The sequence below is a fragment of the Haliotis cracherodii genome, unplaced genomic scaffold (genome assembly GCF_022045235.1).
Source record: "Haliotis cracherodii isolate W230 unplaced genomic scaffold, xgHalCrac1.p SCAF_10, whole genome shotgun sequence".
Lineage (NCBI taxonomy): Eukaryota > Metazoa > Mollusca > Gastropoda > Lepetellida > Haliotidae > Haliotis > Haliotis cracherodii.
The window spans coordinates 14971068-15043156 of record NW_027266265.1 but is presented as its reverse complement, the minus strand read 5'-3'; the positions used below and the strand labels follow the sequence as shown (position 1 = coordinate 15043156).

Genomic DNA, 72089 nt, shown 5'->3' with positions numbered 1-72089 from the left:
ACACGTTTTGCTTGTTTTTGTAAGGGCGTCAATGCGACAATGCCCTTTCCAAAATTCCATAGTGATCCTTGCAAATAAAACAGAGTTATGAAATAGAAGTTTAACATGCCAATTTAAAGATAAAGTGTAAAAATGCGCTGATGAGTTCATCTGCATGCCGAGTCTATACGCTGTGATCAACAATAATGCTCAGTGCCACTACATTTTGTCAAATGTATGACATGTATTACCTGTAGGAACATATTGCTTATACTCGTCTATGTTTTTGAAGGACAATCTAATTTACATGCTCGGTAATAGTGAGGACGGGCATCATTGTGTGTTTCCGTGCTTTGTTCAGGTGAACAATTGACTTGTCCTTGCATGTGTTTGTGACAGGTGCCACCTGTATGGCAGAATACGCTCACCTTTCGCGAACACCCGTTGGATGGCCTGAACCACTTCGGATTTTTATCCCACATCAGTCTGATACACCGTGATATAACTAAAATACTGTTCAAAGTGGTGTTTTATGCGATCCAACTGTCCAAATTTTGTGTAGTGATGTTATGTAATATGTAAAATAAACCATATTCAATTATCCAATTGATTTGATTAGAATATACTTGCGTCAGTGTATTTTATTAACGCCCCAAACCGTATTTGTTAAACACATATAATAACAGATCATATACACGCCTATATATGGTGCCTTGACTTACTATTAGCTTTAATAGGCCATTCCGGAAAAATAGTTCCCCCAAAAGCGAGGAACATCTGTTTTAGTTTGTTTACAAGAAATGTATTCCAAAAAATATCCTCATTAGATGAGAAGGTCTGTTAAGAACTACCTCAGTAAGTCAGTCACAATGACAGAGCGTCGTAATACATTTACATCAAGTACAAGATGTCAAAATGGCCGACACGATAAACGTGACGGGAGATATTTCCGAAGTTGTTAATTAACCTGTGGCGATTTCAAGCCTTTGTCATCACTGATCAATTTCCCGATCATTGAAAGGTGATTGTAAAGATGTGTCAAATAGATACTAAGGTTGGTTGGTTGGTTTGTTGTTTAACGCCGCACTCAGCAATATTCCAGCTTTATGACGGCGGTCTGTAAATAATCTGGACCAGACAATCCAGTGATTAATATCATGAGCATCGATCCACGCAATTGGCATACGATGACATACATCAACCAAGTCAGCGAGCCTGACCACCCGATCCCGTTAGTCGCCTTTTACGACAAGCATAGTCACCTTTTACGGCAAAGATACTAAGGTAAATTCATAGATTGCTGTAGATTGTCACTACGATAGTTTGGATTTTTGGGGTATTTTTTCTCTAGGATGGGTATCCTTGAACGGACATGCAACCAAACTTTATGACTTATCCCAGAGTATGCTAAGACGCTACGTTTAAAATTAAAGGGTCTTAATGATGAGAAACAACGCTTCTGTATGAATCCGTACTTGGGAATTCCCAGGGGTTTCCCCAGGAATGTGGAAGTAGTCCGTGTTTACGTAATTTCAAGAATACAGTCACGTGATAAACGTCATGTGACCCACCTCTCGTCCTATAGAAAAGCCGTATATCGTGTAAACTTCACATTACAAAATTAGTTACTGTTATAACCAAATGAAACACAACCCATTATCCGATAGAGGTAACTGTGTATAGCGAAGGGATATGTTATCTCGATAAACTTGGTAACATTGTTTGGTTTGACTTCTTGGCGCGTGTCTGAATTCCATTAACATGTTACATATCCTAAAACTGACTGAATCTCGCTGCACTGCGCGCGACAGATACTGGATCAAGGCATGCCAAAAATACGAAACCTAATGCTTCCGAAAGGAAGCCTTGTGCATCACGTGCGTCGGGGGACCAGCGCCATCTGATTGGCCGTTAACAGTTGTACAAGGCGGAGCAAAAAGCATTGTTTTTCCGTCCATTTTACCCTTGAAAAACTCGACGCTTTTCCGGACACTTTCTAGACGCTTACCAATTAATCAATTTTAATGAATTTTTAATCCTTTTTCTGTCCAATAACCATATACGTTTTCGCGTTTGCAGTGGTACGACTGATTAAAGCTAAAGCTCGGAACTTATAGCATTAATTGCACTCGTGACATATTTTCCGTAATCACTCGTACCTCGTGGGTTATTCTATAAATCTTTCACGGAGAAAAGTGCCTTATAATGACACTGAGCAATATTTTGAGTCCTGTGGTCCTAACTACACAAGCCATTCGGTTGTTGTTTTTCATAAATAGCAAATCTCTGTTACACATTTAATTCTACCGTACTCTCTCCGCTGTTGTTTCGTTGTTTTGAAGCTGCCACTTTTATGTTTTAATGACGTGTTACACGTTGCTGTTCCACCTACATGTCTACCTGTTGTTCTAAAGCTATGCGATTCTCTTAGATGGTGCAACGGGACATGGGGAATATCTTACAACTGTACTAAGCAACTTATTATCTTTTCATGACCACTCATGCCTGGTCAGTTAACCTTTAACGTAAATGTTGTGTTTTGGAGGTTTATGTTGTTTTCGTTTTTGTTTTGATCTGCGTATCAACATTGGTATAACGACATGTACAATTGTACCATCAAAAGAATCATTTCTTTGTACCGATACATCGTAGATAATTTAAAACATCGCTGAGCCTAACCATGTTTGTTTTTGTGAAGGTTTATCAATATACGGGAAACGGAAGCGACTAAATAGATCGATGCTCATGATATCAATCACTGGATTGTCTACACGCCGTCAAATAGAAGTGGGTATTGCTAAATAAGACGTTAAACAAGAAACAAAGAAACCCACTGACAAGTACACTCTGTCAGGGGATGCAAAGAAACAACTCGTGATAAAAATCATGGAGTGTGAAATTTCTTGTAACACATCGCAAAGCCTAATGTAAGTTGCCTTCATGAAAACATCACGGTTTGTAGAATACCAGACACGGAAAAAAGCATAATACTACAGGCATTGCAATGTATTCGAATAATTTTACAATGCATTTATTAATTCGAACTCACGATTCAGTCTTACCATATTTCTGGAAGAATGTCAGATGCGACCAAGTAGTCAGTTGAGTAAGTCTGAGGACCCAGTAAACACGTCACCTACTCTCTGGTTGTACAACGACAGACTGAAGTCCTCTGAAGAGGGTGACACCGATAACAATTGCCTGATCAGCTTATGTTTCAGTAACATTGGAAGAAGATAAAGACCACCTGCTGTTGAAATCAATTGGATAGTGACACAAAGGATAATTTCTTATAACTATTGATGGAAATAATTATACCACATGATGATTTCAACGCCAACTGATAGCTGCTGATAATAGTGATTTTATAGTATATATTCATACAATTATTAATGATAATGAAATCAATCGCCAGCACGTGTTGCCAGTGGTGCAACTTCGCTGTGTAGTTCCAAACCCTAGTCATGTAAGTATATAGTCAAGAGACATAAGGCCATACGATGTATTTTCTAGGTGATCGTGAATATTTTCTATCTGCTCAATGAACAGATTGTATACAGAGACTATGACATTGACATCGTGGTAATCACGTCCTACTTGATACTATTACCAAGTCGATCTCTCGATATTGAGATATGATCATTTGAGTGAGTGAGTGAGTTAATATTTAACGTCGCATCGGCAGTATTTCAGCCATATCGTGACGAGAAGTACATTAATAATACACATATTTAGAATGAATAAAAACCTGTCAACAATGGACAGTAAAATAACTAGATTAATCACAGATTATATTTCAAACTAGTAGATAGCCATGAATACAAGATAAAAATGAGCTATTGATCACCAGCCACTGAAGAGAGATCACCATGCTAGGGTCCATGGGGACTTACAGTACTTTTGCTAACTGCATGGACCCCAGCCGGATTTACATCATCCCTTCAGCTGTTGGCGATTAATGACAAATTTAGCCAGATTAAACGAACATATATACTACGATTAAAAAAGTGGCAGAGTCTCAGGGGGACAATAATTTTACACTACTTTAACCCCCTTCGAGGATATAGCCACCAACAATCTCAGTTCTGATTCATACTACCAATTATAAAAGAAAGTTATTTATTTACAAAATACAGCAATCAAAACTTATGAATTAATTCAATTTCCTTTAAAAAAACAAGAATAAAATGAGTACTTACCTGTGTAAATGGCTGAAACTTTGAAATGCTTATCCCTTGTGATGGAAAAATCAACACCGTCATGCCGGACAAGAAAGTAAGAAAGTAAGGTGATTACAAAAAATTATTCCTAAAAATTTAGCTTCTTTTACAAATTTGATTGGAGTTCCAGATAGATGTAAATCTGGGTCCCCATGTGGTTTATATTTTCGACAGAAATGAATACAATTAGTTTTAGATGTAGAAAACTGAAATCCGTTCGCTCTGCCCAAACATTGATTTTATTCAGACAAAGTTGCAATTGTCTCTCAATCGTGTGCATATTTTTACCTCGAAATGATACATTAAAATCGTCAACAAACAAAGACCCATCAACAGTCATTTAAAACCTTAGCTAAACTACTAATTTTTATGCTAAACAACGTTACCGATAATATGCTTCTTTGTGGGACACCTTGATCTTGTTCGTAAAAATCAGACAAGGATCCCACACGAACCTGGAAATTTCTGTTAAAATTGAGATACAAAATTTGGCAAACGCCCTCTCAATCCCATGTCATAAAGATCTTTTAAAATTCCATGTTTCCAGGTGGTATCATACACTTTTTCTAAATCGAAAAATATTGATACAGCATGTTGTTTATTAATTAAAGCATTTTTCACAAATGTTTCCAGTCTAACCAAATGGTCAACTGTACTTCTATTTTTTTCTAAAACCACATTGAATATTTGTTAAAAGGTTATTAGTTTCTAAATACCATATAAGTCTGTTATTTACAATTCCTTCCATGGTCTTGCATACACAACTAGTAAGCAATATCGGCCTATAATTCGAAGGATCAGAATGATCACGGCCAGGTTTTGGTATTGGAATAACCCCGGCATTTCGCCATGATGAAGGGAAATTTCCCAGATATGATCGAAAATATTTAAGAATGTTTCTAAGCATGACTCGGGTAAATGTTTGAGTAACTGATAACGAATATTATCAGCAACCGTGGCAGTATCATGAGCTTGTCCAAGGGCGGTATGCAGCTCATGGATGGAGAAATTTTTGTTATAATCTTCACCATTATCAGAATTTTAAAAAAATAAAAAATTCTTGTTGGTCTTTAAATTTTTTAAATTTTGGTGTATAATTTGATTAGGAGGAATGTTTAGCAAGAGTTTCTCCTAGTTTATTTGCTATATCACTTTTATCGGTTAATAGTGTGTCACCCTCCTTAAGATGGTGAACACAAGAGTTTGATCCTTTGCCCTTAGATATTGGAGTACGGGAATTTATTTTAGAGACATAGCTTTGCCATGATTGGCGTTTATTTTGTTTAAAGGCTCGACGAGCTTTTGCATTTTACATTTTAAATTAATTCAAATTTTGGACACGAGGGTGACGGCGAAAATATTTCTCTGCCTTTTTCCTAGCTTTTCTAGCTTGTTTACTTTCGGTGTTAAACCATGGTTTACGTATATGTGGAATTGTAGAAGATTTAGGTATACATTCATCAGCAATCCCATTTAAAACGTCAGAATCCTGAATAGGATTGGTAACATCAGTGAAACATTCAGGTTGTATTTGGTTTAAGCACATTGTTTGAAATAAAGACCAGTTTGCCTTTGTAAAACTCCAACTAGTAGAAGGAGGAACATCAGTCGGATTAACAGTTGATAGAACAGTTTGGAAGTTTTGGATTGCAGTTTCCATGTTGGGCATTCCTTCGAAGAAGATGGATGGTTGCCAGAGCAGTTGACACAGAGAGGAGGTTTATCACAAAGATAACTGTTTTCACATGTTCCAGCGCACCGATGGCAGGCAGCTGGTTCATGACATGACTTTGATCCGTGGCCGTACTTTTGGCAAGTATAGCATCTCAAGGGATTTGGTATAAGTGTATCCACCCTTAAGCTGCAATAACCAGCTTTAAGGGGTTCTGGACGCACCGGAAGACAAAATGTGAAGAGATAGGTATTGGTTTTAATGATTTCATTGTTATTTTTAGCTGTGAAGCGTTTGACAGTAGTAACTCCTTGTGAGTGCAGCTCTGTCACAATGTCAGCAGTCTCAGTCATATCTGAAAGGCAACGTCCAATGTCACGGACAATGCCTTTGCTGCTATTCAAAGTCCTGTGAGGAGAAACCTCAACAGGAACATTTTCCAGTGATTTGGTTGATAACAGAATTTGAGGTTGAGTTGGTTTTCTATCATCAATTAATTTTAACTTCCTTCACGTTGCCAGCCAAACCTTCAATTCCCTTTGCTATCGCAAACGGATTAAGTTTGATAGGACCACCATATGGAGCAGACAGAACGAAAAACCGAGACCAATAATCAGGATTTATGACAGTTTTAGTAGTATCTTCATCCTCAGAAGAAAACGAATCATCAGATTCGTGTGAACGTTTTTTTTGTGTGGGCGTGCCATGGTAGTATTAAATGTGTTCACCCTCCCAGCTCCCCACCCACCATGGAGTGTCTACGTGGACGATGCCACGCGTCTGTGGGTCTCCAACAGACGGCACCAAGGATACCAGGAGGGTATACTCAAGCAGAATTACTCATCAACGATTAATAAATCCACCGGATTGGCCCATGAGCCACCGCCTTCTGGCACTGGCATCTAGGCAAATTTTGAATTTATGAAGTATTGCAAAAATCAATATACATGTATATTCAAACATTTCTCATAAAATCAAACAATTCAATTATTGATATAAATTTCCAAGCCGAATAGTGAGAGCAGTAAGGTGCTCAGGGCTTGGCATGACCAGCAGATTGATAAGACCGGGCCCATCTTACCACCCATCTCGGCGAAGTAAGGGTCGAAGTGGTGTATTGGGCAAAGGAACGCTATTCCTGGATCCAGCGCCCTCAACCACCAGACTACAGTCCTCCGCCGACATAGGCACGTAACCCACGGCAAACGGGCTGCCCACTTTGGTCGCCTTTTACGACCAGCAATGGGGTGCTGTGGACATATTCTACCCCGGGTTCACACGGGGGAAGAGCTATTAGCATTACCCAGCACTCACCATGGGGAGGTTGCTCTTCACGAGTGCCATTGTTTGAATGAACAGGTGTCAATGAGTGGATGATCCCTATTAACATTGTCTGACAGAGTACCATCCTGTGAGGGGGACTGACCCTTCGCAACTTTATGTAGCCTCTGCTCAAGGAAGTCATGAACAAGACTTGTCATGATGTGTTCACTTTTAGTGACCATTTCGTCTAATAGTGGGGAAATAACATCTTTTAGGTTCACTGAATACAACCACACATGTGGTGACAACTGTGGGACTGATTGTATCTGGGAGGCTGGGTCATTTATGTAAATGATGTTTGTTGTAATGCTTCATTTAGTGTTGTAATTTAAGGTGACACGCCAATTCCGTTCGATCTTTTGATTGTTATCAAAAAAGGCGATGATTGACCCAACAGGTGGACACTTCAGTTTATGTTGTGTCCCGCTGTCAAGCCACTGTGAATTGATAGTATATGAACCAGATGGAGATGTGTGATTGTTGAAAACCGATGCCACTTTACTTCCGGTCATGAAATACGTGAGCAGGATGGTGCCAAATGCTAATGGACCAGTGATGTTGCTGGTCACCATGTAGCACATGTTTTCAATTATTCTAGACATGATGAAGTTGTTTTTTTACCCCATTAAATTGATCAGGCACTGCAAACTTGTGTTGGATGAGAGTAAGTATCAGGGGATTCCGTTGGCTTAACCAATGTGTGATGTTGATGTTATTGTAAAAATCTGCTTCACGGTATTGAGATTTTATTTTGTCGGATTCTGTTTTGAGAATTTCATGTAGATAGTCTCCAACACTGGCAATGGTGGATATGATGTTATCCGTGTTTACTTTCCCTTCACGTAATCCGTTTGTGATTTTATCTACAACATCATTAAATGATTGTTCACTGTCTGAAAAGTCGTTCTTGACATATTCTACACACCCATGACATGAGTTTACCTTGTTTTAAGAGTGCTTCAATGTATTTTTTAGGGTGACGTCGAGATGATATTTCTGGTGAGGTGTCTGTGGAAAAAGCATCATGGGCTTTACAGCTGCACCTGTGAATGTTTCATTTCGGCATGATTCTTTTTTATTCTTTACATCCACATCTGTGAATAATAGAAATCTGATGAGCATGCAGCTTAATAATGTTTATTTTCTGTACGTATGTGTTGACGTTTATTCTGCAAATACAGTAAATTGTGTGCTGTACTTTTATATGTTTTAACATTAACTTGTATATATGATTTTTCATTAAGTTGTAAATATGTTTCTGGAGTTACATTGTTTTGTTTCAATAAAAAAATTCAAATGCACTTTTTCATTTTTCATCCCTAAAGGATGACATACGTGCAGGATTAACTGCCTTGTCAGTGTATTCGAATTATGTCCTTTTCGCTCCTACATGGTTTCTGTCCACATCTGACGACGAGTGCTTTTTCGCAGATGTGACACGAGCGGCCATCGTTTCCGGCAGGTTAGTGTGTGTTGAGAGGGGATATTAATGCCGTTCTGGTGTAAATTGTGAGTTGTATCGTAGCGTAATAGCAATGTGACAGGTCAAAGTTGTTGTAAAACGAGTGCATGTCTGTTTCTAGATATTTATCAACGCATGTACCGAGGCACGTGTTCATGTGTTCCATAGTGGAGAATGTAGTACCGTACTGATCAAAAGTGACTTACCATCTTGCGACGTTTTGTTCAGACGCCGCAAGGTGGATTATTTACCTTTTTATAGGGGTTAGTGGGTGCGTGTATTCACTCAATTGGGGGAGTTTCACTCAGGTGGGTCCATTTCCTTCATTTTAGGGGTATCCCCAACCTGTTATAGCGAAGGCGCACCAGAAAATGGGTCATTTTGTTACTTTTTGCAATGTAAAATACACTACGGGTGGTCCGCTTGTCTGTACTGAGAGTATTTGACTTTCTCCGGGAGAGATCTTTTCAAATATATAAACTTCATATTTGAAAACGGTATGGTAAATGTGTATTCTTTTTGCGCCAGTTGAATTCTTCCTTGAGGCAGTTGTGTTTTGTTTCTGGTTGGCCCTTTGGTCGAATGTTGTATACGTTTATAAATTATTTTAATGTGATACTTGTGCGATATACAATATTGGACACAATAATAAAATATTTTCTTCTTCTTCACATCAAATATAGAGATTCACATTGAGACAATGTAGCATTCTTTGTTTTAAAATCTTCTATGACTACACTTATTTATCACGGAATTAATACTGAAGTGGAGCCACCAAAAGCGTGTATTATATGTTTACTTTTAGGGTTACGCGTTGACTCTTTATATAATCTGGTTTTTTTTTAATTTGGATTAACTACCTGCAACCTTCAATGTAAAAAATATTATTTTTGCATTAAGGGTTAGTATCGTATATATTGCCCCTTATTGTAAAACGATTCTTATAAACACAGTTTGATTGGAAATGTAAGGTACTGTTTGCTATTTAAACATTTTACATTGCTTCTGCTGGGTTTCTCATAATTATTCGTAATAAAATATATTCTTCCTTCAATTTTACGCGTTTTCTCAGAAACTGCATATATATAGTGGAGCTATGGAGCTTGTGTAAGTGCACTGCACCTTTCATATTCAAACAACCTCTCAACAACGACAGCCTGGTCGAATATTTATATGTTTTCTTTTCGTGGTCATTACGAACATGTCATTTAGCCGATTTTGTCCAATCTTGGTACAAAGGTGTATCCAGGGACACTATACAATATGACTTTATTTACGTTACTACTTTGATTCCAGGGCAACGGAAAGCGGCATCTGGAAAGTGGAATCTGAAGATCTGATTGATCGATATTTAGAGATTTCGTTCAATTTGGTATTTGGGTACAATGTATTTCAGGAATCAACCGGATTGGTTTTCTTACCATAATAATGTAACCGAGGCCTCTGATTAGTTGTAATTTAGATGTTCGATTTCGGTCAAAGATATTCAGATATACTTTTGCACACAAAGCATATTTCATTACAATAGCAACGGAACGGAGTGCAGTGATTGGTAGGAATTTAGATAATTAAGACTATTTAAGACTGTTTTCCCATACTTAAAAGTGCTCGTAGTAAAACTAGGTGTGGATGATCAGTACACGGTCATGTAAAATAACCTCATTCAGAAATCCATGATGGTCTTACGGTCGCCGTTTTGTAATCTACAGGACCGGCCATTTCATATTCTGAGGCATAATTATTTTTTGACAGAATTGACTGGGACTTATTTTTAAAAAAATCCATAAAATCCCAGCGCCTCCAGACGATCAAAAGCTCGGTGCCTAACTGACATGAACTACTCTATAGGTATCATTCCTGATGTTCTTTTTTCGCTGTTTTCATTCACCAATGGTCTTACTACAGGAATGCTAAACTGCTTTAGAGAAGGTATTGACTTCATTTCCGAAAAAAGTATGCTTTCTCTTGTAATAGCAAATAACTTTTCAAAGCTATTTTTGACTCGACACGATAATATTTATCCGTTTGTTCTGGTGTGTGCTAAACTGTCATATGCGTAATTCTGCTTCAAAATGTCCATTATTTTATGCCTAAAACTCTAAAATGACTCCACTGAAACGTCGCATCCGCCGAAGCATTTATAGGTTGATGGGTGTAGGCATTGTGTAAGTTTCCATAACACATACTGAACGAAATCAGACAATAACTACATTTCAATCAACCCTTTCAAAGTACGTACAATCGAACATGCTCTTTCTACGAAGATATCAAAGACCGTCATACGACTCAAAAGTTTAGGTTGCAATATTCAAGGCCTCAGTAAAGTTTTCGATGAAAGGTGAGGTGAAGGTGAAATGGGGTTTAACGTCGCGTCCAAGATTATTGCACTTATATAGCGACGTGCATGTACGCGTGTGTGTGTGTGTGTGTGTGTGTTTGTGTGGCTGCTTGTACTAGTCCGGACTGATGCCGATTTATAGTGCTAGCTCACTAAGATACCATGCTCCAGTTTAACATGAATACCCCACTCAGGCACAGTATACTGACTCCGAGCCGACCAGTCCTTGTTTAAGCCCTTTTATGCCGAGCGCCAGAGTAACAACGAGTTCCATCTTTTAACGTCTTTTGGTATGACGCGGCCAGGGATCGAACCCCGGACCTTTCGCTTTCCGGGCGGACGCTCTACCACTAGACCACGGAGGCGGTCTTTTCGATGAAAGACATGTGGATGACAATTCCAAAGTTGACGCAAAAGTGATATCTGATGCAAATATTTTGACCAGTACCATATGTTCCTCGTGTTTTCTCAGGTGAATGATTGGCATTCCTTTGTATGTGTGCCACTGATTCGGCAGGATACGCTGACTTTTTTGCGACTAGTATCATCACCATTTGATGGTGATTTATGAGGTAAGGTGAAATGGGCTTTAACGTCGCGTCCAAGATATTTGCACATGCATGTGTGTGTGTTTTGGTGTGTGTGGTTCCTTATACTAGTCATGGCTAATGCCGATTTTATACTGAGATACTATGCCGCGGTTTAACATGAATTCCCCACTCAGACACAGAATACTCCGAGCCGACCAGTCCTTGGTTTAGCCTCTAAAATGAGCGTCAGGCAGGGTAACAACAAGTGCCATATTTTGAAGTATTTTGGCATGACGCGGCCCGGTATCGAACCCCGGACCTTCCGCTCACCGGGCGGACCACTAGACCTAGGAGGCGGTCTGGTAATTTATGAACAGAGACTCGTGATATTGTCGGATTCGGCTTTTTGTTTGTTTTAACTGACACTAATGCGATTATGATAATGGAATTCGCAATGTGAAACTGTCACAGCTTGATACTGCAAATTGCAATAACATGGAAATTATAATGGAAATGTGAAATGTAAGAAACCGTCTAATCTCTATGATAATTACACGACTCAAAACTCGTATCATCCTATCATCACTATTTGATGGTCGTGATTAAGTCGGACTCGTACAATTGCTTTTAGCTGAAATTTCTTTTAATTATAAAAAAAAAATTGCCGCTTTTATTTCAACATCAGATAGGGGTTTGCCTTGAGTTTCACATACCACTTTAAATAACCACTTCAAGATAGCATTTGTTGACTACGATGATCACGTGTTGAATGCAAGCTTATCACGGATGCGCTACGATGGGGTCACGAAGGTACGCGCGGTTAACGCATGATCATCACGAGTATAAATACGGGCCGCGTCCCTCGCCAAAGTAGCCATCTCACGACTCAGACTCGGTCATAAAAAAACTCAACTTTATTAAGGTATGCCCATCTTGCAATCAATCTTAATCCATTGCTCACTTGTTACTGGAGACCAAGACCATACCGCAACCACATACCGTCTGTACAGGAAATACAGAGTCAGGTGAGGGTTGCCATGTTGCTGCGATAAACACCGTCTTCATTTTGCTGCGTATAACAATAACACGCGCGAATATTTGGTCATATTTGGCTGACATCGTGATGAATTCGTGTCATATATGTAGTAAGCTTGTGATGTGCTCGTACTACATCGTGTTAGTGCCGTGTGTGTTTCAGTCACATACACGATTTTATACCCAGTATACCCGCTGCGAAAGTTGGCGCGTAGCAGTATTCCTGCAAACCTGCAACTCCTTAGCCACCCAAGACTCCATCAGACAATACCCGATAACCGGTTGATGAGGCGCCATTTAAAATCCACTCTAAAATCCGGCACACCCATAATTCCCAAAACCCGAGCGCTAAGCAATTCTCCTGCTCAAATTTCATTTAACAAACCTGCAACCCGTTCACGGGCACCTAGATGCTCTTAGGAAGGGGATCCTGCGCCCGCCGATACCCGGAAGACTATACCACGTGAACACTGGCAGTCTGACACATTCTCTCAATTTGTAGTAACCCAGGTAAGAATTGCGATGACAGTCACAAAGTCATATATAAGCAACAAGATCTTACAATGTTTTATACAGTCGTGGAATATGAAAATATGAGAAATTTAGCCTATATATTAGGTCTTGCTATGTAACGCTAACATCCTAATAGTTAAGAATTGCGATGACAGTCACAAAGTCATATATAAGCAACAAGATCTTACAATGTTTTATACAGTCGTGGAATATGAAAATATGAGAAATTTAGCCTATATATTAGGTCTTGCTCTGTAACACTAACATCCTAATAGTTAAGAATTGCGATGACAGTCACAAAGTCATATATAAGCAACAAGATCTTACAATGTTTTATACAGTCGTGGAATATGAAAATATGAGAAATTTAGCCTATATATTAGGTCTTGCTATGTAACGCTAACATCCTAATAGTTAAGAATTGCGATGACAGTCACAAAGTCATATATAAGCAACAAGATCTTACAATGTTTTATACAGTCGTGGAATATGAAAATATGAGAAATTTAGCCTATATATTAGGTCTTGCTATGTAACGCTAACATCCTAATAGTTAAGAATTGCGATGATAGTCACAAAATCATATATAAGCAACAAGATCTTACAATGTTTTATACAGTCGTGGAATATGAAAATATGAGAAATTTAGCCTATATATTAGGTCTTGCTATGTAACGCTAACATCCTAATAGTGAAAGAACGAAAAGGTTACCTGGAATCTGTTTCGTTGGATAATCATGACAAGTTATTCCATGACGTCGACGTACAGGTTTATGCAAAAATGAAACTTGTGTATTGTTTTATTGTGTATTTTGCCCACTTTCTCAGAAACCACCAACATTGCTTCTGCACTATACTTCCTGAACACACCTCAAACAACCAAATAGATCACTCCAGTTTGCAATATATAATGCTGCATTTGTGCTGTAATCTGAGTCAGTATTCTTCAACAGGTTGGCAAGTATGTTTTAATGTTCAAGCAGCATGTGAATACATTGTATATTTCGAAACAGACTGCAATATATTCAGTGAAAGACCGCCAAACCAAAATACATACAAAATATGATCGTGCATGTGCATTCTATTTCAGATTAGCTCATTGCCCAACATTACCATGCTTACAAATTAATAAAATCGCCAACATTTACAAGATTTCTATTTGTAAGGGTTACAAATGGGTCGCTATTATTCCTACATAAATTCAACCAAAAGTATTAAATGTAAAATTTTAAGGATCGCATTGTGTTCTACCCCTCTGTTATGAAGTGTTTGGGAAGTGAGTGAGTTGTGTTTAATGCCGCTTTTAACACTATTCCAGTAATATCGCGGCGTGTCAGCTTAAAGTCGGAGGAAAGCCCGATGTGATGCAGGTCTTAGACGTTTACCACTTCGGTGAAACCAAAGAGCACGGATATAGTGCAGACAAACCTAGAAATATAATCGGGTCGAACTGGGATTCGAACCCACAATCATAGCTTTCTGGCGTGCCCAAGGGACGCAACTCTGCACATCAAACTGCGGCACCTTTGACGATTCGGCCAAGCGTGCCCCCTGTTTGGAAAGTGCTTTAGCGTCCACCTGGTGTAATGGTCAAAATGCTTATTTCCATTTCCTATCAGTAAAGATAGCTCAATTGGCTAAGGAGGTATAAAATCTGGTTTAGTATACAATATTGAATAATTGTAATGGTTAAGATGTTTATTTTAATTCAATAGTTTTTAATGTTATGTTTCATTTTTTACCACGTACCAATTTTATTCAACCTTAATAAGAAGCGGGATAATCACAGATTGGTGTGATCAAATCACCATGTGGCACATTGTTTCACTTATTTGGCAATTCATAAATAGGAATTTGTTTGTAAGTGCATCTTCTTAATTTCTACCACACATGGTTACTTAATTCGTCATAATTTAGATTTTATAGCTGATTTAGATTTGGCTTATGGAAATATGGCCTAGACTTCAACCTTTGTTCATAAGTATTCTCATGGCCAATGTTGTTATGTAAGGTATATAAAATATTAAGCTTCCGGTTTATTTAGTGCAGTTAAGGTATTGTTTGTGCACTTTTTATTGGACTATTATGTACTTTGTGTAATTTCCAAGTTTGTGCTGTAATTTAGGTTATTGTCAAATGAACATGCCCATGTGAAGTAAACAAGCCCAACCTAGTATAATATTGCTATATTATGAAGTAAATGTATTAACTTAAGGAATTTCAAAGCAATGTGCTCAAAGAAATTATTTCTATCTGTTGAAGACAATCTTATGTTTGTACATCTAAAGAAAAAAAAAAGAAAAGAATCAAGTTTGAATTTCATGTTGTAATCAACATAGATTTGACATTACTAGACTTGGGAAATGGATAAGGGAAAAAAGACAGATGATAAAAAGAAAACGGGGGGGGGGGGGGGGGGGGGGGGGCAGACGAAAACACTGATAAGCATCTGAAACAAAAGCTACAAGACATTTTCCTGCAACTTGAAAGAGATTTCGACCACATCCACTTAGTTATTGCAACCGGGGTTGTGACTAAAAGCAAAATTGAGAATGTACGTCCGGAGGATGCATCTTGTTTTTTTCCTCTACAGCACCCTATATGACGTTAGAGAAGAATATACACAACTGTTGAAAGAGCCTGAGTTATCCCTGTTTGAAGAAGAGTGCATGTCTCAAGATTATTTCGAACATTAGAACAGCAATCGAGCAGTTTTGTGAAGCATGGACCAATCCAAATCCAGAGTGAAGCTACTTTTACATTAAAAAACATATACTCAATGCCATTATTTGTATCTGTTACAGTCATTCTTATGATTTTCCATCTAAAGAAAAAAAATAAGATAAAAATCAAGAATCAGGTTGGAATTACATGTTGTAGACAACTCCTGGTACCATCATTATGTGATCCATTTATATGGGGGCGGTAGGGTAGCCTAGTGGTTAAAACGTTCGCTCGTCACGCCGATGACCCGGGTTCGATTCCCCACATGGGTACAATGTGTGAAGCCCATGTCTGGTGTCCCCCGCCGTCATATTGCTGGGGCATCTCTAAAAGCGGCGTAACACCGTACTCAATGACTCACTGATCCATCATATAATTTTCACCGCTATATTGCCTTTTACGCCCGTTGGAAGCTATTGATTGGCTACTCGAAACTGGTTATTCTCTGGCGTTGACGCATTTTATATTTGATGTTATTGTTGAGATGAAAGCCACCTACACATTTAGCTAGTTAGTTCAGATTTGCGGTGTGCATTGGAAACCCCGAAATAATCAGAGGCTCAACAGCTTATGGCATAACAATACCAGACAAGGGAAGGGTTCAAGTGAATTGCGAGCTGTTTGAAATTTGGCTTGTAGTCTTTCCCAATGCAGAGGATGGGGGGGGGGGGGGGGGGGGGGTTAGGGCCTAGGTTATGTTGGCAGAATTCTTACACAGTCACAATTAAGCTACTATAAGATTTTCATCTGACGTGGATAGCCGACTCATTGATAATTTGTATCGCCAATCGGCCTCATTCCAAAGAAGGAACCTAGAGAGTATAGAATGATTCCTTTTCGAAAGGGGAATCTGTGTATGATTACATCAATGTGGAGTCATGTTGACCATTTTACTGCAGATTGAAACCTTGAGAAAAAACTTTTAACCAGTTGATATTATGCCAGGATATGTCCCTGTTGGGGGTATAAATAGAGCCAGGATTTCAGATTGGAACTGTTGCTTTTGGCCAGTGAAGCTATTTGTTGATCGTTGCTTACCTCTGAGTAATGCTGAATGCTGTCGGGGGAGGGATGGGGGAAACACACCCACCTCGGAAAGCACTCCTTGGTTGTGCTGTAACATTTAGTACACCCATGGGGATACTTACAGAAAGCCCTATTGCACTCTAATATACTGAACCGAAAAGAAACGTCACCAAAGAAAGAAATATGAGAAACCTTATTTGTCACTGTAAACATACTTTGAGACATATTAAAAAGATGAAACTTGGCAAAACTGATCATCAAGGTTGAAGGTAAAGTGTCAAACGTTCTGAAAGTGAAACACAACACTAGTCTCTGAGAAAATGGCATCACAAGTCAGTATCTCGAGTGTCCGCCTAGTGCATTGATGACAGCCTTGCAACGTCGATACATGGAATGGATGAGGCGGTTGATGAAGGCCATAGACACTTGAGCCCACACTCTGAGGAACGCCTGACACGGTTAAGCTGCAGTTGTCGGCCTATGTCGGACGTCATTCAGCCGTCTTTGAATCTCGTCCTACAGGTGCCCAATGGGATTTAAATCGGGACCGAGGGCAGGTCACTGCATGGTTCTGGTGTCATTGTGCTGGAGGAAGTCTCTTGTTGCTCTGATGCTGAAACTCGAGGTTGAGGTTGATCAATGTACCGAGCTGCTGTGACACCATTGCCTCTCCCAGGATCGATGTTCCGGAAAACCACAGGGACGACCCTCTGTGCAAGACTAACTCCACCCCACACCATGATGCTCGGAACACCCCACAGGTCTCTCTCAACAACACAAGTGTCAACGCGCATGTTGACGGGGAATTAGCTCTTGGGGGAATAAAGGACAAAATCGACATCACTGTCCCGGAACGCTTTATGCACAACATGTAAACAATAAATAACAATTGCACAATGAGCGGAATACCTGCTCTGACAACACAAACACAGCAATGAGCAGACTTTCCAGCTCAGGCGTACAAGAGGTGAGCGGAGCTCCAGCTCACCTCAGGGCGTTTCCTACGAGCGGCATATCCTGCTCGAGGTCGTCCCTATGCCAGCACTCGGAATACCAAGCCTGACTAACCCCTAGTAACTGTGTAATGGTAGCACATATATAGTAATGAACAACAATGGACAGACAAAGAGACAACGACGTTGCTTTGGACATATGGGCGTGATTAACAAACACAGTTCATGGGATGATCAATTAGGGCAATAAATGCCATACTATAAAAAGCAGTAGTTAAAGGGAAGTGATATGGTAGTCCAGGCTGACTGACAGTCAAAATACAATGAAATGTTGGTGAGGATTAACAACGGGGATTAGCGCCTAAAACGTAATGACAATTAAGTTATGGAGACATGGCTACAGGGTAAATTGCCCTTGAAGTCAAATGTACTGCAGACAATGGTAGTCATAAATCAGTCGCTATGACACAAGCATCTGAATAACGAATCCCACGGCGTCGCCAGACTCTCTCTCTCTCTCGTTGGGTGAGCCTGTATATGGTCCTTACGTGGACATGAAATGCATTGGCTACTTGCCGGGCGGGTTGTCCAGCTTGCAATCGTCCAAGGGCTTGGCACAGCAAAAAAAGTGTAGGTTTCCGTCTTCCGGAAACCTTCCGGAAACCTTCCAGATACCTTCCCATTTTGGATCCGGCCCGGATACCTTCCGGAAACCTTCCAAAAAAAAATGTCAAAATTTGGGGGGTGCATTTTGTTCACTTAAGTGTGAAACACATAAAAAAATTAACTTGAAAATACCAAGCAATTTGAAGGTTGTTGAAGGCATCTGGAAGGTTTCCGGAAGGTTTCCGGAAGGTATCCGGAAGGTATCCGGATGCAAATTTTCTTCATGACTTGCTTCTGGTAAATAATGTTAGCCTGTGCATTACAGGTACCTGTTGTAATATTCTGTGTTATTTTAATGGTAAATATCCTCCTAAAACATTTTTGGAGAAGAAAATTGTTCAATTTCATATTTTGTCCTTTTCGGATGTTAATGGTATTTAATGAACAAACATCAGTTCTTGTATAATGATATCCTTAAATTTCATGTCCAGAGTTTGTACTGAGAAAAAGAAAAAGTTACAGGTACCTGTTGTAATATTCTGTGTTATTTTAATGGTAAATATCCTCCTCAAACTGAGATATGTGGGCATGCATTGTTCACAAGTTGTTTTGCGACATGGGTCCAATGTGTGAAGCTTATTGCTGGTGTCCGCCACCATGATATTGTTGCAATATTGCTAAAAGTGGCAAAACAGCATTCTCACTCACAAAAAAATGGAAAGTCATTGGCTATGTGCTTTGGCATTTGGCCCTGGTGAGATTAACAGATTAGTTTGGAACGGTATCAGTACTTGTTATATCGGGACAGTGTAGTTTCATGGGAATATAAAACAGAATACAATTGTCCCAAATTGGTGCATAAGACTAATGGCATCCATAGAAAACACCTAAATAAAGTACAGAAAAAATATCAATGTCATTTGTCTACTAAGGTGGAACTACAACTTTTGTTAAGTATTTATAGTAGGAAAACATTCAGGGCATTAGTACATTTCATATTTGTTCAGCACCTATGTTATGGCTGATCAGTATTATATATCTTTATGCTAATGAAGCAAAACAAATCATGTTTTTGGAAAAAAATCTTATTTATTGATTATATGGCATTTCATTGGTACATATCACAAATTGAAATTTGATCAAGCAAGAAGAGGAACTAGCATAAAGTAACCAGTGGTGTTTGCAAGGCCTTACAGAACAGACGCTTCAATGCCATTTTCTAAATAAACAAATTAGTCAAATCTCAGAAGAATTTTATTGAAGAAGAATATCTAAAGTCAATTATGTTTCTGCAGTAAACCACAAAAGTCATTCAGATTTGTATGGTCAGCATCGGTGTACACAACCTGGACATAGTCACAGTGCTTTGGCATAAAGTCATTCAGACTTCATTAGTGTCATAATAAAACCACCTACAGTCACACTGATGTGGCATTATTCATTCAGAATCATCACTTTCTGAGGTGAATCTGTTGGTTGATATCAGGAGTACTGTTCATCTTCCGGCGAGTCCCTTGTCTGAATTGTGTGAGCAGGATCTTCTTAAATGTAGCTGGTGTGAGATTGTGAAATCCAGGTACCTGAAACATTTCATAACATCTTTAGAAACTTGTTAGTCAAAAGTTATGAAACACACACATATTTACAAATGTTTAAAGTTGTTTTCTCAAACAGTGAGGTATTGACAATTTATCTTGCAACTGATATTTAACCAATCTTTGAACATGTAAATAAGCCATTGCAAACAGTAAAGTGTTCAGAAAATACAAAAATGTATCCGGTCTTCTAAAACAATACCACAAGGTTCACCTGAATTTTGGTTGAATGTTTGCATTACATCAAAATGTAAGGAAGGGTAAACAAGACTATGCAAAACTAAGTTACATAGGTTCTTACATACATAAATACATAAATGCAACTATTCATAATTATCAAAACACATGTCATGTAAGTGATCTCAAAATACAACATAATGAGCGAGTGAGTTGGTATAGTTTCATGCAGCTTGTTAGCAATATTCCAGCTATGGGCTTCACACATTGTACCCATGTGGTGAATTGAACCCGGGTTTCAGAGACTGTTTCACCCACTAGGCTACCCTTGCACACCAAATACAAAAGAAAGTATATTAGGAATTCAGACAATAGATATTCTCACCAAATTCATTAATTCATTAATGGAAGCTATATTGAAATTCAAATTTTGACAAATTAGGATGAGACTGTAGAAGCATTTATCTAAGTTATTATGGATATTAAATATCTACCGTTAATTGGTAGTCCATCATAGACAGTGATAAGAAATTCAACTGAAAAGTACAACCTGAACCATCAACTAAAAACTATGTATATTACATTAAAGGGGCCGGTCATGTATTACCGGTATGTTCTCATTCATTTTTGACACAACCCTCCCTGAAAGAAAATGCAAAGCACTTTATATTTTATTGTCCATTTTGTCAAAAGTCTCCCCTAGAGACTCTCACATTTTAGGGTGACCCTCCCTGTTTGTTCTGATCTGAATTCAAATATTCATGACTCATTATCATATTTTATCATTCATCCTATCTTTTTTGAAAATTAACTAAATAAAGATTAACTATAACATGCAAATCTGCCAAAATATTGGCCTGGCAAAGTTTAAATTAATCATAATTACTGTTATAAAGTTTTGGATCCATCGTCTGTTTCTAAATACAGTGAAACCCAACTTTGACTTGTGTGGCATTGTTGAATCATCTACCCAATGTTCTTTATGCATTGATATGCATCTGCACAGAGTGGTCAAAGTCTGTGTCTGACACATAGTGTGCTACAAGGGAGACATCAGTTTGTGTCTAGCCAAACTGTCTGATAATCTCAAGGGCTGCCTTGGTAGCATCAAGGGATGTAGCTAATCCTAAATAAACATAAAACAAGTGACATCATCTCTTCTACAGAACACATGATCAAAGCCTGCCCCACCTTTGATGTTTATTACCTTGCTACTCTAAAAACAGCTAATTAGCAAAATGAACTCAATGTCAACTCATTGTGGACTAGGGATTAACAGGGCAATTAGTGTCGGGTGGGTATTAGTACTTGCAATTGTCTGTTAATTACTTAATTGAGTAGTGATGGCTTAGTCAGCTGTGCCTTTACAATTGTTATTCAACTTATCGAGTCAGTTTACTATGTACCATGCTTCTTGGGACCAAGGAAATGTATCTTGCTGGATAACAGTTTTTTTCTAATTTATCAGAGATCAGAAATAATAATAATGACGTTTTTGATGTGCATTTCTTTGTTGTGTTCACTAGGATGATGGTGATGGTGTTTGAATTATTAGACACTATTTATTCCAAAAGAGGAATAGGGTTGGTGAAGAGGCAAAGCTTATTTGAACAACATATATATTGATATACAGAAACTGTACAACAAACAGATTAACTGTATCTACAGTTGAAACTATCATGATGCAAATTTTCACTGAATCAAAGTCATATCTTTTCAAGACTCAGATCAGGTTGTAGTGATTGAAGGTCACATTAAACTTGCTAATTTCAAATCATTCATCCCACACTTATGATTTGGTTTGTTGTTTTATGCCGCACTCAAGCAATATTCCGGCTATATGTAAATAATCGAGTCTGGACCAGACAGTCCAGTGATTGACATCATGAGCATCGACCCACACAATTGGGATCAATGACATGCATCAACCAAGTCACCGAGCCTGATCGCAACCTGATGGCGTTAGTCAACTCTTTAGACGAGCATTGTCGCCCGTTACGGAAAGTATTGGGTTACAAATATCCCTTGTAAAACCTTTCAACATGTTCAAATGACACATCGAAAGGCCATTGTGAAAAATTGCACCATGTTAGGATTCTTAAATACAGTTTCAGCTTGACATTGAGTACTTTAAACTTTAAAGTGAAAAATACATTCACAACAGTCGGTGAGTAAATTGGAGTAGGGGAATAATTTCGAAGGTAAACTTGTTTCAACGTTTAACAACTACATGCATTTGTGTTTGTATGAGACGATGTGTGTTTAATTCCATATATTTTACTTCAAAGCATGTTATCACAATAAATTGAGTCGGGTATCGGATTAGTTGGAGTAGAGGCTAATTTCTATTGTAAACCTGTTTTAACATTTCACAATTATTGGTCTTTGCAAGTTATCAATCCTAGTTTAATTTCATTTATTTTACCAAGGTAAAAAAAAAAATAAGGTGTCATTTTCGTCAAGTAATAATCGCCGTTTTCGCTTTCGGCGAGTATTTCGCCAGTCAGTGCTGTTTTGCTAAGGTGTCGTTTCAGCTATAACCCGCTTATTGCACATTATTAGTTTCAATTTATATTTATAATCATTTTAACCACTGTAATAAGTAAAAAAATGAAATAAAAGTATATAGAAAATAAACAAGCACTTGTTATAAAATGTGCATCCGCAGGCAATATTTATAAGATAATCCTGCATGTAGCTGTGGCCATCACACTGAAGATGCACTTCACTTCTTTTTCATATGTCCAAATTACAATGATTTAAGACAGAATATGTACTATTATGTTAAGGGATATGATCTAAATTCAATTCTATTAGGTAATCCTGAAAGGACGTCAAAAATAAACTTAGAAATTCTTAAATCAGTAGAAGACTACATTCAGCTATCCAATAGGTTTTGTGATTGTACATAGCATCTTAAATTTATAATACTATTCCTTGCCGTATATTGCAGTACACTATTACTACTAAAAATGCGACCTGACAGCGCCGACAACGTAGTTTCTATAATTAGAACATGTATATAATTGTATTCCTTGACTGTACTTTTGTCATATCATATTGTATTCTAATTCTGGAGCGGTATTCAAATAAGTTTTTGCTTGTTTACCCATCCAGTTCACATATAAATGTTTAAAACAATATTTAGTAAACAAATAATTTAAACTCATGCCACAACATAGCGTGTGAAGACGATAGACCACTGAAAAGAGCATATATATGCACATCCAATGACCCCTGACATCACAAGGCATTGTTTTGCCAGGGTGTCAGGCAACAGAATACTACGAATTACATCACAGGGTACTGTGACCTGTTTGAAAAGTTAGGTACTGTATTCTAAAGGTAGGCCCAAAATTCTAGACAATCCAGTGATTGATATTGTGAACATCAATCCACACTGTTAGATGGTCACTGTCAGATGCCATGAACCAGGTCACTGAGCCTGATCACCTGATCTATTAGGTTATCTCTTATGGGTGAGGCTAAAACGGCACCTCAGCAAAATGTCACTGATTTCTCCAACGAAAACAGCACCTTGATTTGGCAAAAAGGGCTACTAATTGTTGTCTGTTATCTGGAGAGACATGTTGATTCCTGGCCGAAATATATATAAATGAAATTTCTATAAAAATACTATTTATTTCCTACTTACTAAAATAAATATGACATATATAGTATACCTGTTGTCCAGTTTCTTGACATTTTCGCCAGACTCAGGTTCAGCTTGACATTGAGCTAATCTGAGTAAAGCTACTTAAAACTTCAAAGCATGTGATCTTTCAATGATAAGTTTAGTTGCACCTCCCAATCAGAATCATGAGTAAATTTGAGCAGAGGCTAATTTCTAATGTAAACTATTTTTAGGTGACTAACATTTAACAATTATTTGTGTTTGCAAGTTTAATTGCATTTATTTTACTTCAAAGAAATCAAAGCATATTATATTTTCACAATAAGTTTAGTTGCGTCTCCAAATCAGAGTCGGCAAGTAGATGCTAGTTTTTAATGTAAACCTTTTTGAAAATTTCTGAGTTATTTGTGTTTACAAGTGACCATGCAAGTTTAATTTCATGTATTCGGGCATATTCAGACCCAAGGTAAAAAAAATAACAAGGTGCTGTTTTCACCAGGCAATAGTAGGCGAGGTACTATTTCCCTTTATAGTATTACCCTCTCTTACAACTAGCATAGGTTGATGGGGACCAATTCCAACCCGGAATCCCCAAATGAGTGGGTATGGTTTTACGCTGTTTTTAGCAATACCACAGCAAGGGACACCTGACATAGACTTCACACACTGTACCCATGACAAGAATCGAACCTTGGTCTTCAGCACTTCAACCACTAGGCTACCCCACCGCCAAAATTCCCAACATGATAAAGTTGTCATCACGGTATTCTTCAACAAGTTCAAGTGAAAATATCCATACCTTTCAAATGTCTTATCTTCCACTTCACTATGTTCACTGTTGCAAAACTCCTGTCATTTAATTTGTTCTTGATTATTCACACCTGCAAAAGTAAGTTTAGTCGGTACGGTATGAACTAAAAAAATGAGTCACTATAGAGTATCTAGATAAAGGAATACAAGTAAGCAAACATATTTCTACATCATATACATTAGCAAGGATTAACATAAATTAGGTAGATTGCTTATCCTACAAAAATTAAATCACACATTTACTAACATATATAACACAGAATAAGTGGCTTACAGAAGATAAATAACTTTAATACGTGATCAATATGATTAACATATTCCTTACCTGAATCAGAGACCATATAACAGTCTATGTATTATGGTCTCTGTCTGAATATGTCACATCTTCAGCTCCCTGCAATCGAGGTTGTGAAACATTTCTGCTGTAGGAATATTACATCCGCTGGGATATCCCTTGTCACACTGCCTGGCATGGTAGGCAAACGCATATTCCATACACCACATAGATATACTTCCTAATACACACTGTCGAAATCCCCGCGGCTCCCAATATGGCCTGTATGAACTGTAATCGGCCAACCTCGTCTCTTTCCGTAACTGCTGCAGAAATGACCGCTCGTCATTCGTGACCAACTCGTGTTATTCCGGGACAAGCAAGTCTACCCATAATTCCCTGTATGGCCGAGGGCGCCATTTTGGAACACAATTGTAAACAAACACTCAAACCTCGTGTACTCGATGTACACCGTGATGCTTGATTGCGATATGCTTACCTCGTGTATCGATACATTGTTCTCAATCACCCGTAACTCGGAAATCCCGGTCGAAATCCACCTGAGCCATCCACAACGAGGACGTCAAGTATTTCGAAAACTCGATTGACAGCCGAAGGAAGGAAGAGCAGCTTGCAGATGCCAGGTATGTAGCAGGGCTTCGAGACATAATGTTCCATGATTTCTATACAGAGATCTTATGGAATGGATTGATGTAGATATTTTCCTGTTCTCCATGTTACTACTGTAAACGTCAAGGGCCTTTTAGTTTTGTTGTTTTCGGAAACCCTTTGTTATTATTATGATCAAGTGTTTGTTGTGACATGGTATTTCTATTTGGGCTTGCATAAGAGCTACAGGTGCAGGACTTTTAAGGGTCGTGTCCTTATTCTCAACATAACGCTGGGATTTGATGATGAGGGTTAGTTACCAAGGGTATAAATCTGGCAAAGTGCATGTCAAACAAAACGTGGCATTCAATTCCAATCATGTGTTGCCACCTGAACCACCTGAAAGTGAGATATGGATTACAATGAATAATGACAGCTTATCAATCTTTAACAAATTCACACTGAAACATTGAAAGGATAAAGACAACTTAGTTGTTTTCTGTTTCAGCATGTTCAGGGTTTGTGGGCAGGTTCACAGACATCCTCAGGGAGGATACCAAGTATTGAGTGAGTATTTTTGTTTGTGATAAATACAAACTACATGTATTCATCATGGTATATTTCAATGTAATGTGAAACGTCACACTCACTGTGAGGCTGTGATGGCAGCCTGTAAATAATTGAACATGGACCAGGCAATCTAGTGATTGTTATTTTCAGCAAAGATCCATGCCCTCAGAGTATGATGACAACCTAGTCTGACCACTCAATTCATTAGTTGATTAGTGTTTGCAGCGGTAGAAACTAACACTTTCAGTCCACTAGTCCTAAAATGATAGCATATAGCAAAACCTTTAAAATGTCAAAATGACCAGTGCCAATTTCTAACCCTGGTGTTTGGATGTTGTGTTTGTGTGTGTATGTATGAGTGTATTTAGGTTGGTTTGTTGTTTAACGCCGCACTCAGCTGTATGACGGCGGTCTGTAAATAATCGAGTCTGGACCAGACAACCCAGTGATTCATATCATGAGCATCGAGCCACGGAATTTAGATCAATGACATGAATCAACCAAGTCAGAGTCTGACCACCCGATCCCGTTAGTCACCTTTTACGACAAGCACAATGGCCTTTTACGGCAAGCATGGGTTGCTGAAGACCTAGTCTACCCCTGAATCTTCACGGGTCGAGTGTATTTAACTTATATCATGAATCCTATACTTGTTTCTCTGTGCTTTTACAATGTAACCCAAATTTTCTCGGGAATAATAAAGTATTCTCTTATTTATATCATTTCTGAACAAAGTTTCATATCAAGGTTAGATCTCTGTCAAAACAGTGCCATGGAAAAGCCAAACAAATAGCCTAGAAATAAAAGTAAATACTGCATTGCATTAATCTGCATTTCAAGAAAATGTGGCAATAATTCATGGAATGATATTCACCTCGGTGAGGATCTCTCTGCATTGTCGAACAAGTTATTTCCTATGTAATGTATGTGTTGAATGACCCTGACTTTGTTGTCAAAATATTGTTTTAACATTTGTTAAATATGGGGATAAATGTCATCTCTGAATGTTTGACATGAATTATTATGATTAGGGTAGTTCTAAGTCGGAATCACAACCGGGGTCTTTTCATTTGAATCAAATGTACAACATGTACAGTTTGGACATTTCTGTGATGTGAATGCTACTTATGTTTGTAGAATGTCCGGATGAATAAAAGAGACAGTCATCCGTGCAGCATCAATGCAAAGAAAGACCATAGAAGAGCAACAGTGAGTGGTAAATATTTTGAAATTATTCTGTTTGGTTCATATGGTTATTTTGCAAATATGTCTTCAGTTTGTTCCTTATCGCTGTAGGCACGGATGTCCTATTATCTAAGGCACTACAATTTTCTGTGCAGAGTTGCATCTCTTGGGCTTAGCAGAAACCTATAGTCATGGGTTCAAATCCTGGTTCTCCCCGATTATGTTGCTAGGTTTGTCAGCATTATACACATACTCGTGGGATTCATCAAAGACCTGCATCACTTAGGACTTTCTTCTCACATCAAACTAACATGCGGTGATATATCTGGAATACTGTTCAAAGCAGTGTTAAAGCCAAATCATTTATTAACACTGCATCCAGCAATAGTTTGGCTATATGACAAGGATTGTGAATATATATTTTTCCATGTTGATGAGTTGAAACAATCACTAAATGACATCTCTTAAAAAGATTCCCAGCATTCCAAGCCTAATTAATAGATAAGGTTGTGATTGAGTAGGCTCATTGATCACATGTAATCATACCACAGTGATGTGGGATATTGTCCATAATAGTTATCATCGGTTTGTCTGGACCGAGTTCATAACATTAGTCACTGGTTTGTCTGGTTGAGATTTGAGATGTGATTATCTTAAATGTTTAGCATATAGACTCACATATGACAACTTAAGTGATTTTGCTGCCTTCTATCTGTAAGTACATGTGGCAACAATTCTTTTTGATTGCTAAAATCTTTTTACATAATGCTGCAGAAACTGAAGTCCTGCTTGAGATCCCTGGATGAGTACTCCAGGTTGACAGTCTGGAAGGACCAGACAAGGGAGTCCTAAACAGAGGCTGCACCCCTTCAGATATCAGAGGTGATTTGCAGACAGCGATGATGAGGGTCCTGTTATTTCAATGGAGGCCGACCGAGAAATAGTATGCCAAATGGTACTGGGACACACAAAGGCTGGTCTGGCTAATGTGAGAAGACCAACCAATGCCAAGCTGGAGTGGAATTCTTCCAGGACATTCAGGAAATTCTTGTAAACACTTGAAAGGAATGATAAATGGGACTTATTGTCTTTAAATGTGGACCCAAACACCAAATGGAAAGTTCACAATTCTACTAACACAATGCAGCAGAGATAGAGTCTAACTGGTATCCCCTCATCCTGGTTCCTGTTCATCCATGGCAATATAGAAAGAAAAGGAGGATTGAGGGAAAGTAAGTCATCTGAACTGGTGAACATAATCCGTAGGTACTGTCAAGCGAACAGTTATCACACTCTGTTATGAGTATTGAAGAATAGGATGAAATTGCATACTGCATCAGGAACCATCATGTGAACACTGTTCAATGTGCGATATACTATAGGCATATGAATAAAAGAAATTGATAATTTGATTGTTGCTTATGTTTCATTTGCCAGCTGTGTAAATGGGGATGTTTCATGATTTTGCCTCAGTTTAATAGCCACACTTATCTTATGAAACCATGCATTGCTTGGGCATCTCAAGATAAATAACACATGTTTCCTTTGCTCTGAAAATGTCTGATGACACATTGATCTGTTATGTCAAAGGTTAAAGTCACAACCAGACAAAAAGTTTGTTTGTGGTCTAACTCTTCCTTTGGGCAGGGGTCGAAGTTGGAAAAAGGTCGTGTGTGATCTATATATACTACATTTTCCCTTAAATTGCCTTTTCTAACTTTTAGTAACTCTTATACATATACTGGTTACATTACTTCCATATTTTGGTCAATGATATGTTGAATTCTACCAAAGGACTGCATATTTGGTTTATGTGCTGGATAGCTCTTTGAAATGTTTTTGAAATATTTATCACTGATATTGAAGGTCAAATTCACACTCAGAAGTGATAACTCATGAGGGTTTGAAGTGTAAGATCAAGGAAACAGTGAAGGGGTCATTCATTAAGTATTTCTGCAATTATAACTAAAATGCCTATTTCTGGAGATATTTGTGAAGTATTAAGCACATCGTTGTTTTATTATTTGAATACACATATATGTGCAGTGGTTACAACTCCAGTGTCAAATTAACTGTCAATCCCTTTTAATAAAATAATTCACAGTAACTGAGGAAGAGCTTACTGTAGTACCATAAAACTAGGGTGAGGCAAATGTCAATGAAGTTAGTATTTTGGATATAACAAGTACATGTACCGTTACAAATAGTCTTATTATCATCTCACTAGGACCAAAGGCCCAAGTGAGCACATTGTCAATGACTTTTTCTTTTTCTCAGTACAAACTGGAAGTCTGGACATGAATTTTAAGGATATCATTATACAAGAACTGATGTTTGTTCATTAAATACCATTAACATCCGAAAAGGACAAAATATGAAATTGAACAATTTTCTTCTCCAAAAATGTTTTAGGAGGATATTTACCATTAAAATAACACAGAATATTACAACAGGTACCTGTAATGCACAGGCTAACATTATTTACCAGAAGCAAGTCATGAAGAAAATTTGCATCCGGATACCTTCCGGATACCTTCCGGAAACCTTCCGGAAACCTTCCAGATGCCTTCAACAACCTTCAAATTGCTTGGTATTTTCAAGTTAATTTTTTTATGTGTTTCACACTTAAGTGAACAAAATGCACCCCCCAAATTTTGACATTTTTTTGGGAAGGTTTCCGGAAGGTTTCCGGAAGGTATCCGGGCCGGATCCAAAATGGGAAGGTATCCGGAAGGTTTCCGGAAGGTTTCCGGAAGACGGAAACCTACACTTTTTTTGCTGTGTGGTGTCGCTGATTTCTTGTCAAACCTGGCATGTGGCAGCAATTCAATAATGAATGAATGTTAGCCGATCAGTGATATAATCACTTTTTAATAGTCGTACCATCGACTCTGCTATTAGCAGAGATTTCTTGTGGCAATGGAAAGGGTTTTGTTGCTTATATCTATACAACACGTGAACTAATGATGAGTATCTTTTGGTGTTGAATACAGTTGCTATAAATTTGGACAGTAATATCAGTTAGTGTTTAAAATCATAAACTAAAGCAAAAAGTGTATATCTTTAATATTTCATACACATACAACCTACATACACTTTTTTATTTATAGCTAACGCCACAAGAATACATTATCCACATTCACCTTGCCAGCAGCTGTGGCAGACACGGCTGTTCTATGAGGTCGGCAGGAGTAATGGACTCTTCAAATTCTGATGAAGAACAAAAAGGTTTGTCATTTGTAGAAAGTTACAACATTTAGAAATGGTGATTAATTCCATATTACTCTTTTAGATAACTACCATCGATCACATGTTCATCATGCAGATTGCATGGTGGCGTGTTGTGTTTTCTATTAAAACGCTAGGCACATTCTACAGTATATGCTTTCGTATGCATGTAACGCTTACTGGTATTCCAACATGATTATGTGCAACATAGTTCTCTTAATGTAATAGTATTACCCATCAATGTTTGACATTAACATGCGATGGTATTCCCTTTAGGAAAGCGATGGCCTTCTTCTGGAATATCAGTTTTGAAAACATTTAACATTTTCAGAGAATTGCGAGTGATATAGGTTCTCCATATGAACTTTCTTACATAGTTGACTTGTGATTTCATTTCACGTTTCGTTACAATGTTTACCAGTTTAAATGGAGAACAAAATCGTGTCGTGAAACGCCAGAGATAATATCTGCCAAAATATATTCTTTTGGCAGTAAAAGGGAAAATAGTAGTTTACTGATTTCATTGATAGTAATAACTATTTCTTAATTATGAACTATGCCTTCTATTTTCAAGTGCAGAGGTTCTACTGCTTACAAGTAAACAGAAAGAATTAAGAAGCATGATTTATGCAACACAGTTAGGGAATGAAACGCATAGACAGCAACAATAATTTCAAAACAAAAATTCGTTGATGGAAAGTATTTTTTTTGCATTGCTACATGAAAAAAAAACCGTGTACATGATCTTTTTCACGTAGCAGTGTCAAAAACGGGTTTATTGTCTTTGGTAGAGTTAATATCGATGAACTTTGATATCTGCTTGATTTAATTTCTTGGGAAGGTTTAATACAATTTACACGTGCAGGTAGTGAATTTGTCAGGGGTTTCTTGTGAAGGGTTATAATTAGGCTATACACAATCTACCGCAGGTTGTTGGGAGCATGATACTCACACACGTTGTTTTGTAATGTGAATAGCACACAATGACTGTTCAGCTGTCAGGTGCTCGTAAAAACTCTTTCGTTTAACCGTAAAGAACGCTTACATCATGCCACGGCTTGCTGACAATCAGCGTCGACGCGCTGTGAATATGTTGCAAACAGGGATGGCGCTACTCGAAGATGACAGACGTTTAATATCTATATACACACTCATGACATGTAAGAATATTTTTTTAATTTGAAGTTTACACGATATACGGCTTTTCCATTGGACGATAGGTCGGTCACATGACCGCGAAATTGACGTTCATAAGTGTATGAACGACACAATTTGACGTTCATACGTTTTTAACGAGACCGTGTTCTTGAAATGGCGTAAACACTGACGGACTACTTCCACATTCCTGGGGAAACCCCTGGGAATTCCCTACCACGAAAACATACATACGTTCTTTCTGATCATTTAGAACCTTTATTCTTGGTCTCAGCGTTTCAGTATACGTTGAGAAATGTCAGAGAGCGTGACTGCATGATTGTTCACGAATATCCTCGCTGCAGCCTATCCTAATGAACAAACGAAGAAATCCACATCTAAACTATCGTAGTATCGACTTGATCCGTGTCTAGGCTGACATTGACCGTCTTCAGCAATCTATGAATTTACCTTAGTGTCTGTTTGACGTATCTTTATTCACCTTTCAATGATCGGCCAGTTGATCAATGATGACTAACACATGTAACCGTCACAGGTTCATTAACAACTTCGGAAATCTCTCCCGTCACGTTTATCGTGTCGGCCATTTTGACGTCTTGTACTTGATGTAAATGTATTACGACGCGCTGTCATTGTGACAGACTTACTGACTCAGAGGTAGTTCTTTACAGACCTTTCTCATCTAATGAGGATATGATTTGAATACATGTGCTGCGTAAGAGCATGTTGTGCATCCATACGCCCATGTCACCTCTCTTTTTGAAGAACTATTTTACTCCGCGATGTAGCTGTCAGTGTAAACATGAAGTCACACGTACTAAATAAACTTGTGTTTAGATCTTGGCCTACATCCTTTGGGGTAAGAAATTGTGATAAAAAAATGATAAGAATTGACCTTCACTTTGTGTCGCAAGCTCCGACGTTCATACAGTTTGGCCCTCATTCTATGAAGGTTCATACTCCAATGAACTCACACAAAGTGAAGGTCAATTCTTAATTGAATACCATTTTTTCACCAGTCAAGACTCAACATGAGATACCTATTTAAAGGATGTTTATAATATTTAGTGAAGTTAGAAAGTCGAGGGCATTATCTGTTATTGCCCAGGGCATGCATTCCAGCAACTGACTGCCGGCTTTCCAGTTTATGAGTGAGTGAGTTGGGTTTAACGCCGCTTTTAACAGTATTCCAGTTATATCGCCGCGTGTCAGCTTAATGTGGGAGGAAAGCCCCAAGTGATGCAGGTCTCAGACATTTACTACTTCGGTGAAACCCACGAGCACGGGTATGGTGCTGACAAACCTAGAAACATAATTGGGGAGAACCGGGATTCGACCCACAATCATAAATTTCTGGCGTGCCAAGGGACGCAACTCTGCGGCGCCTTAGACGACTGGGCCATCCGTGCCCCCTCCAGTTTATGAAGTCTATAATACAGCATTATAATGCATTGGTTCTAATTTTGACGAACAAATTACAGTTATTTCTTTTATGTGGTAACAGGTGCAGTCAGATAGTTAATTATATTAACCCCGCGTCGTTCGTGTTGTTTATGGCAATGTTTATTCACACCTAGAATAACAGTACCACAATATAATAAATTAATTTGTCATCAGTAACTAATGGTTGGAATTGATACGTTTAGATAAAACTGTGCAAGGTGTAATGCAAATTAATATAAACCCACTTTGTGTATAAAAGAAACAAACAAAATGGTTCTAATGTAGTGATGATCCGGGTTCCAATTAATTCATGCCTTTCAAAATGTCAATGAGTGTAAACTAAATTTTAGTCTTCTGTAACAAACACTATCCATCAGTACACACAACGTGTTCATGTACCACTGCTGTTTTGAGCAACATGTGACGTATATATATATATGGTTAATGCACTGATTATAGAATACTAAAAATGTACACCCGGCATTGATAACGTCATTCGAGTCTCATTTTGACTTGAGGTCGGTTTGACGTCACACTAGAAACGACGTCATAGCTGAAGATTATTGCCGTCATTTGACAAATTGCGATTTCATTGCTGTTGTGGCTTGCTGTCCTCATATGTAAACACTAAAATTCGTCTCTGTATGTAGACATCCTCTGCGGTAATAAATAGAACATTATGTTCGTGTTCATGCCACACTATGTTTACGACAATCGTGCTAAAATACCGGTAATTATTTCCCTCGTTATTACGGGCTTCCAATATATATATGAGATGTGTTTACGCTCTAATATAATTTTAATATATTTTTTTCGACATACAGTAATCTACGGTTATAACGAACACGCTTATAACGAACTGACGGATATAACGAACTTACTTTTTTGGTCCCGACTATTTGCTGTAGTTATGTTGTATATATGCATATAACGAACTACGGTTATAACGAACTAAAATTAGTAGTCCCTTTGAGTTCGTCATAACCGTACTTTACTGTATTTGCGTTCCGACGTAAATGCCAGCTCAACGATACATTGCATACAGTATTGTTCATGAAACTGGAAACGTAACATACAACGAATCATTCACACACTTGTCCACACATATATATTTATTGCCTACGATCATCAGGCATAATGAAACAGGGTTTTCAGTTTGACCCTTTCTTTTTTGCACGGCTTGGGAGTTTACCATGGTGACAGGTGGAAATGAGCTGCTTCTTTTGTTTAGCTTGTTAGATGTTAGCATGAGAATCTCCTTGTCCATCTTCCCGAGGCAAGTGAGTTAACTGACTATAAAAGTCCAGTTTCCCCCCTTGCCGAACTAGGCTGGCATTATGGAGTTACATTTTGGCTGGGCTAACGAGTCTATGCATAGTCCAATCAAAATCGCGCACCGAAATCGAAATCCGGTTCGTAAACTGTCATGCAGATTTCGGTCGACTGCAGGATTTGCAAAATATGTGCACCGCTAACTCGTTGTCAACAGATATTTTCTATATCTTTTCATGTTTTTAATCAGGGTGCTCAAGTGATTTGATGCACTTCGCGATGTAAGACTCGTTTGATCACAATATAGATCTTGATTATCGATCAGATCGTCTTGACTGGGCGCCACCGTTTTGTTTGAAGCAAATGCAAGTGATACGAGAGGTGGAATCAGATTGGTCAATAGGAGAGGCATAGAAAGGACATTACTCGTAATAGTATTATGTGGAATTCATCCTCTATCTCATTTGAATTACAATTATGACAAATTCTTTTACATTTTTCAACATTTTTCCATCTTCCACAATTCATGTAGATGTTTGCACCTCCAGTTCTTAAGAGAGCTAAGTATCTTCTATGCATTAAATATTTTGGCAATACACATATGGTTCCGCATTTAATGAAAAGTTGTATTTACTGTAACTATCGAATCTTGTACTTTCTCTTAATTTTGCTTGACATTCTTGAAAAGAAATATGTCTTAATCCAAGTTTAATCATACTTATTAAATAATCAATATTACCAACTCCTTGAGAGAACCAAACTTCTCCAAGACCTATCAAACATAAAGATTATCTAATATTTATTACCCAATTGCTCCTATCACATTCATCTATTAAAGTGTTTTAACATATTATACTACTTTTTTGGTATTTGTCTTCTGACATGTGTATTAATCTAAGCCAATATTTAATACATTGTACAAATGAATCAAAAGGGGTATCTACGAAATTCTCCCACAGCCATGGCATTTTGATTTGTGACGGTAAACCAAGAAATCTTTTACATGCATAATTCTGAATTTTTTCAAGTGGAACAAATGCATTGGTGCCCCAAATGTCTGCACTGTATAATAAAATAGTCTCAATCTTTACATCCAATATTTTTAAAAATATGTCATGAGACAAGCACCCGAGTTTATTTAATGATTTTAAAATTTCACAAAGTTCTAGTTTACCTTTCTGGTATGTTTATTTCACGGTTTTTGAGTAAAACATAACACCAAAATGTTTATATTGTTTAACAATTTCGACATTTTGGTTATTAAAAGTCCATCGTTCTTGGTTTTTTTCAAAATTTCATATTTTCTTAATACCACTATTTCTGTTTTGTCTAAATTAACTGTCAATTTCCATTTGTTACAATACTTATTGAGAGTATTTAGTTGGTTTTGTAAACCTGAAATCTTATCTGAAAACAATATATTATCATCTGCGAATAAAAGTATCAACAATTCTATATATTCAGGAAAAAGTTGTACGTGTACCTCTAATGTTTTCGTTGTCTTAAGTATGAACGAGTTCGTCTATATACAGAGAAAATATTGAAATGCTTAAAACACACCCTTGTTTTAAACCTATAGGAAATTCAAATGTATCTGAAAATTGTCCTTGAGACTTTACGGTATTTCTAACCTTTTCATACACAGATTTAAAAGCATTAAACATATTTCCTTTTAGACCTTTATGTTCCAAGAGGTATGGTAAATATGTTGTATCTACGGAATCAAAGACTTTTTTTTAAATCTACGAAAGCGACGTAGAATCTACCTTTATGTTTGGACAAATGCTTGTCTATTAGAGCATTAAAACAAAAATATTATCAGAAGTAGCGTAATCTTCGCGAAATCCAGCTTGTTCCTCCGATATTTTCTTAAAAACTATTTACCCAAATTGTTAATCTATTATTAATGATTGATGTATAGAGTTTGCTTAATACATTCATTAAAGTGATGCCCCCTACAGTTAGCTGGCTTTGTTTTGTCACCCCACATATGCAGAGGAAGGATTATACCTATGTTCCACGGATCCGGAAAAAGACCATTTTTAAAGTGATTATTAAATAAATCAAGGAGTTAAGGAATAAAGTATCATTGTCCTGCTTTAACATATTCCCCTGAAATTTGATCTAAATCTGGAGCTTTCCTATTTGTAAGATTGCTGATATCTTTTACAAGTTCATCGTTTCTTATTTCCCTGTTATAATCATCATCAAAATCCGTTTCATATTAGTTTGACATATAAATGTTAATATCACAATCCATCTCTGTATGGTCACTATGCAGTGTTGAAAAATGATTAAACCAATCCGTTATATTTATATTACATGGAGTATATTGATATCAATGGCCTCTAATTTTTCGCCAAAAGGTTTTCTGTCTTTTTTTAAATAAATTATCTAGATAACTTAGTCTGTTTTCTAAATGTGATCTGTTTTTTTCTCCGTATAGTCTTATTCTTATTTCTTCACGATCTATATTTTCTAAAGTTATCAGTTGTTCTTTGGCAATGCAGTTTTCTAAGCGCATGTCTCTCTTCTCTTCTTCCCTTTCTGGACTCGTTATCAAACCACGATTTTCGGCTTATATCGTTTCGACATTTAACAGTTTTTCGGAAACAACTACTTGCTTTACGAATTACATTAGTAAAGATTTCAATTGATTCGTTAACATTATGTTGTATGATAGATTTAGCATAATCTATTTGGTTAAGAGATATATTCAAAGCAAACTCCTCTGCTTCATCATCACTCCATACACTTGTTTCTATATAACTGGTCGAATTCTCATCCAATGATCCTTTTTTTCATAACTAATGATATTGGTAGATGACTAGATTCTGTCCTATTTTCAACATTACATTCATTTACATAATAATTATTTTCAATTGACGTTAAACAATACTCAACTAAACTACACCCGCATCTTCCATTAAATATAAAACTACTGGTCTTAGCCTCAGTACCATGTCTCCCGTTGACAATATATATACTTAGGGATACGCAGAGATCAATTAAAGATTTTCCAAAAGTAATAATGACGATATCCTCAGATATCTGTTCCTCAATCTCTATCTTATCTACATCATCTCGCTCTGTACTATCTGTGTTAGAAAACACTTCCTGTAGGTTCATTGTTCTAGCATTCAGATCACCTCCTATCAATAATATGGGATCATATCTGAACTTAATAACTTGATCTAAAACTAACTCTTCTAATTCAATAATACCATTCAAGTTTGTTGTCTTAATATCTGGAATATTGTGGTGGCATATATGTACATCCATACAACACGTCGTGATTATGACAAAATAAATCATGTCTAAACTTCAGAAATATACCCAAATGACAAGAATATAAATGTGAAACAAAACTACTTATTTATTTCTAACTAATACAATAATTCCTCCGGCATATCTGCCCGTATTAACTTTGTCAGTGAATCTCAATGCTGGCTGAATATACACAACAAAGTTTTTTTAAATAATGAGTCAAATCAAAGTCACGTTACCATGTGTCCATCACACCAATCACATCGGATCATTAACATATTTGACGTAGCGTGCGTTTTTGGTGACGTAGACGTCCTTTGGGTGTAACTACTTAATTGGGGGAATTAGCGGTAGTAGAACGGACACGACTAGCTATCACCTTATAAAACAGAGAAGGCTACTGAGTTGATCGCGTTTATTCGTTCGTAGTAGAGTGAAGTAAATTTTAATTATAATAACAAGTTAATATGCTACGTGTGCAACACGTGTTCAGAGGTAGAGTAATATTCATATAATTGTATACATATAATTATAATATTTCGATACGTGTACAACACGTATGATCATAATAATATAATCGGTATACAACAGATAATGACATGACTACTTAGATGTACAATAAGTATTTTAAGGTTGAACAGATGGTTATTAAAAGGCATTTATTACGAGAAAATATGTCCAGTAGAAAACAGTACACGGTCTCACGCTGTCATGCGTGGATATTTAAAAACATACTGTTATAACAGATAATATAATATTATGTAGGCCGACTCAGTTTTCATTGCTACTAAGTTACAGTCAAGTCATTGTTATGAGTATGTGTCACTGAATGCAGGAACGTATAAGTTATTGATATTGGTGCACATGCTCATGTTGGGATGTTGCCGTGCAATTTGTATGCTAATATACAAAAATATACGTTCGCGAGAGGAAGTATTGTCTGGACATTAAGTAAATGATAATTTTCCCAACGCTACGATATAGTAGAAATAGATCTAACCTACACCTAACGTATTAATATCGTAGCTGACAGAATAAGTTAACATTTAAGTAAACATCAACCTGGCTGGTCAGACTTGCATAATTGGCCACTGTCCCACAGCTGGAGTGACCGTGAGTTTAGCTGCATATGTGAAACATAAAATATGTCAGTAAGTGCATTCACTACACTGAATTTACTTTAAGAATAGTCATATTTGTTTACCGATATAGGTTGATTGATATATATTTTCTAATAGGAATTTTGTGTTAGAAGAAAGCTGTGACAATGCCATCTGCGACAGGAAGCTTTTGTCCTCAAAAGCAAAAAATAGAATTGACATAGTTAGATAAATGGTGATGCAGACATGATAATACAATGCAAAAAACAAAAGATGACATTTGACTTGTGTTCATCAAAGACGAAGTTTGGATACGTTAGGATACGCACCTTAGTTGGTTTTAAAGTATCATCATCCATGGCTTTAGTATATCCTCCATGGATTAACAGTATATATGTGTTGACAGGTTGCTGAAGATCTATTCTACCCTGGATCTTCACGGTTTGAATATATAAGTAGGTTGATAGTCCAGTTTGATGGACATAGAGAAAGAGCAATAATAGGAATGGTAATACAGTCTGGGCCGGTGGTGATTTCTAAGACAAGGCAATTTTGATTGGATTTCTTCTGTTTGAATATAAGAATGGTAAGACAAAGTAGAATGGATAGAACTCCTAACAGTATAGAAACGTAATACTCTGTTAGGTCAGGTAGAGAAAGGGTGTCGGGTTTGGATGTGGTAGGCACGAGCGGTTTGTAGTCAAAAGATGGTGGTTGTAAAGAATGAATAGGTCTGGCGTTGGTCAGAAGAGCAAGAGCAGTCGTTAAAGAACGTCATTTCAAGAAAAGCAAAATAACTAAGATTACTGAAAAGGACGACATGATGATCATGGATATAACAATAAAGTCATTAGTGTCGGGCCATGAATTTGGAATATTAATTTTACTATCCAATTAAGGTTCAGCTAGATCTTGGAAGACAGTTTCATCTTTTTTTGGCACTGGCGCTATTCTTTTGAGACTGAGATGGTCTTGGTTATCTCGTGCCAAATAATGAGAAAAGTTGTGTTAGTAGAGGTGAAATTGAGGATTATTGGTGATTGAGATAGCCCTTTTTAAAGAAGTATCTCCGGCAATAGCAGAAAGGGTAGAGTCATCAAAGAAATGTTGAAGAAGGGCAAGATTGACAGGGTGTAAACGAGTCAAGTGTGTTGTGTTGTTTGTGCAAGAGCTGAAGGATGCTGGGAGGAAGATAGATTCAGTTGACAAAGGAGCACGGAGACTTAAGGAGACTTAAGGAGACAGAAGGAACACACTGGAATCATACGTTGTAAGAAAGGATAGGGTAGGGATACGATAGATTAACACAGTGGAGTGGCCAATTTCAAGTAGAAGGGGTGGGGTGGGGGTGGGGTGGGGGTGGGTGGGGGTGGGGGTGGGGTGGGGGTGGGGGGGGTGCGGGGTGGGGGGGGTGCGGGGTGGGGGGGTGGTTGAGGTTAGGTTAAGTAACGAAAGTCACACAGGTGCTTTACTTGTGCTCTGTAGTTTGTAAAAAGGGCAAGCTCACAAGAAGGAACAGTGACAGGAGTTAGCAATATCCTGTATGGGCAGTGAAGAATGCTACGCCCAATACAGGTAAACACTTGGGTGTCTGAGAGAGTAACATAGTGCTGATCATCTTCACTGACAGCAAAGTATGAGGGGATAGATATGAGCTGAGTAGAATGGAGAGATGTCTCATTGACAGGTACAGGAAGAGAAATCATTTTATAAAGGTGTAATGGTTTGCCAAAGGAGGAAATTGGGAATTTGATAGACACATATAGACAATCACCAGCCTGACTTTATATAAACTGACCTTGCGAGAAGTAGAAGGAGGGATCTCTCTGCAGAAGTACAAAGTTGGGTCGACTGCTAGAAAGTACTTTGGTTAGGTGAAGGATAGTTTGATGTAGAGTTTCTTCTGAGACCAGGAGAGGAGACAGTCTATTATTGACCAAACTGAGGATGCCTAATTTTAGTTCCTCTGCTGGTGATCAACGACAGATGCCTGCCGTAGCTGATCCATCAGTAATCAGCAACAAACGAGGACTTTAAAGAATTGACGTCTCTGTTGAGAGTTACTGTTGCAAAATGAAAAGCTTCATGGCATTATGAAAGCAGGAGTCAACTAAGGACATATAAGAGGATAAATGTTTGGCACGTTGTTGGAGATTATTTGAGACTACATTTTCATGGCTAACAAGGGCATTGATATTTTTAGCTAAAATATTTACGTCATTGGTGGTAGCTGTTTCAAAAAGAGTCTTAGAAAAGCTACCAACAAAATTAAAAAGTGCCCGCTTTGACCGAGACCTAACATGCTGTTTGGAATTTGGTATGATACTATACACTAACTTCCTTGTGTCATCAAGTCTTGCCACACACCTGGTCTTGACAACATTCAGATGTGTTTGATAGTTGCGCCATTTGATACTATAGTGGCGTTTCCCATCCACCAGTTTGCACCAAATAACCTTCTGGACAGGGCATATCTGGCCAGGTGTCTGTTGTGATGAGGATGAGGGTGAGGATGTGCTTGGCGCAGGATGATGAGACAGTGTGTTTGTTTGTGAAGATGACAGGTTTTGTTGTGATGACTGCAGTGTATAATTTGTTGGCCATGAGATCACTTGATCTCGCAACGATTGACTGGCTGGTTGAGGTCCCTGTTTTGAGGTTAACCTGCTGATATCAGAGCCTTTGGGGTCCAGTGCTGTATCGCCCGATGTAGGGAGTGCATGGCCCGGCCCAGTGGTTGATGGTTCATTTGGGTTGGTGCCTGACTGGTTTGAGGCATTTGTCTGCCCGAATTAGAGCGTCCGATAGTGGTTGCTGTGGCCCGTCATTTAGTCTCAAAATGACTATTTGAGCCGATTAGCATGTACCTTTGATTTATGTTCCATGTTTTCAGAACATCTATGAAGTTTGAAGGTGTGATTAGGTTCAGTGGCTGAGATGTAGTGTGGACCTTTCCACGGTTGGGTAGGTTTGGGCGACATACCTTTTGTCACAGTAGGATTGTGTAAGAACACTTGCTGGCCAAGAGAAACGTTTGGCTCTTTTGTGATTTAGGATGTTGATATGCCTTGTTCATTTCTTGACTTGTTGCCATGTTTTCACGGGCAATTGCTTTTGCAACTTTGAGGTTCTTGAGGAGATGCCTCTTTACCAAGGGATGGTTTTCGCAGTAATGATATTTTAAATGGCAGATGCATTTCTCTGCCAAAGAGGAGATAGTGAGGAGAGTAACTGGTGGACTGACATGGTGTGTTTCTCATGGCCATAAGTAAACATGGGAGAATGTCAGCCCAGTTTGATTGGTCAGGTTTGCGGTATGCTTTCAGGACCTGAGCAATTGTTCTATTTCTTCATTCGACCATTCCATTAGTCTGTGGATGATAGGAGCTTGTGTAATGGTGTTGGACCTCGAAAACCTCAAAAGATTGCGTTGACCAATTTTGAGGTAAATTGGTGTCCTCTATCCATGAGCAATGTTTGTGGTGCACCATACCTTGTAAAAACCCCATTGAAGAGAACTTGTGCGATTTCCACAACATCCTGGCTTTTCATTGGAAATGCCTCAATCCATCGTGAAAATGAATTTATGGCCACAATAATATACTTGTAACATTCTTTGGTTGTTGGTCCAAGGATGTCTACATGGAGTCTGGGGAAGTAGTCTTCAATGGGCATTGGTACCATTGGTACTGGTGTGGAATGTGCAAATTAGACAAGCTTCACAGGACTTGATATAGTCTCCTATTTCTTGGTACATCCCAGGCCAATAATATTTTGTCATAATGACTTGACGTGTTGAGTCATGCCCAAAGTGGCATCCACCTGCATTGGAGTCGTAGTATGTATACAACAGATTCTTCCTGTCTGCCTTGGGTCCTGCAAGTTGGGTGACTATGGTGGTAGGTTCCCTCTTTGTACTCTATGTTTTGGTAGGAAGAAATGGTAAAGTATGCCATCATGAAGTTCATACTCTTGGGCACGACCTTGTAGACCATTGATTTGAGATGCCGTGTAATTTTTCAAGGTAATCAATGATTAGGCATAGGTCACTTGACTTTCATTGCCTCTCAGCAAGGTCATTGTCATGAATGTCTGTATCAACAGATTGCACAAATGGACCTGTTTGCTGGGGCTCTTTGTGATACACAAAACTAACAGAAATATGCTGTGACTCTGGATTGTTGGATTGTCACTGTTCATCTTCAAGCTGAGATGAAGAAGACTTTGGGATGGAGCTGAACGTATATCAGACATGACAACTTCAGCATAAGACAGTTGTTTAGAGCTAGATGTTGGCAAGGGAGAATGTACACTGAGGGTCAATGGAGGAGATGGAAATTCATCTGTCACAGGTGTTGATGGTTGTTCAGGGTAAGGAATTCTTGATAGTGACACTCCATTGGTGTTTGTTTTACCTGCACATACTCTTGGAGCATGATGGACCATCTGGCAAGGCAACCTGTTTGGGCTTTAATTTCTTTCAGACATTTCAGTGCATGGTGTTCTGTAAAGACTTTGAATTTCTTTGATGCCAGATACACACAGAAAGTTTTGATCCCTTCTATGACTGCCAGGGACCCTAGTTTGGTGATTCCCCCATTCTTTCAGTAGCATGCAAGGCCCGGCCTCCATAGCAAATAACATTCTCATTACCGAATGCATCTCGTTGGCCAATCATGTACCCTAGAGCTGATGTTGAGGCATCTGTTGTCAAAATATATGGTTGCTCTGGATCTGGATATGCTAAGATAGGAGTTGATGTTAATGCTTGTTTCAGTTGTACAAAGGCTAGTTGGCATTCCTCAGACCACAAGAAAGGTGTGACCTTTTGGAGGGGATTATATAAAGGGGCGGCAATTATGGAAACATTTGGGACAAATTTCCGGTAGTAGCAAGCAAGACCTAAAAAGTGCCGAACATCATGTACATTTTTAAGCTGAGGAATGTTGTTTACAACCTCAATTTTTGATTGGTCTACTTCTATACCATCTTTACTGAACACATGATAGGTAACTTTTTTCGCGGCAAATCTACACTTGCTTTGTTTTAAGGTTAGGCCTGCTTCTTTCAATTTTGAAAAGACACATTTTAGATGTTGTAATTGTTCCTGAAAGATCCTGCTATAGAAATTATATCATCCACATAAATTAATATGTATCACCAGTTCATGGCTTGCAGAGCCTTAGATATGGTTTGTTGAAAAGGCGCTGGGGCATTTTTAAGACCAAAGGGTAGATGATTGAATTCAAAGATGCCGTCTTGAGTAATAAAGGCAGATTTGACCTTAGTTTATGGATGCAGTGGTATTTGTCAAAAGCCACTGGCACAGTCAAGCACAGAAAATAATTTGGCATGTTTTTCGCCAATGGCATCGACAACTTCATCAAAACGGGGAAGAGGGAAAAAAATGGCTTTGTAACCATGTTCAATTTCTTATAGTCGACTGCAAAGCGATAGCTGTTGTCAGCCTTTTTAGCCACAACGACTGGAGAATACCATTCCAAGGAACTTGGTTCAACGATATTTGCCTCCAGCATCTGCTGAATCTGTTTCGAACATTCTTGCCAGACTGCTGGTGACTGACGGTAGAACCGTTGTCTAATTGGTCCTGTTTAAATTTTGTGTTCATAAATATGTGTTCTACCTAGCTGAGACCAATCGTGTGCAAAGACTGACTGCTGTGATAAAAGAAAGCATTCAAGTTGTTGCTTCTGGTCATCAGTGAGGTCTGAGTCATTGAGGTCAAAGGATAGTTGACTCAGAGGTTTCTGAAACTGATGAGAGAGCATTGACAGAAGGAGAAGATTGATTGTCTGATGAAAGGGTATATATGAAGGAAGGGTCAGTAACAGAAACAGAGGCAACAACTTCGCAACAACTGAGTTTAACTGAGGGGCTGTTTGGGTTCAGGAATCTCATGCAGGTTTTACCCCTGACGTTGTTGATAAGGCATTTGGCTCCTTGTAGTTTAAGTTGCTGTAAGCTTGGATAAGGTTCCAAAAGAAGGAGTTTGTCTGGAGGACATTGTGAAATGTGGACAGGAATATCTGCTTGAGAGTGGGGTCTTCAGGGGTCAAGCAAGTGCTGCATTGGTTGCTAACAGAGAAACTGATATAAGGCCATCATGTAGATTGACTGTTCGTGATGACAGATCAATGGTAACCCTGTTAGTCTGCAGAAAATCCATACCAAGGATGGCTGTAGGATGCAAAGAAGAAAAGACATGAAATGTTTGAGTATATTTAACATGACCTATGTTGATGTCAAGAGTTGTTGACCCGAGGACTGGATGACATTCGCCACCTACACCTACAATCTCTGTCATGTGGGACTGTTGTAAATCAGGTTCTGAACTTCCCATTTCATGTAGGAATTTCATGTGTAACTGATTGTGGCACCAAAGCAGTAGTCTTAACTTGATTTCCTATGATTTGGATTGTATTTTTGGTAAGGGAGGCTTCTTCTGACTCTGTAGTATTGGGAATAAGTTTACTAGTTCTAGTTGATGCTTGTTTCGGATTTGAAGTAATGGGAACAAACAGTAGAACTAACCGATGCTGGAGACTTTTGGGTTTTTGAGTCAAATGAAGACTTTTTCATGAACTGCCTGACCTCAGAGGAACTCTGAAACCATGCCCGAGATCTTATTGTTGGTTCCTATTTGCAAAAAGAGCAGTCATACAAAGGGAACAGGGGTGGTCATATCTGCTACAGAAATCACAACAGCGGGAAGGATCCTGACATGATCCTCCACAGACTCTACATCTACGTTGAGATCTGTCTGACAAAATTGGACTGGCGCTGAGGTTTGTTGTGGTAACCTGCCTGAAAATTTGGTTGGTTAGAACGGGGTGGATGGTCGGGGAAATTTGGTTGGCAAGGAGGGGCTGTTTGGACTTGTTGGGGTGGGATAGGGTAAAACTGCCTCTGTTGATGAGAGGTCTGGTAAGGAAAGGGTGGTGGCTGGTATTTTGCATAGTGACTTGGTTGATATGGTCTCTGTTCATGCTGCCTGTATGTCTTATGTGGGGCTTGCCTAGGGGCAGGGGCCGTGGCAGGGGCCGTGGCAGCTACTGTCTGTTCATGTCTGACCTCCAAGAGAGACTTCACCAGGTCAGACAGCTTGTCCACTTTAGTCAGGTTAACTGTGATGCAATGATGCTTTGGTTTGACTTCTCAGCAAGTTGGACATGGTGGCGCACTTCCTCCATAGATTTAGATTCCTTGTTGTAAACCAACTGCTTCAATGATGGGAGAAGTCCATTAACTGTTATGGCTACAGTAAGGTGTACCGGAATATCTTTATGGAGCGTAGCCTCTTGAACTCTGCTGAGGTAGTTCTCCATGCTCTCTGTTGGTCTCTGGTTAATGGACAAAACAGCCAGGTCAAAATGTCCTGATTGGCTTAACCGCTGAAGAAAGGCATGTTTAATTTCTCTCAGGACAGACTTGTTTGATCTGAGTCCTTGGTGCCAATGTTTTGCTCGGCCCTCCAGGAGGAATTGACGCATCAAACAAGCCTTTTCATTGGATGCTTGCTGCACCTTTGTCCACGTTTCAAAGTCTGTCCACAATGTGCCTGCGTCTTGGGATCCCGAATAGCATGGTATTTGCAGGTGGGACATGGCCGACGGTGTTGTTGTGGTCCTGATATGAGGTGGGTTAGATGTAGTCAAGGAGGTCCTGTTGGTGGATGCAGTGATCGTGGTTGACGATGTAGTAGAAGTGGTTGACGTCTGCGCGGACGTTGATGACGTAGTTTGAACAGGCGTTGGGTGGTGTAATAGGAGTGATGGGTGTTTTGACAGGAGTTGACAATTGTGTTGGATTAACGGTTTCAAGAGTAGAGATATTTGTGGGTTCACCATTGAACTCACCTTGAAAGTTCCTCAGCTTCTCACAGTAATTCTGTGTTCTGCCAGTCATTGACCTGGTCAAAGAAAGGATCCTCTCACCAGTTGACGTAGCGTGCCTTTTGGGTGATGTAGACGTCCTTTGGGTGTTACTACTTAATTGCCATGTCATGCGTGGATATTTAAAAACATACTGTTATAACAGACAATATAATATAATGTTGGCCGACTCAGTTTTCATTGCTGCTTAGTTGCAGGCAAATCATTGTTATGAGTATGTGTCACTGAATGCAGGAACGTACAAGTTATTGAGATTGGTACACATACTCATATTGGGATGTTGCCGTGCAATTTGTACGCTAATATACAAAAGTATACGTTCACGAGAGGAAGTATTGTCTGGATAATTAAGTCAATGATAATTTTCCCAACGCTACGATATAGTAGAAATAGATCTAACCTACACCTAAGGTATTTAGATCGTAGCTGACAGAATAAGTTAACATTTAAGTCAATAGTGTCTTACCTTTAAGAACAGCGAAGGCTGCTGAGTTGATGGCGTTTATTCGGTGGAAGAAGAGTGAAGTTTGCTACCACCGACTGCCGTATATATACAACTCAGGCCTTCATTACGCTACATGACTAAAGATCACAACATCCAAGGTGTCAGCGGCCGATCGGCTATAAACATGGATGGTTGTGTCATGATTTAAGGATTTATTCAAATAGGTTGTTATGTTGACAGTGCCTGTGACGTGAAGTTAACCCACTAATCACTGGTTCTCAAAAGAGTGACCCTTTGTGTCAGCCTGGCTGGGTAGACTGCATAATGGGCCACTGTCTCACAGCTGCAGTGACCGTGAGTTTAGCCGCATATGTGAAACATAAAAATATCTTGTATGCGGTGGTCAGTTAGTCCAGTCACTACACTGAATTTACTTTAAGAATAGTTATATTAGTTTACCGATATAGGTTGATTAATATATATAATATATATATATATATATATATTGTCTAATAGGAACTTGGTATTAGAAGAAAGCTATGACATATTGCATGAAATCAGAATCATCTAAGAGTGACACAAGTCCTTCGACATTCCAAAATCCATACTTAATGTGAGTTTTTGTATTGTTTATTTACAGGAGTTATAATTATATTCACGATCAGAGGAGCCCCGGCCTAGTCCCTATCTACGTGGAGTGCCCCCCAACATCCTTGAACCCAGCAAAGATTTGCTCCTAGTCTCGAGAACCACTATGTTTTTGCTTGTTTGTTGTTTAATGCCGCACTCCGTAGTATTCCACCTATATGATGGCGGTCTGTAAACAATCGAATCTGGACCAGACAATCCAGTGATTGATATCATAGACATTGATACACGCAATTGGGACATGATGACATGTATCAACCAAGTCAGCGAGCCTGACCACCCAATCCCGTTAGTTGCCTTTTATGGCAAGCATTGGTTGCTGAAGACCTATTCTAACCCGGATCTTCACAGTTTCAAAGAGATGTGAAATCTGTTTATTACTTTCATTTTCTAAGTCTTTTCACAAGAACAGTGACAGGTTCCACAGCTCAAATATCATACCGGCTACACGTTACTTTCATCAATTTACTATTTCAGCTAATGGTCCAGATGCAGTCAACCAATGACCTTTATAGTCTATATAAAGTCATGTCGTCACTTGTCTGTTAATCAATTAATGGACTACATACTAGTGAACACATTTAAGGAGTCCCATGGGAAATCCGGGTCAGAATTGCTCCACAGTTAGGCTGGTCGTACGTGGCTTTACTAAATGGATCCAGTGGTCAGACTCGGTTTCTTGGCTGTTTGCATGTCATCGTACCCCGATATCGTGGATCGGTGTTTACAATAGCAATAACTGTATTGTCTGGTCCAAACTTGATTATTTACAGGTTGCCTTCATATAGCTGAAATATTGCTGAGCACAGCATTAAATATATAAATAGAATAAGAACTTCTTTAAGGATAAATGCAATTGTGATCCAAACATATTTCGTCATTCACCATCAGTTAAATGTTTTCTCTGTGGTCTGACATATGTTTTGTGTTTGATATATATATTACCTGTAGATTTGCCAGTGATAAAATAAATTATGAACCAAGTGTGCAAGGAGAGGTTTAAATGTGAAATGAAGCGCAGTCAATTACCAAACAGCATAGTTCTAAATTGAAAATACAATATGTTTATTGCCTAATTCTACCATGACCAAATTAAACATGAAAGGCTTAGGTTATTAAGGGGAACCAGAAATTAAACACAGTGGACCATACAAGGTTTAGCTCTACATCACAGCTGGAGTAGCAACAAGTTTCAAATGTTTCGATGTTTCGACCTTTGTGATACCCTCAATTGTGTATGGTGTTTATGTACAAAATGTACTGCTATTCGAAACATATATTGATGTCATATACAATATTGTACCATTTTCACACAATATCAGTGACCTCACTGTTTGCTTGTCATACTGTGTCTGAGCTGTTGGGGAAAAATTATTTGTCTATTGTAACATGATACTTTCTGTGATGAGTTCCAGATTGGAGGGGAATTTCTAGGGGTTTGGAGATGTGATTACTGTATGACACTTTTACTGATCCTGAAAGATAGATACATTTGGAAGACTACATACATCATTCTCATTAACCCAGGTTCCATATGGCACATCAGGAGCAGTAGATGTTCATGGTAAAGGTCATATGTGCTCCATTTGAGTCCAAAACTTACTGGCAAGCTCGTCCCCTTGAAGAAATCAGATCCCGAATTTTGGCCAGGGGAATGTTCACCCACTCTTTCTGCAGTACATGTGCCAACTGTCGGAGGTTCTGTGGTTGTTGCTAACGTGCTCGCATTTGTTGATCCAGTGCAACCCAAACATGTTTGTTTAGGCTGAAATCTTGAGACCTGGAGGTCCATGGCAGGGCCTGGATATTGTGAGTCCTTAAAAAGGTTGTTGTCAGCGTTGTCTTGTTGAATAATGGGAAGGATTTGTGGCTGAAGAATCTCATATGTGTAACTTGCAGCAATTCAGTTCTGTCAGTGTAGGAGATCATCACACTACCACCAGCAAATCCGTCCACTTCCTGTATGCAGTTTCGTGCATAACTTACCTGCGGCGCATGCATGACGTTCCCCATTCGCACAGCACAGAAACGTCACATATCCCAAAACAAAACTTGTCTCCCCATCGCACTTGTGACCATACTCTGTGACCCTGACGCCTCTGACAGTGCATAAACAGTTCTTCACTGTCGGGGCTGATATCCTGCACAATCCAGGTTATGCCGTAGTTTGAGAGGTGGCCGTGGTGGTTCTTTCAGATAAAGTGATGTAACCGTATTGATCTGACCTGTGCTGTAGTAGTGATACGTGGTCAGCCGGAACTGGGAAGGTACTGTGTCATTCCTTATGGTCCTGTGTGTCTGGTAAGGGTTCCACAATACGTGAGTGAGTGAGTGAGTTGGGTATAACGCCGCTTTTAACATTATTCCAGTTATTTCGCAGCATGTCAGCTTAATGTGGGAGGAAAGCCCGAAGTGATACAGGTCTCAGACGTTTACCACTTCGGTGAAACCCACGAGCACGGGTATGGTGCTGACAAACCTAGAAACATAATCGGGGTGAACCGTGATTCGAACCAACAATCATAGGTTTCTGGCGTGTCTAGGGGACGCAACTCTGCACAGCAAATCGTGGCGCCTTAGACGACTGGGCCACCCGTGCCCCCTCCACAATACGAAGGTCATTCACTGCCAGGTTCGTTATCATTTAACTATTTATATGGTCTGCAGATTTGTGAGTATGTATTATGTCTTTTTTTCCGAAACACTGTATCCCTACACAGATTTGAAATAACCATGCTATAATTCTATCCAATCTCTAGTCTTCGTGGTAGTATCTTGTGCCACATTTGTGTTTGAATTAGCCAACGATTCGTTATCGAAAGAGTTGTGTCTGGAATAATTTAAAACGGCTTGCTTTTTCAAACGGTGTAAGGTGTTTGACTTAAACATCTGCATAATCATTTAATTACAATTGAGATTCCATGTCAGAAATGGTCCTCAATAACTCTTGCGTGCTGTAAAAGCTGATCAAGAAAAGATTCGTCTTACTCCGTGTGCCTGCAACTCGTGTACAAATTAACACAGTGTCGCATGCATGCTCACATACAGGATTCTCATTTCAAAGAAATGTGACAAAGAATGCAGATACTAGGTCACTATGAAAAGTGTATGCATGTGTAATAATACAGACTCTCTTTCCAATGCATAATACATCGATTGAAACCTGTAGGCGTGTGTATAATACACAAGAAAGAGCTGTCAACTTGCAATGTAATACAAGATACACCCGAGGCTGCCTCTCAGGCCCATATCATCAAAGTATGTCATATCAAATTTTATACAAGACAACGACGACTGTAATCTTACATTGTTTGAGATACATTCTTGTCGGCACTTCATAGTACTCGTCTCCATTCTGAGAGAGCATAGCATAGACAAAGCGCCTCCACGTGTGCAGAATTAAAGTGGGTGAGTAAGTTCAAATGTAACGTCGTATCAGTATTATTTTAGCCATACAGCGACTGGGAATTGAAAAGAGAATGAGAATTACTCCATTTGTCTTTGTGGAGGGAACATTAACGAAGATTATGCTGTGATCTGATTTTGTCAGCACATGCAGGCAAACATCTGGTCATTAACAAATTTGAAATATTTATTGTTATTGGTTTTGAGGTTTAAAGATTTGTAATATAACCTTTCTAAAGAATTCTATGGGAAAACGTTTGGTTTTGTGTGTCCTGAAAGAGGAAACACATTAACCCCAATATTTTTCATATTCTTTTCACTTGCCTGTAATGATTAAACATTTGGGGAATTATTTTATTGTAACATTAATTTGAAGAATAAGGACTTTTTGTGCCATCGTGTTGGTGACTTGCATGAAAGTTGTTTTGTATTATATATTAGGAAAATCTGTTTGCCTATCTGCATTGGCTATATTACGAGTGAAATGAAAATACTCAAACGTCTTTAATTGCCTCTTATGTAATTCGATTTTATTTTTTTGTTTTTTTGTTGGCCATTCGTCTCTGCTACAGTTGGATGGCGTTTGAAACATCAACACATCTTGAGATTAATATCTCTGGCATGTAGTTATATACCAATCCAAGTGAATGGACATTTATGTTTTTTATGTGTTTAGTATATGAACGTGTAAGGTTTCTTAATTTGATGCTCCGATCTTGTTCTTCCATTCGCCTTTTGTGTCTTACTATGGAATAAGAGAATTCCGTCGTGCCATTTAGATGTTTTCTTTGCCCAAGTATTTAAATGCATAGTCGTCATGAGCAAGTTAGATTGATATAAAACCGAACCAGTATATTACTCGCTAACAAACATAAAGTAATAATGTGTAGAGTAAGCAGATAAATGCGGGTGAGGCTGAAATATACTGAGAATATTGGTGTAAAGGCTTTTGTTGACGAGTGGGTTTGTTGTTATGGGTTAATACCTCTACCACTTTTGTAAGGACATGGACTTGGTCAATCTACATTTTATAACATGTAAAGAAACAAAAGGTTGAAAAGGGTCAAAAGTAAAGTTTGCAGGTTGTGTAATGACACTAGCACACTGTTGTGTGCATGCTCACATACAGGTGTCTCATTTCAATGAACTATGAAAAGAATGCAGCAAGGTGTTTCAACAAATTAGGTCACGATGACTTAACGTGAAAGGATTATTCATATTTAATAGGACAGACTCTCTTTCCAACGCATAATACATCGATTGGAACCTGTAGGCGTGTGTTTAATACAAGCGAAAGAGCTATCAACTTGCTCTGTAATACGAGATACAGCAGACACTGCCTCTCAGGCCCATATCATCAAAGTACGTCATATAAAATTTTATACAAGACACTGACGACTGTAATCTTACATTGTTTGAGATACATTCTTGTCGGCACTTCATAGTAGTCTGGATACAGAGAGAGTGCCTCCACGTGTGCAGAATTAGAGTGGGTGAGCACTTTAGTCGGTTTACATCCGGAATACCATCACAGCATGAGCATTTTCAAACGGTGCTCTTTAGATGGTCAACTATTTTAGAATATGCCGATAAAGATTCACATGTAGAGACTACTCATTTTTGTGACCGATGGTTATATGGCCCTGACACAGTGGTAAGTGTGTGTTGTACATAATTGTGTGTATTATGTTGTTCTGACACCAAAGGTATACGATAGTATAATGGGATAGTCATTGTTCTTACCACCGATGCTGTCGAAAGATCAATGTTTTCATTCGTAGGCTTTTTGTGTGAAAAGGCTACATTGAAAAGATATATCAATATTAACTATTTAAGGATCCTTCAATATCTTGGTTGAATCAACGTTGTTACCTCCATTTTAGCTCATTGATACAAGTTAGTGATAAGTGGAGTTCTACGCTGCAATATGTCACTTAGTGCCATTAAATGTCAACAATTTAGGTAACCTTTAAGAGAACCGCAAGGAGAATGTAGTTAAAATAGATGGATGTTGCTCAAAATACGAAATGAGGAATGCTATTTATGAGGAAGTTCCACAACATACAATGAAATCTGTCAACATCAAACTCAGAACTCTTGTCAAACGGATCCGCTCTAGATCTCTAGCCCCGACTTAACTATGTCAGTTGATCAAGTAATTAATCAATCCGGATTTGAGGATTTGGCATAATTTTATTATTTGAATAATAGACAAATTCATCTTGGTTCCAAATAATTTAGAAACTGAGGTAAGAGATGAATGCATAACCGTCTACTGTCTCAATGGCACATTGTATATTTTCAGCTGAAGTAACTGCATTTATTGGTTGAATGGGTAATAACATGCATACCTTTTTTACGTGAACCTCACAATCTCCTTTATTAGATGCACAAATATGCGTTATCTTTATAACAAGAAGTTATATCTATTAAGAAACACATCATCTTCTCAATAAAGGTGCTTTACATCATATCTAATTTTTACAAACGCAGTTACAGTTGATTATTAAGCCACAGATGAATATGTCTCTTTTTTCCTAATAACCTACAAAATTGCTTAGTAGTGTGGTACTCATTGATGGGGTTTGAAATGTTAGTACATATGGAGATTAATACCTCTAGCATGTAGTTATATAACCAATCCAAGTGTATGGACATTTATGGTGTTATGTGTTTAGTATATATGAACGTGTAAGGTTTCTTAAATTGATGCTCCGATCTTGTTCTTCTATTCCCCTTTGAGACATAATTAGGAATAAGAGAATTTGTGTCGTTTTGATGTTTTCTTTGCCCAAGTGTATAAATGCATAGTCGTAATGAGGAACTTACAATGATATAAAACCGAACCATGATGTCACATTATCAATCGATTTATCTTATAGTACCTTTGAGACCCATGAAAGAGTTATCTTCTACTCTTGGCCAGTAAACATTATGTTCCTATTCTCATTTATATACAAATGGACATTGTATTTTACAACAGTTTGATTAAATTTCAACTCTAGGTTGCACAATGTCCGCCAGCGATCTGAAGACGATGGAGGTGGAGGAGACACGGTCTTCCAGGCCACAGTGGGGATCTCGCGTACAATACGTCTTAACCCTTGTCGGTTACAGCGTAGGTTTGGGAAATATATGGAGATTTCCCTATATTTGCAACAGGAATGGAGGAGGTATTATTTTCTAACTCTCTTATCTTTTAGGGTTATCATTATCACCATTATCATCACATTCAAGGCCTTAGTAAAAAAATTTTTAAAGTTGTATGGTTGACATGTGGAGTACATTAAAAAAAATTGGACAAATCAGTGATCAAAGAGATTGTAATAAAATGAGTTTTCTTCTTTTTTTTCCTTAATGGTTAGATCAACATATGGCGCATGCTATTTTCAGACGCCCTTTTTACATCTTCCCGAGGAAAGAGAGTTAACTGACTTTAAAAGTCCAGTTTCCAACTTTGCCGAACCAGACTGGAATTCCTGGGCTCTATCGTAGCGCCACCAGTGTCTATTACAAGTAAAGTCCTTTCTATGCCTCTACTATTGACCAATCAGATTCAACATCTCGTATCACTTGCATTTGCTTCAAACAAAACGGTGGCGCCCAGTCCGAAGTTGATCTGATCGATAATCAAGATCTATATTGTGATCAAACGAGTCTTACAACGCGAAGTGCATCAAATCACGTGAGCACCTGATTAAAAACATGAAAAGACTTAGAAAATATCTGTTGACAGCGAGTTAGCGAGTGAGTGAGTGTGTTTATTACAGTAAAGGGGCCACCGCCCCATTATACATGAAACTTGACATAATAAGCGCTGAAGCGCCATATAATATGATTACAGTTTCTGTTTATGCAAATATTGAAAGATGGACATCCATATTATGCAAAATATTTACTACGTTTCTTTAAAGCTAAAAAGATAAATTTAGCCAAATTATTTATGACCGTGATTTTCCTTGATGTGAATAATAAAATAAGCTTATTGTTCGATGGGAATTTATAATAAAATTCTAGAATAAGACTTTCTCTTGAGTCCTGACAAAAATGTAGTTCTGATTCAAAATTAGGTATTACACAAAAGGGACAAAAGCGATTGGTCAAGTTTGAGACGTCGACCGTACTCAGTTATTAGGTCGTGGTTGGAACAGCGGTGCACTTGCTTTGCAAATCGTGCAGTCGACCGAAATCTGCATGACACTTTACGAACCGGATTTTGATTTCGGTCCGCGATTGGACTATGCATAGACTCGTTAGCTCAGCCAAAATGTAACTCCATAATACCAGCTTGGTTCGGCAAGGGTGGAAACTGGACTTTTATAGTCAGTTAACTCACTTTCCTAGGGAAGATCTTTTTTTTCATGCCTTGTGAAACTCTTCACTCACATACTCAAGCAAACGTGTATTTTTTTATAGACCTATTGAAACACCAAAGATTCAATAAATTCAAAGTAAAGAGATCATTTCACAGCTTTTTGTATATTATGCAGGTGTTTAAGATCATAATCGTTTTTTTCTTCAACGTTACAGGAGCGTTCTTGATTCCATTTGCCATTTTTCTGTTCCTTGCGTGTTTTCCGCTGTTTTTCCTTGAGACTTGTGTGTCTCAGTTCTCCGGCAAAGGGACGGTTCATGTGTGGAGTTTTTGTCCCCTTCTCAAAGGTAATTCCCCGTTTTAAATGTGAAAATTTGCAGATGATTGAAAACAAATGATTTTTTTCAGGCTAAATTGATTTGAATTCCATGTTATGATATTGAAATTAATATGGGACAAAACAAAAAAAAACAAATGCTAAAATATGAATACGAAAGTATACTATATATGTCACTGAACTCATATTTAGAAATCAGAACGACGAGTTTATACAATCATGCTGTTTTGCGCAGAGCCTCCTTGGTTTTATTTGCTTATATGTTTAACCGTGTCCCTGGCCCAGTGCAAAACATCTAAAAACGTAGCTGTCGAATGGTATCTATGTCGAACGGATGTGAAACAGCACTGTTGTATTCAAGCTTCAGTGCGTTTATTCATAAGGTATACAGAGTTACGTCCCTTGGATCCGTTGACCGGGACACACAGATCGAATCACCCGGAGAATCCAGCCAGTATCAGTGAGTGAGTTGGGTTTAACGCCGCTCTTTTAACATTATTCCAGTTATATCACGGCGTGTCAGCCTAAAGTGGGAGGAAAGCCCGAAGTGATGCAGGTCTCAGACGTTTACCACTTCGGTGAAACCCAAGAGCACGGGCATGGTGCTGACAAACCTAGAAACATAATTGGGGCGGACCGGGATTCAAACCCAAAATCAAAGGTTTCTGGCGTGCCCAAGGGACGCAACTCTGCACAGCGAATCGCGGCGCCTTAGACGACTGGGCCACCCGTGCCCCCGAATCCAGTATCGACATATTGCACTAAATCACTACAAACACAAGTTCATGTTTTATTTATAAGCATTTTGGTTTCGTTCATACATTTGTCAATTTACATTTTCCGTCTGCAAGGGTGGGTATTGACATAGTGATTCTAAATCAAGACTGTTTCATGGACCTGCAGACCCTTGAAGATTCCGGGATAGAATAAGTCTTCTGCAACCCATGCTTGCCGTAAAAGGTGACTATGCTTGTCGTAAGGGGTGACTAACGGGATCGGGTGGTCAGGCTCGCTGACTTGGTTGATGCATGTCATCGATCCCAATTGCGTGGATCGATGCTCATGATATTAATCACTGGATTGTCTGGTCCAGACTCGATTATTTACAGACCGCCGTCATATAGCTGGAGTGCGGCGTTAAACAACAAACCAACCAACTAAATCATGGACCTGCACGTTGTGTAGACGGCCTTTGAGGATTCCGTGTCCGAAGTGGGCTAAATGACCCAAGCTTGTAACAGTCGACCAAAATAGCCGGATGATCAAGCTTAGCTTCATGTGTGATTATGAATATATAGGCAACCCAAATGGACATAACTCCAACATTGCTGGTTGACATAAAACAGAATTACTTTCTCTCAACAGACACTTGTCAATGTATGTGTTCCTTCCACAGGGGTGGGTATTGGAATGGTGATTCTTGGTTGCCTGATGGTCCCATACTACAACTTCCTCATGGCGTGGCCGATATACTACCTCGTCCAATCCTGTTCTGCTGTCCTGCCTTGGACTACATGCGGAAATGACTGGAATACTGTGTATTGCGTAACTGACTTCGTGACCAACGTCAACTCAACAACGTCCAATATGACGTCATTGAATGATACGCTGTATGATCAAGTGGCTGTCACCAAAGCGTGGGAGAACCTAACACTGGCACACACTGCTGTGGAGGAATTCTGGCAGTAAGAATTTCATTCCCCCTGTTAATATATACATTGATATATGTCATTGATATCCTGTCTTTTAATATATACTGGGTACTATTTATCAGTTCTTAGGACACGCGGGCGGTAGGGTAGCCTAGTGGTTTAAATTAAAGCGTTCGCTCGTCACGCCGAAGACCCGGGTTCGATTCCCGACATGGGTACAATGCGTGAAGCCCATTTCTGGTGTCCCCCGCCGTGATATTGCTGGAATATTGCTAAAAGCGGCGTAGAACCGTAGTTACTCACTCTTAGGACACGCATGGGACAATTTGGAATCCCCGCTCGTTTCAAATGACCAGGAAAATGAGAATAACAGAAGTACGAATATAACTGAGGAGTTTTGTAATGGCAAACGCTATGGTTCAGCAACCAACCTGGCATGTTCATAATGAGCGAAAAGATCGCTTCCTTATTCCCTCTTATCTTTGACAAATTAAATGTGAGTGACAATAATTTTTTTTCCTTTTATCATGTTTCATTATAAGCCACAATAACCTTTTGTCCTTCTCTAGTGGATAGAGCATCTGACTGGCGGGCGGAGAGACGGTTTTTGATCTCGTGACCTCGTCACAGACGTTAATCGTTGAAAGATGCTACTTGTAATTACTAATTATGCTTCAGGGTTTGTCAAAACGATGCACTGCTCGTGGGTTGCCCTGAATAACGATGCCTTGCATAACGTGGGGCCTTCAAGATGAACAGCCGTAATATATAACTACAATATTGTTAAAAACAACTTTTAAGCACACTCACTGACTCTTTGACTACTAAAGGTACAAGGTGCTGGATATATCCTCTGGTCTGGGGGATATTGGATCCATGCAGGGGCACATCGTGGGCTGCCTCTTTGCATTCTACGTCATCATGTTCTTTTGTATATTCAAAGGAATCAAGTCCGTTGGCAAGGTATATATCTATCTTTCTCTATACCTCTGAGCTATATCTTTTTCCTTCTGTCCATCTCACTCTCTCTCTCATCTCAACTTTAACAACTTAGTTTCCAAAGCATAGTCTGGAATGGAAGTCGCTAGAGAATGGTGTTTTCTGACTGGTTAATGTCGATTTCCTGTTTGTAATTTCACTGGTAGGTGGTTCAGGAAACGTCGTTCTGACATGATCTGTAATTGGAAGTCATCAGATCTTTGTGGGGCTGTAGCTAACACTGAGATCTAGTTTTATCGAGATTGGGGTGGTGTATTTTAGGTATTATTTATGGAAAAGTGCAATCCGGATGTCAGGACTGTTTAGGACTACTCACTGAGAACTGTTTTTTTCCCTCTGTCTTCTGAAGCAGTGCGGTAGCCTAGAAGTTAAAGCTTTCACTGGTTACACCAAAGACCTTGGCTTGATTCACCGCGACATGGCTTTAATATTGCTCTGCACTAAACGTTTGCAAGATTGTGCCCACCCAACATTGTTTTTTCACTTCTAGGTTGTGTACGTGACAGCCACGCTGCCCTACATCTTGCTGACAGTGCTGCTGATCCGCACCCTTATGCTACCTGGGGCATCCGAGGGATTGGTGTACTTCTTCACCCCAGACTTCAGCAGGCTGCAGCAAGTACAGGTACGTGCATTGCTGAAGTAAAGACAATGCAGGCCACACATTTATAATTTAGCATAATCACGAGTTGAGCAAGACGTCAATGTAAGGACTGAACTTTAATGCTGCTGCAGGTTTAATTTAACTTTGTCATGTTTAAAGAAGTATTGCATGCATAGAGGTATCTCTAAAACGTTCAATCCTCGCATCAGAATTGTTCCAGTCACCAGGTGATTCATTGTCTTCCCTTCATCGGGTGTTTCATTGTGTTCTATTCATCAGGTCTGGCTGGAAGCGTGTCTGCAGGTGTTCTACTCTGTGGGACCAGGATGGGGAATGGTTCATGTTCTCGCCAGTTTCAACAAATTTCATGAACCCTGTTTACGGTAGACAATTTAAATAAGCTTGCCCTGTTCTTAACCTCACATAACTATGACGATGATAATTTCCTTTGATGAGGAACTCGGATCAATGCATCTTTATGTTAGTTGTCTACTTATTAGAGTATATTGGCATGATAAGACAAAGGACATGTGTTACTTACATTTGTTTCCGTAGGTGGAGGCAAAGTAAAAAGTATCTTGCCAAACAAGTTAGTATATAATAATTATTATAACCATTAAAAAACAAAAAAATAACATACTGAACAATTGGTTGGTTGGTTGGTTTGATGTTTAACGCCGCACTCAGCAATATTTCAGCTATATGACGGCGGTCTGTAAATAATCAAGTCTGGACCAGACAATCCAGTGATTAATATCATGAACATTGATCCAACCAATTGGGATCGATGACATGCATCAACCAAGTCAGCGAGCCTGACCTCCTGATCCTGTTAGTCGCCTTTTACGGCAAGCATAGTCGCCTTTTACATACTGAACAAAATAGTTTGGAACATTGTAAACGCAATTGTTCCAGGGACACGCTCCTAGTATCATTCATCTCTGAGGGGACGAGTATTTTTGGAGGATGTGTAACATTTTCCGTTTTGGGCTCCATGGCTGCACGTTATGGAGTTCCTGTGTCAGAAGTGGTGTCGAGCGGTGAGTTCCTGTGTCAGAGTTGGTGTCGAGCGGTGAGTTCCTGTGTCAGAGGTGGTGTCGAGCGGTGAGTTCCTGTGTCAGAGGTGGTGTCGAGCGGTGACTGCCTGTGTCAGAGGTGGTGTCGAGGGGTGAGCTCCTGTGTCAGAGTTGGTGTCGAGCGGTGAGTTCCTGTGTCAGAGGTGGTGTCGAGCGGTGAGTCCCAGTATCAGAGGTGGTTTCAAGCGAGGAACTCCTGTATCCTATAAGTTTCTACATAATGTGCGTGTAATGACAGTAAGTTACATAAGTGAGTGACGCACCCGACCACTTTCGCAACTTTCAATTTGATTTAAATAAAGGATAACCGTGGTGAAATGAAGTCAATTTCAACTATCTGGACAGATGTCTACACTTACTTTGGATGATCCGGTTGTGCCATCAGTGTCCCCTTCGAAGCGTAGATTGTGACACGGTTTCGGGAGTTCTTTGTTCACGACTGCATGACCAGATCCCTGGCAGTGCGAATTTTTAAATGTTCTTATAGGTGTCCTGCGTACAAACAACAATGCGCCTGAATTACCATAAGTTGCAGAAATATTTAAAAAGGATCTTGAGCGTCGGTTCTGTTATGCTTGCAAACACAACAACAAGAGCATGTTTGAAAAGCGTATGCTTAGAAACAAAGCCCATATTTGGGCATATATCAATATTCATGCGCAACACGATTTTGCAACCGGTTTCAGTTTGGTCTGTCAACGAACGAAAGTTGTTAGGTATTTACACTTAAATACATATTTAACGTGGGTAATAAATAAAATACCACACTCATTGTCGTTAGATGCCATTTTTGCGTACTTTCCATGGTATTTGACCTCGCTTATATCTCGTCAGATACCGCAGAAACTCGTTTCATAAAAATGGTATCTAACGAGAATGAGTGTAGTATTCTCTTTTTATGTTCCCGCGTAAGATTTAGTGCATTATAGAGTAGGTTCATAAGTAGACGTAGCGCCTGACCATAATTTTCTGCATAATGTTTAACACATCAGTGTTTATTTTCACAGACATAGTAGCTGATAGTGAATTAACAGATTGCACAGTATCATACAGTTTGCGTAGCGAGCGTTTACTGACTTGTGTTTGGCATTATCTTTTTGTTGCCAAGGTCCAGGACTTGGATTCATTGCTTACCCACAAGCCCTCTCTCAACTTCCTGTTCCACAGCTTTGGTCGTTCCTGTTCTTCCTGTTGCTCATAACTATAGGGTTGGATACACAGGTACATACTTGATTTATTATATTAATTACTTGTAGCACATCGCATACAAAATCATTTATTCCTAATAACCATGTGCAATATCGCTACTCCTTTTTGTAATTGTCAATGAGTGGAAATATTTGCTGGAATCTGATTGGTTGAGAAACAAGATGAAATGGGAATAACAGCAAGGAAATATTCCGGATCATTCACTGTGCGTAAATACATTTTGTTTCATATCTTATTTTCTTTCCATCCAATTTTGGGGCAAGATAGTCAGGGAAGATTTGTTTCTGTAAAGTCTTCTTTTCATCCCAGTTTTCTGTGACGGAGGTTCTGCCTACCACAATCATTGACAGTTACCCTCGCATGTTTGCTAAACGACGAGGGATTCTTACAGCAGCTATATGCCTCGTGTACTTCCTCATGGGTCTTGTATTTTGTACACAGGTAAGTAATTGATTAATTCCCTCCATGTAGCAAATTTGGTCGCTAACGTTTTATAGCCCATTTTTATATTGTAAAGTAATAGTTCCCTTTTCTAAAATGTTCTCAAACTAGTTTGATATGACATATAATGCCATATATTGCTAGTTGTTATAATGTCCATCGTCGACAGATTTCCATGTACTTCTTTAAATGTGTAACTTTTTCAAGTCACGAAGAACTGCGATGTGACCTTAAATGTTAACTTTCTCCAGCCTCCGGTAATAAAATGATACGCCGTCATATACTATTGGTCAAAAATAGCGTTTTTATCCCGACACGTACACCAAATGTATGTTTGCATGTATGCATGTATGCATATTCCTGCATAGCTCGTAGCATAAAGTAAAACCATACTTAATACTTATTGACATGTCTTTGTTATTTCGCCAGGGAGGACCGTACATATTTCAGCTGATCGACTGGTACATTGCAGCTCTGTCGGTCATTCTGTTCTGTTTTCTTGAATGTATCGCAGTCGGGTGGATATATGGCAAGTTATATATGTTTCATTGCCCATTTGGGGTGTGCTAATCTTTTTTCCGAAACAGCAAATACTCGAAACAAGAAGATGCCATGCATAAAAGATTATTTGAGCTTTTTCGTCAGTTGGTGCATTATTGTCTGTTCCGCGATAAGATTGTCTGAATGTGCTGTCAAGTGCGGGGTGTTTGGAAAGCCAATCTCATCGGGCCTGGAGTTAAATATATTAATTGTTTGCGCATGTTGACTTTGTCAAAACTTTACTTAGTTTTTAGGCTTCAGAATGAATACGAATCTGCATTTAACAGTTTTTCCTATTTCTCCTCATTTCAATAGGTGTGAACAGAAGGGGTTTTTTTGTGAATGATGAAACTGTTTTGATATCTGTCTGTATTTTTTTGTGTAACGCCGCACTGAGCAATATTCCAGCTATATGACAGCGGTCTGTAAATAATCGAGTCTGGACCAGACAACCCAGTGATTGACATCATGAGCATCGATCGACAAAATTGGGATCGATGACATACATCAACCAAGTCAGCGAGCCTGACCACCCTATGCCGTATGTCGCCTCTTACGACAAGCTTAGTCGCCTTTTACGGCAAGCATGGGTTGCTGAAGACCTATTCTACCCGGATCATGGGTCGGCTTTTTATATCTAACCACATACTTACTCTCACACACCTACATATCACCACTAATGTGCGCGCTCAAACACGCACGCGCGCGTTAGAATTGGTCCCCGGTACTCTCACACACCTACATATCACCACTAATGCGAGCGCTCAAACACGCACGCACACACACACACACACACACACACACACACACACACGTTAGAATTGGTCCCCGGTACTCGCACACATTTCTTCTTGACTAATCGTTGGTCAGGTGACTGGGTTGATTGCGTGTCATCATAACCCGACGTCAATGGACGTTACTCATAATACCAACCACTTAATTTTCGGTTGTCCCTTCCTCATATAGCTCGAATTACATTGTATTATCCGACTGTGTGTGTGTGTGGTGTTTATAATAATGTTTGCTGTGGTAATAACCAATAAGGATTTCCACAATCAATGTTTGTATAGGTATTGACCGGTTCAGCAAGGACATCGAGCTGATGCTGGGACATCCACCTCCGATCATCCTGCGGTTCCTCTGGTGTTTCGTTATACCCGTTGTTTTACTGGTAATGCAATGAACCACACGAATATATACTTTTATGAATGTTTGTTTGTTGTTTAACGCCGCACACAGCAATATTCAACACGAATATATACTTTTATGAATGTTTGTTGGTTGGTTGGTTGGTTGTTTAACGCCGCACTCAGCAATATTCCAGCTATATAACGGCGGTCTGTAAATAATCGAGTCTGGACCAGACAATCCAGTGATGGACATCATGAGTATCGATCCACGCAATTGGGATCGATGACATGCATCAACCAAGTCAGCGAGCCTGACCACCCGATCCCATTAGTCGCCTCTTACGACAAGCATTGTCGCCGTGAGCGGGAAGCATGGGTTGCTGAACACCTATTTTTCCCCGGATCTTGCAACACATGAAACGCAACAGGGAAGCAACTCTGCCCATCATGGGCATCCTCTCGGATAGCATGACAGTAATCTTGTTATGTAACTATCCCGTGAAGAGGAGCAATTGCATAAATATACTACTTGCGTACTCACACTCCAATATTGTCAATGGACGTTTTTGTGCTTGATTAGTCTTGTGTATTGAGAGTCACATTCCCTTCCAGACAGTGTTCGTCCTGACCTTGGTCCAGTATGGGCCGCCCACCTATGGCAAGTACAAGTATCCACCGTACGCCGTTACCATTGGTTGGTGTATCGCAACAGTGCCCATAATTCCCCTTCCAGTGTGTGCTGTGTTGTCTCTACTAAAGCACAGATCTGCTGCGTCCTTCAAACAGGTACGTCTTATTTTCTCTTTCCTCATACGCTTGCCTTAAAAGGCGACTATGCTTGTCCTAAGAGGCGACTAACGGGATCGGGTGGTCAGGCTCGCTGACGTGGCTTGCAGCATGTCATCGATCCCAATTGCGTGGATCGATGCTCATGATATCAATCACTGGATTGTCTGGTCCAGACTCGATTATTTACAGACCGCCGTCATATAGCTGAAATATTGCTGAGTGCGGTGTAAAACAACAAACCAACAACAACAATATTATTGCTACCGTAAATACTCATGACAGAACTTGGGTTTATTTTTTTTATACTGCATATTTTCAGCGTCTCCTGCTTGCCCTGAGGCCTGACTTCGACTGGATGCCATCATCATCAACACACAAGGGGCCTTACAGGGAGGAGCAGCAGAGTAGGAGAAGGACGGTCAGGGAAAATGTCAGAGCCGTGTTCAAACGTTGACCTGCATATTCACCAACACGATGAGCACAGTGGTGTATCATAGTTTACATTCATAGTTTCTATCATTTGTATTTGCATATGTATTTATGGAGCACATATAACGAAGACACAAATGTAACATTTTCATGACACAAACGATTTGTATCAGGAACATAATCTGGCGACGCACACACAAGTCCAATAATTTCGCCACGAAATACCAGTTATCTTTCCTAGATGTTGGTTGGTTGGTTTGTTGTTTAACGCCGCACTGAGCAATATGCAATTGGGATCAGTAAACAAGCACCATCCAAGTCAGCGAGCTAGGCCACCCGATCCCGTTAGTCGCCTTCCTATATGTCGACTTTGAATTTCGTTATCAATAATCATAGTAAAAGAACATTTTGTATTTCCCACTATTGCTTGTATTTTCATTGATTCTACAAAGAACATTTTGAAAGTTGACAGCATGTACATGTATCATTTTGTTTGTTTGTTTGTTGCTCAACGCCACACTTAGCAATATTCCTGCTATATGACGGCGGTCTGTAAATAATCGAATTTGGACCAGACAATCCAGTGATTGATATCATGAGCATCGATCTTCGCAATTTGGATACGATGACATGTGTCAACCAAGTTTGAGAGAGTGACCACCCGATCCCGTTAGTCGCCTTTTACGGCAAGCATGCCTGGGTCGCTGAAGACCTGTTCTGTACTCGGATCTTCACGTGTCTTTAGTTTTTATTTAAGAAATATACAACACGTGGCCGTTGTTTATCGCACAATAAAACACCGCAGGGAGAATAAACCATGAGGGTCGCAGCCAAGAGTGATGTATTCTTCCTGCATTGTTTTTGTGTATGATAAAAAACGACCACGAGTTGTTTATGTTTTATATGAGATATCGACATTATTTACAGGTCCTTATAGTTTCGAAGTCTGGGGCTACCAAAGAAGCGAAAGCATAGAAATTGTCCACCATAAGTTTTGTAAATGTTTGTTACAAAATTATTCATAATTTGGATATCTAATTTTCGAGCACGTGGTAAGATTCAAATTCAACATTACAATTCTGATAAATATTTATCTGTCTTTTATCTGTCACCATATTTACAAATGAGTGAGTGAGTGAGTATGGTTTTACGCCGCTTTTAGCAATATTCCAGCAATATCACGGCGGGGGACACCAGAAATGGGCTTCACAAATTGTACCCATGTCTGAAATCGAACCCGGGTCTTCGGCGTGAAGAGCGAACGCTTTAACCACTAGGCTACCTGACCGCCCTATTTACAAATGAGATTATGAATGAATTTATGAAGATATATTGGTCATATAATGTTGAATACACACACCAGTTCTTCACTCTAATTGCACAAATATTCAGGACTACAGTCTACAGCCAGCACAAAGAACAGACAACAATTTTGTTTGTATCTTGTTTATTTAGTTCCTTCATAAATAGCATTCATGCTTATTTCACCCTTTTTGTTCATTCTGTTATATTTCAGGCTAATTCATGAAACCAGCATCTGCCCGAGGCAAGGGAGTTAACTAACTACAAATGTCCAGTTTCCCCCCTTGCCGAACTAAGCTGGAATTATGGAGTTAGATCTTGGCTGGACTAACGAGTCTATGCATAGTCCAATCAAAATCGCGAAATCGAAATCCGGTTCGTAAAGTGTCATGCAGATTTCGGACAATTGCAGGATTTGCAAAGCATGTGCACCGCCAACTCGGTGTCAACAGATATTTTCCAAATCTTTTCATGTTTTTAATCAATGTGCTCACGTGATTTGATGCACTTTGCGATGTTAGACCCGTTTTATCACAATATAGATCTTGATTATCAATCAGATCGTCTTGACTAGGCGCCGCCATATTTTGTTTGAAGCAAATGCAAGTGATACGAGAGGCTGAATCTGATTAGTCCATAGGAGAGGCAAAGAAGGGACATAACTCGTTATAGCCACTGGTGGCGCTACGGTCGAGCCCAGGAATTCCAGCCTAGTTCGGCAAGGGTGGAAACTAGACTTTTAATGTCTGTTAACTCTCTTGCCTCGGGAAGATGGAAAACAATGATATAATATGTTGCCACTATTCTCCTGCAAGAAAGAAAGAAAGAAAGAAATAGTCTAAGACACCAAAGGTTAGAGCCGTAGCTGTTGCCGTTTGCAAGCGTACAGGCAGCACTGCGAAGACGGTCTTGGGTATCAGTTCCCATAACTTTGCTTGTAGACCTTTGCGACTTGGGCTCTGTTCCCGAATATAGGACCGTCTACTTTATTTATTGAGCGGCTGAAAAACTAACACTATTACTGAGGAAGAACACCCGTGACCAAAATGAGTTCAAAGTGGCGGAAGGAGGATTTCCGGTAAATTTAAATGCATTCATACCTTGCTTTGTATCACTCTGTCGGTGTGTTGGACATCGAAATATATTTTGTAACATGACAATGTTATGACCAGGCACACACTAAACAAGCGTGATGATACATTCCCCGGGTTTCAGCGCTGGCCCTATGAGACACCAGGACCAGCTTAGACGCCTCATAAACTGGAGTCTTAGACGCCTTTATAAACTGGTGTCACTTCCCACTAACTCCAGCCGGCGGTCCGATTGATTGCCACGAAAGGTGCTCATTGACACTATGTGTAGGCAATTGTGTTTTTGACTACATGGTAGGCGGGCCACTGACTAAAAACAAGTTTTAGTTCGAGCTATATTATCTGTTGCCACTTTCCGACTGACTAAGCACTGACCTTTTCGGAAGATATATATATTGCACATTCCAGAAAAGCTTCCACTTCGGAACCGTTTGTGACGATAGTATTTTAATATTACATTACATCATAAATAACTTATAACGCTTATGAGTGTGGGATGTTGTATATCCAGTATTAGGAATAAACACAATGTATGTGTTTAGCTCACCAGGGTTCGCTTGCTACAATGTTTATTTACAATACATTACTCTAATAAACAACATCAAACAAACATTCATAACATATGACACTTGACATCCGAAAACACACTCGTCTGATTTGGATTAAAGTTAATATCATTTGGGACTCGCCTTTCATTATGAATGATATATATAATATATTTGATATATTCATACACTACCTCGCCTTTCATCTGTCGCAATAATTATTACGTAGTCGATTCACATGTGCGGAATAAATGGTGAAAGTTACCGGTAAAGGGACCACGTGTTCGGGATCGAGTTAAGAGTGTATTCATAATCTAGAATGTCATCCCTCCAAAATATAAAAAGTGAACTAAATAGCTTCAAATCTGACGGTGTTGTGCCTTATCAAAGAATTGTTTGATTAGAATTTGAGAAATCTGTTTAGTCGAGAAAACGTGTGCCGATATTGTTGTGTCTTTCTTTTTACCATAAAACAGTTTGAAGCCCATTTCTGGTGTCCCCCGCCATGATATTGCTGGAATATTGCTAAAAGCGGCGTAAAACCATATTCACTCACTCACTCACTACCATAAAACAATATTTATGAGGAGGTTACCGTGTTCTTGTCTGCATATATCTTGTTATTAGCAAAGGTATAACCTTGCTAAATCGAGAAGGTATATAATTGCTCAAATAACGCGCGCATGCGAATGGTCGAAGGATTTCCTTTATACCTAAGACCGTCAGTTTTGTACTAAACGTAATCAACTCCCAATAATAAACCATTATACTCGCAGTTGTACCATGGACTGTACAACTTTTTTAATTTCATAATTCAGTTGTTAACAAAATGGATGCATTAAATAAGAGTATGCATTTACAAGGACAAACATTTTATTATCAAGCTGACGTCACGAACCTGGACTAGTATTATCATCATCAGTCTGCAATACCACCCAAACTCTCATCATCAATATTGCAATCATTTCTCATACAATCATATATTTATTTATTGTTTCTTTATAATAATACATGGATTTATCGTTAAAGAGATACATAGATAACTTAAAAATACAATCTCATTAAAATCATATCTCAGTTCTCGCTACCGCTAAACAAAGAGGACATCCCATTATAGGTCACGTCAGACCGACCTTGTGCGAACTTTGATCGACCAATGGAATGACCAATCAGAAGGCAGCTTTCTCGTGCTTTACGGCACTAATTTCAAATTGGCGATTACGCTTCGAAACATATTTTTACAAATTCTCGATTACAAATTTGAAACCTAAACAAAAGAACATTCTGGAATGGCTAATAGATAGTCTAGATTGTATGTATTCAGCCGTTAAACCCGTAACTATCGTTCGGAGTTAAAAAATTTGAAGTTGCATGATTAGAAATCACATTCCGACTGTCACTTTCATAATCTGGTAAGCGATGCTCTGATTGGTCGGATGAAAGGTCGTTCTGACGGGACCCCTAATGGGGTGTCCTCAGGTCTTTGTTAAGCGGTAGCGAGAACTGAGGCCTGATTTTAATGAGATTGCTTAAAAATAATTCTGAAACGCGTGTATCATTGACAGAAACCGCAGGTATCTGGTATTAAAATTGTGTTAATTTGAATGTTTATTGAAGAGGAGCTTTCCATACGATACAATTGTTTTTTTCTATATAGACAAGAATGTCGGCGACAAAATACATCTTTTGATTTAAAGGCACCAGTTGGTCGTGATACACATGCGATATTTAGCTGAACGTTTATCATGAAAAAAACAAAAACATAATTGTCATTATTTTGGACAATGATTGAGTTGTCATACATTCCCTTTTTTAACCTACAAACACTAGTCGCCAGCCGTCAGCGTATTGTTTTATTCATGTTCAAATGTTGAGTCCCATGAACCTCCACCGGAAGCTTGGCTAGTAAGAAACAGATCCATTCGTCACCACTCGCCCCTTTCCTTAACCTGCAAGAAGATTCATCCCCCTATCGATGAATGTTATGTGAGAAAATATGACAAACCAATCAGAATGCGCGTATGATTTCAAGTTCTTCGTCAAAGAATCCCTCAGAAATAATTTTCGGTTTTACATACATGTATGTCTTGCATCTAAAAATATACCCAAGACACAGTTAAATGTGTTCAATCATACTTTATAATTCCGCACGTCCCGATGTGCTTTAAATTGCATCTGAAATATATATAATATATGGTGAAATATATGTGCACCATTACGCAACGAGTTGACAATTGTTTTTTATCATCCAAAACTGGCTCCCACAGGAGATATCGCTTGGATGAGATCAAGCGATATCTACACTGTAGATATCGCTGCAATGAAATTACATCACAATGGTTTGCAGACCATTGTGACGTCACTGGTTACCATGACGTCACAATCAAATGACATCACTAATGGCTCTGCTACTGAAGCTGTTTTCAGTACTTTTTACACTGAAGACACTGCTTATTACTGTCTACAAATTGAAAAAGTTGAAAGAATGATGTTGGATGATAAATAAAATCTCACCCTCGCGTCTTTTGATATCAAATATATCAACACTCGTTGATAAAAGTGGCAAAAATCCTCGGCAAGCCTCGGAGTTTTCCCACTTTTATCAACTCGTGTTGATATATTTGATATCAAAAGACACTCGGGTGAGATTCTCTATAGGTATGCCCGTTTTATGCTAAGACGGAACCCGGTCGCTAAAATGGCCACGAAAGGGGCATGAGTCTCTGAAACAGATCGCGATCGCTGTTACGCTGTGAGGAATGATGAAAGGTTCCCTGATGAAGCGAACGTAAAATATTGCTTTCCCCGTGTGTCCTGCAGCGTCTCTGCGCTCACTTCCCGCTGCATACAATGTGTCCGACTGGGTGATACATTTATGATACTTCTAAACAATTTCAATTTTACAGAATTAATAATGGTTACAGTCCATTCGGGACGATTAAGTCTTAAGACACCAAAAAAATCCTGCATTACATACTCTTTATTTTAGCTGATTCCTCCGAAACGGTGATCGACCATGTGGTCCCTTTACCGATAGCCTTCCCCAAATATGTTAATTGTAAAGAAAAATCAGATCTCCATAATTATATTGAGTTTCAGCCTGCAACTATCAGTACTGCTTAACACTGGCACATACTCACAGGTAAAGGGACCAGCATCTTTCATCCATTAATCTTGCCTTTAACGTTAGATGAAACATTCAGTTGAAAAGTCTTACAGTTAATGTCGTCATCACATGATATTTATGTTAGCTCAAAACTGAGTAAGACTGAGTTAATGCTGAAGATATTAGGCAGTCGTACCACAAACAGTGCAGAGTTCAATTCAACCGATTATCATCAGAATGTTGAATTTGTTAATTATGTCTACATTTAATCGTAATGCTTATTGTCTGTAAACGGATCTGATCTGTAATGTCGAATTCTCAATTGTATCGAATTGTTACTCAAGTATTTTGGAGTTGGACACAACGGTGTTAAACTGTGGTGGTACCACACTGATCTATAATACAGACAATGCTTCCAGAACAGCTCAATGTGTGAACCCCATTTCTGGTGTCCCCCGCCGTGATATTGCTGGAATATTGCTATTTAAAAACGACGTAAATCCATACCCACTCACTCCAGAACAGCTGGTAGAACCGCTTGACTGTCCACCAGGAACATGGGAGTACCATGGTCAACACAAGTCAACGCATCATTCATTTTTTTTTTGGTTTGGTTTGTTGTTTTACGCCGCACTCAGCAATATTACAGCTATATGACGGCGGTCTGTAAAATAATCGAGTCTGGACCAGACAATCCAGTGATTAATATCATGAGCATCGACCAACGTAACTGGGATCGATGACATGCATCAACCAAGTCAGCGAGCCTGACCACCCGATCCCGTTAGTCGCCTTTCAGGACAAGCATAGTCGCCTTTTACGGCCTATTCCACCCCGGATCTTCACGGGTTCATCATTCATTTACCTGGGGGCTTGTTGGCAAGTGCAAGGATAATTGTCTAGCTGTTAGCTCCATACATTACCCCATGCCCAGAGTAAAGCATATATCAAAGTGGACCCTACTTTGTAGTACGTATATCCATTCAATTTGTACGTCATACACAATAAAGTACCCGGGGATGACGATATCATCTATAATTAGTTGTAAATGTATATGTATATATGTTGTGTATGTCGGCTCGGGATGCGCTTGGATTTATCTAGGAATTTATTTTACCGTCATTTTTATCATTTACCACAATTTTTGAAAAAAAGATTGATGCAAAGCGTTTGTTTGTCGCCCTGTGAGCTTCAGACGACAACTTGCTCATGATTAAGCTCTTTGCATCACTTACACCTAATGCCAACATCACTATACAATACAGGACGCCGTTTCGCTGTAAGGAGTTTGAAGAATGAAGAGGATAATTTGTACATCGATGTTATAGGAAATTTATCAAAACGTCATTTACAAATATTTTAGATGATGAACTTTAGGTACGCTGTACATTATGGCATTATTTTATGAAAAGC

The 72089-nt window shown here is 38.9% G+C and overlaps 1 protein-coding gene, 1 long non-coding RNA gene and 1 pseudogene across 7 annotated transcripts; 1 reads left to right on the top strand and 2 right to left on the bottom strand.

Annotated features, from left to right (window-relative positions):
• Positions 1-19553: 19553 nt before the first annotated feature.
• Positions 19554-25491, bottom strand: LOC139454101 (uncharacterized). The gene is made up of 3 exons (XR_011652439.1): positions 24923-25491; positions 24587-24668; positions 19554-19961 (listed from the first exon to the last, which is right to left on the bottom strand). It is a non-coding gene; the product is annotated as an uncharacterized lncRNA (long non-coding RNA).
• Positions 25275-64680, top strand: LOC139454099 (sodium- and chloride-dependent glycine transporter 1-like). Of its 6 annotated transcripts, none has more exons than XM_071235600.1 (18): positions 25275-25515; positions 25989-26047; positions 27188-27259; positions 28010-28467; positions 30346-30463; positions 54117-54284; positions 55642-55773; positions 57160-57448; positions 58246-58378; positions 58905-59039; positions 59298-59401; positions 59934-60058; positions 61203-61315; positions 61613-61744; positions 62174-62273; positions 63355-63455; positions 64027-64200; positions 64523-64680. In XM_071235600.1, the coding sequence occupies exons 5-18, from the start codon at positions 30412-30414 to the stop codon at positions 64655-64657; spliced, it is 1893 nt and encodes a 630-aa protein (XP_071091701.1). In that variant the 5' UTR covers positions 25275-25515; positions 25989-26047; positions 27188-27259; positions 28010-28467; positions 30346-30411; the 3' UTR covers positions 64658-64680. The 6 variants fall into 6 exon arrangements, with proteins under 6 accessions (XP_071091701.1, XP_071091700.1, XP_071091702.1 ...); XM_071235599.1 differs by having other exon boundaries at positions 27188-27266; XM_071235601.1 differs by lacking the exons at positions 25275-25515; positions 25989-26047; positions 27188-27259; positions 28010-28467; positions 30346-30463 and adding an exon at positions 50951-51114.
• LOC139444207 (uncharacterized) lies at positions 38658-41966 on the bottom strand (annotated as a pseudogene).
• Positions 64681-72089: the final 7409 nt, after the last annotated feature.

Coding starts and splice junctions, on each gene's coding strand:
- LOC139454099 (XM_071235600.1), top strand. CDS start 30,412: ATGAGGTCGGCAGGAGTAATGGACTCTTCAAATTCTGATGAAGAACAA. Junction 54,285..55,641: donor TTGCAACAGGAATGGAGGAG/GTATTATTTTCT, acceptor TCAACGTTACAG/GAGCGTTCTTGATTCCATTT. Junction 62,274..63,354: donor CGCAGTCGGGTGGATATATG/GCAAGTTATATA, acceptor ATGTTTGTATAG/GTATTGACCGGTTCAGCAAG.